The sequence below is a fragment of the Cydia pomonella genome, chromosome 4, assembly GCF_033807575.1.
Source record: "Cydia pomonella isolate Wapato2018A chromosome 4, ilCydPomo1, whole genome shotgun sequence".
NCBI lineage: Eukaryota > Metazoa > Arthropoda > Insecta > Lepidoptera > Tortricidae > Cydia > Cydia pomonella.
Genome location: NC_084706.1, coordinates 4,993,122 through 5,060,919, shown reverse-complemented (window position 1 = coordinate 5,060,919; position 67,798 = coordinate 4,993,122). Strand labels below are relative to the sequence as shown.

Here is a 67,798-nt window from a genome sequence, read left to right as displayed (position 1 = left end):
TAAGATAATTATGCGTCTTTTGTGGCTCGCTATGTCAATGCAATTGAAATTTATGTTTAGATGTCTTTTGACCACTATTATTGACGGTATTATCGCCAAGAGATTCAAGTAAGTCGGCCCTGTTGTTTAAAAATTTAATATATTGCTGCAACGTCGGCAAACCTGTTAAAAGGTTTCTGTGCTCCTCCCACTCATGCTTAGTTACTAGATCTAACTTCTTAGACATTATGTAGATAACTAAGGTGTCCCAATGGTTGGTAGGCTCCCCTAAAGTGCCAAACGCACGCAAATTTTTATTAGTTACGCCCACCATGTTACGTAACAAAGAGCTCGATTCATGTTGCATAGGTTCAAGGTTAAACAAGGCCTGGATGTGATTATTAATTAAAAGGCGCGGGTTATCATACCGCTCCGAAATTAATTGCCATGCTTTATGATAGTTATCACTGCTAAAATCAAGACTTTGAATCACAAGGGCGGCACTGCTTTTCAAAGATGCACGAAGATAGTGAAATTTGCTTATGTCGTTGTTAACGAGATTATTATGAATAAGGGAAATATACGTATCTCTAAAGCCGAGCCAATACTGATAGTTCCCATCGAAGTGAGGCAGATCAATCTTGGGCAGACGAACGAAGTCATGCCGGCCGCCGCCGCATGACGTGGAAGCCGCTGACCCGGATCCGGCCCGACCGCCGCTCGACTGCACCGTAGGACTCAAAAGAAGTCGAGCAGTCGAGACCAACACAAAGAACTGGCTTTCAAACTGCTCCCGCTCTGCATATGCCTCGTCTGGTTTCTCAGTTAACGCTTCAATCTCCATCTGTAAACCGTCAAACTCTGGATTCTATTTTATCTAAACGACACTGCAACTCTGTTATTTGTAACTCACTTAACTTTTCACACGTTTTAGCCACATTAATGTAAGTATTAAATAAAGTTAATTTAGCCTTTAAACTGCCACGTTTCTTTACTAACTCCTTTAACGTGTCGGCCATTTTGAATTAGACGTAAATTTAAAAATGCAATAATTACCTATGCGTAAGAGAAGTGTGAACACTAACGAGTTAAAATGCAACTGACGAGAACAAAGATGCGGAGTAGATAAGCAGCTGCGCGCGAAATGTGATGATTTAGCAACAAATTTATGTTACTGAGGCGAAGATAATAAGCGATGGAGACGGCTTTTTAATATGTAGAAGGATTTTTATAACAAAGTTGATATTAAGTTAAGCTATTTTATTGCGATGAATTATGCTTTTGTATGAAAATGAATTATTTATGCCTGACACGTATAGAGCTATTCTTAATTCCAAAAAAAATAGGTATAGAAGGGAAATTGAAGGAAATTGGAACGAACTCACTCTGTCTTGTCCTACGTATTCAGGTGATGCAATGTACTGGAACTGAAGTCCTTGATGTCTTGATGTGGTGGAAGTCCAACGAACGCTTATGCCGGTGAACGCTGGGACCCCTCGTTTTCAACGTCTGTTGCGTGTTCTTCCTAAGCCGAAGAAACTGAAGACAACGAAGACGGTTGCGAAGATTGGTCAAAGTCTACTTCCACGATGAATCCGTTGTTGATCAAGCCTGCCCTTGTCTTGAAGGCTGCGAAGGACCATATGTAGCCGCCGTGCAGGTCAGGATGTCGACGACTCAAATAAAACTTCGATTGATAATAAAGTGAAGTATAATCTTCCAAAAGGTACTGGTTTAGAAGGGTTCTTGCCAAAACGGTTAACTGTAGAAAGTGGGTGTTGATAGTATGGAGGATGATGAAAGAGTGATTTGCAATATTTGATCAGTACAAAAGGTTGTTTTAATTTAGATGCCTCTAATTGGCCGCGGTAGAAAATATGTGGAGCGCTCCTATTGGTGCTTTTGAAAAGCCTCCGAATACTAGCCGAGCCCGACGGCTGCGTTTAGCTACTGCATTGATTTTTATACAATAATAAGTTGCAACAGATTCTTATACAGATTTTTAACCATAAGAGCGTGTCTCCAGCAACATATCAAGAAAGAAAAATCTCTAATAATATCAAATTTTTTTGTTCAGATACTGGACTTTACTATATTCTCCAAATATTTCACTTTATGTTGCAATTTTTGACATATGAGAAACAGAGAAATTGAAGCCAGTAGGCGAGTGTGAATAATTGAGTGCCCGAGTGGGTCGGCAGTGGATGTGCCATTTATCTGAATTGCGATATAATAAAAACATAATTAACCCTTAACAAATAGTTAAATCGGAATCGGACTCTAGGTGAATTGTGAACGGTCTGTTTTTTGCGTTTACATACACATTCGCGTTAACTATTTGCCATGCCACTCTATTACTTAGTGTGTGTTTACTAATACGGGGGGTTAGTAGAACTATGTAGAACCAGGGATCGGAACCGGTTTTTTGCAAAAACATCGAAATAACCATATATTTCGGTTTATTTTATACTCTAAATGTAGCACTCAGTTGTGTTTTCAGATAACGACTTTGGAGGGGCAGGGACTCACCTTCGAATAGCTCATATCCCGCCGACTCCAATTTTGAGTTCGTATTTCACCACAAACACGAAAATTTGATTGTTCACAATGCACAGCGTTAAAAGTGATGTCACTGATGTTCTTGGAGTATTTTTTCACATGTATTTTGAGTTTTAATTAGAGGAGTGCGAGTTTTTGGGCGCGCGCGCGATGGTATTTTATTTTGCACTGGCGGTTTAAGGTGAGGGTGGGGGTATAGGAAAAAGGATGTTGCCATATATAAAATATATAAGAGGTGCGTTCTAGTTGTGTGTATGAGATATTTAAATAAACTTAAATAAATTTTAAAAATGTATGAAATTATCACAATGGCGTAGCCAGACTTCGTATTATTAGATTGCCTAATTAGAAATGAAGTAATTAACAAAGAACGAAAAAATACCGTTTTCGTTCCCATACAAAAAATACCGGTTTCCGATCCCTGTGTAGAACAACCACGGCTCGTGAATCGATTGCGGTTCTTCAATTCACCCAAAACACTTTAAAGTAGGTAAGACCATTTGGAGATTCCTAAAACGTGATTTCTACCAGTGGCTCATATTCTCAAAAGTTTGTCGAATATTTTTTCTACTAATTAAAATGATCTCCAAGTGTTGACGCCTCTCGTATTTCTTCAATCTTTATGAGGGAGCCAACATAGACATATATATTACTTCGTAAAGACTGGCCTTACGAGCACTATGAATGGGGCCAATACATGGGTGTCAAAATCGCATTTAATTCCACCGCTGCCCTCAGTCGTCTGGCGAATTGCGCACTGGAAACGCGTCACGTAACGTCGCGTCATTGCCAATTAACAAAAATATGCCTAATTGTGTTGTGAAATTGTGTAAAAACTATTACAGATAAATCAAATACTAACACTTATGAGATTTCATATCATCGTTGAATAATTTCAAATTACATTAATTACTTGATTAAAACAAATTTTAAACGATAATCTTGTTTCATATTGACCTTGTCCGGCGCGAGACGCGATGCGGCAGTACACAGACACATATTCAAGTAGACTGCAGTCTCTTCTCAAAAAATTGTGCCGAGCGAGATAGTTCGAGGGAGACCTCTGCTATTACCATACTCGTATTTATTAAAATAAATGACATTTTTAATGGTTAGGCTAGTTTATTGACTCACTTAAGAATAGTCCTTATAAATGTTGACATTTAGTGAAAAACAAGCTTCTTTGGTAACGAAGAATTTTGTATGTAATTAAAAAATAATTTATTTATCTAACACATTTTAATACGTTTTAACTCCCACTTATTCCTACTTAATATTCTAAAGTGAAGTTAATAGATAAATAAATAATTTATTTCAGACCAAGCTGATTCATAGCTTGTTAGTTACAGAGGATCTTAATAACTACCTATGTTAGTTGAACAATACAAGAAATAGAAATAAAATAATAGAAAAAAATTAAACTTTTATTACACGATATAATAACATGATATCAATTGACAGGGGCAAGCAAGGCAAACAATCTGCTCTACTTGGCCCTACCAATCACCACTTCAACCCACAGTAGCGAGTGAGAGTCAAGGCGCTCCGCCAACGCCCTCAGAAGGTCGTAATGAACTAGCACGGCAAAATCTATAATAATGACATTCATATTAATAAAAATAGTAACATCGCTTGTTTAGCTGTGGCAACAATTATAACATTTATTCAATTGTCACTTCATCGTCACCCTAAAGAAAAAGGGACTAAGGCGCCAATTACATCCACACTTCCCGATAACGGGCCCGAAATCAGTCCCGAATGCGGGCCTGATAATCGTTTTCTGTTTTACGGAATATCAGCACATCGTTAACGATATTTAAAATGTAAACAATACTTTGTCTCTAATTGCCAAAAATGTTCAATGCTTGATATTTTTACATACGAACCATTTTTTAACCTTTCAAATATTCTTTCTCGGCCCGAAATCGGGTCTGATATCAGGCTTGATAAAGTGTGGATGTAATTGGCACTTAAGGTCTCCCTCGAGTCATTATTCTAGACACGTTTTTTGGAGGCGAGAGTGCAGTCTACTTTCGCGTATATCTCTGGCCAAAGAGACTTGACAACAATATCAAAAATATAACAAATTTTAAAATGTATACAGTGCTCTAGTTATTTCGTCAACGTATCGAGCAAAAGTTGAACCTGTCACACAATATGATTGGTTAACTAGTCCAAGTTATTAAAGGTTTTCTTGAAAGCCTCGGGCTACGTGAGCTTTATTAGCCTCAGTGGAAACGAAATGGCTCATAATTATAGCAATATTTGAATTGGCTTTTCCCATAAACTACAATCGCATGTTTACAGACTATTTGAATGCGGCAAAAGGATTATTGTAGTAGTGTCTATTTCTACATTTATTTCGTATAAAGCATGTGGGGAGTAAAGTATAATAAATCGTTGGTAATTAAGTCTTGGTCTTGAAGAATAATGATTCAACGATTCTTTTCTGTGGACCTTCCTGCCAATATATATATATATACCTATGTATATTGGCATAAATACATTAAGTAAATGCTAATTAAATGTCGTTTTATCGCAGCAGGGTCGTAAAGAAGTTGCGGTGATTTTCTAGTAGGTATAGTAAACACCCCTATTAATGGGACTGGCACCAGTAATGGGATGGTATTTATCATCAGTTTTTAAACGCTCGCAACAAATTTTTGATTGATATTTGTTAGTTTGAAAATTAATGGCGTCATACATCCTATGACTAAGTAGAGCAAAAAAACCTAGTTTTAATTTGTTAACAATATTGAAACCAATTGCAGCAGCTTTCATTAAATACATAGAAAGCATAAAGGACGAATAGGACATAAAACTTTTAACACATAAAGCGGTAGAAATTTTACGGGTGTCGGTGAAATTTAAAAAAAACCTTATATTTCCTCTTAAATGTGTCATAATTGGTGCCGTTAACATAGATAGTAGTTTCAATTTGATACTAATACTTAATATTTACTATTTACTAAAAGTTTATTAAATGTTTACTTACTAAACATAATTCCAATAAGCTTTATGCAGCCAAGCCTTCGACCAGTCCGTAACTAGCCATAAAAAGTTCTTACCAACAGCCTCAGTTAAACGGTAGACATGTTTTTTTGTTAGCCTACTTTGGTGTCCCACTGCTGGGCAAAGACCTCCCCTCGTTTTCTCCACTCGACCCTGTCATTGGCATGGTATTGGTAATGGTTGTATTGATATTGGTGGGACTGGGCTGGACATGTCCGCCGCATGCACCCGGAAGGTGGGCCAAAATGGTTACTGAGTGCGACTCACGGGACACCATAGACGGTGCAGGACGGGGTGCAGGCAGACCGAAAAGGAGATGGCGGGGCGCTCGGACGCATTCTAGCCAAAATAGTGGGAGACGTATTAATTATATCTTAATTTATCTATGTATGTCTAATTCTATCTGTATTGACTATGAAATCTTATGCCTTTAAACGAGCAATTCTTGTATATATATGTTTCGGGGATATCGGAAACGGCTCTAACGATTTCGATGAAATTTGCTATATAGGGGTTTTCGGGGGCGAAAAATCGATCTGGGTGGCTCGGTCTCCCAGATATTGTTATATAATATATATGTCATTGTATTTTCAAGTTCGGTCTTGCTAGTCTGGTATCGGGTCCCATCTTTGATGATATTTTAATTTAACTCAGTTAATCTCGCCGGCTTAAATTAAGATCATTCAGTTGCCCAGAGCTCAATAATTTATTGACCCAGATTGGTTTTTGAGTCGAATGAAGTATAGGCGAGCAGCGATATTTTAGGAAGCTCAGTAATAAAATATTGGCTAATGTACATATTCCTATTGTTATTTCATCCGGTAACCAAAACTAACCTAATATACATAGGTAGTAAAATATCCACACGTTGCCAAGGCCGTTAATCGCGAACATCTTTCATTGAATGATTGTGGCATGGGTATGCCTAGCTGTAGTTTTTCGTATTCGAGAAACAAAATGTTACATGAGGGTCAACTAACTTTTTTTGTCACCTCGTGTCCCATCAAAATAAATAATCATATCTTTCAAAACTATGCATTTTTTTCATTTAACAGGTATATTATACTGCATTAACCACAAAGTTAGATTTACTTACTATAAAAATAAACAGAATTCTTTAAATTTATCGATTTTTCTTGGTGACCCAGGAGAAGAATTTAGACTACCATACAAAAAGAGCATGTCCCAATCGCGTATCGGCTTCGGTTTTTACTTAGGTAACAGTGCAAAAAATATATTCTACCATATAATCATATTCGCGCTTATTTTAAAAGGTATTTATATCTTATTTACCATTTCAATGCTAAAAGTCCGCTGGCATAAATAAATATGGCATAAGTCCGTTTCCAGGAACTCGGAAAAGTACGTTTCATAAGGATTGTATTACATTTACCTACGAGTAAATACATTGCTAAGTTGTCGTCAAAATACGTTTACAAGATTTCTTTATATATATTTTTTTGTTAATTTTCCATAAATTAACAACATGTAGTGTATGTAGTGTTCGTTACATATAGTGTTACATAGTTATACAACTTTGTTTTTTTTTAGTCTTCTTCTTCCTCGCGTTGTCCCTGCATTTTGCCACGGCTCATGGGAGCCTGGGGTCCGCTTGACAACTAATGCCATGATTTGGCGTAGGCACTAGTTTTTACGTAAGCGACTGCCATCTGACCTTCCAACCTAGAGGGTAAACTAGGCTTTGTTGGGATTAGTCCGGTTTCCTCACGATGTTTTCCTTCACCGAAAAGCGACGACGATTTGGTAAATATCAAATGATATTTCGTACATAAGTTCCGATAAACTCATTGGTACGAGCCGGGGTTTGAACCCGCGACCTCCGGATTGCACTTTGTTTTTTTTAAGTAGGAGATGTTATTTAACTGTATATTCGTACGTCTTCTTGCTACATCGTAAACGGTAGCGAGGAAATAGTACATTTCGATGCTAGTGCGGAAAGTAGTGTCATTACATTATTTTTCATTATTGAAAAACCGTTCTTAACAAGTTGTCCGAATGGAACGGAATAGCTGCCGAAACGCCTGTCAAAGCAGTGTCTAATAGTGGGGCCACTTTTACGCTGATATTTTGTTTGACGTTAGTCTTCTATGTTTTTTTCGTTCGCTGAGTACATTGACTACCTTGCTAAGCGAATAGTATTCCTAAATGTACCTAAGGTGTATAATGTAGCTTAACTGCAAGACTAGACGAGGCAAGACAAATTATGCGCAGTATTTTTACACATGTGAAACTAGCCCTAGCTCTAGCCATGTATATTATATATATCCTCACCGGAACAACCCTTTACGAGAGACATGCGAAAATTGGACCCTCTTAATAGAACGGTTTCAATTCTATAGAGCGGATAACTCTATTGCACGAACATAAAACTGTAGAAGGTAAATCAAATAATAAAGGAAAATTGTATTATAGTCCCAGTTCAGGTAGCTGAAGATTTCTCGGAAAGGGAATTCCATTTCGTTCGTTAGGAGTTTTATAGGAAAGTAGGGGAATTTGTAGAATATCGGCGCTAGGCGAAGATACAGCATGGCTCCGCAAACCTGCGCTGATCAAATAGACTTGCCGAGTTTGTTGGCTAGTATTGGACAAAATTACACAAGGTATATTTTTTATATTGCACATTGTTGTTTTCAAAAATGGTTACCCCAAGTATATTGTAATACACCTATATATGTATATTATGTATATTGTTATATATATGATACCTATAGGAGGCAAGTAAAGTAGATGAATCGCCTGATGGTAAGCGACTTCCGTCTCCCATGGACACCTGCAATAACAAAGGGGTTGTAAGTGCGTTGCCGGCTTTAAGGTGGGAGTACGCTCTTTCTATGTATATACAACTTACAGCTTTTTAGAGTTCCGTATCCCAGTCGGCAAAAAAGAACCCTTATTCCTATAACGGATTTCAAGGTATTTCAGCTTGATACCTCCGCGTTTTCCTGAGGAATTAATATCCAATTGATCTGCTACCCCTTCCAGCAGTGAAAATATCAAACTTTTAAGAGTTTTAAGTCAACGCAAATTAACACTTCCCGTTTACCTAGAATAAAATTTTGCAAGACGCAATGGCATGTAGCATAAGCTGCATTATTAAAGGAAGAAATCTGAGAGCCGTTGTAGTTACATCACAAAATACCTATTATTTTTTGCGATCATAAACTTACTTGGTAAACTAACGGTAACCTATGTCAATGTATGGGGACCACAAGTTTCTAATGGCAAAGTTAAGGTTGTCCTAAGTTATTTTCGTTGGAGGACCGGGAAATAATCACTTTTAAATTTGTACGGAGCCCTCGGTTCGCATTCGTTTTCTATGAGGTCAATTTTGACACCTACTTTCCGGAACAACGCAACCGTAACTACCGAAAGCTGGCACGAATGGAAGGAACGAAACATTGTATAAGTAACACCTGAACCGGTATACAGTCAGAACCACCATTTTATTGGTAAATGTGATAAGTACACACATAGATATTTTCATCAACTCATTCATTTGATTCATTCCATTCGTGCCAGCTCTTGCGAATCGACTTGTTGACATACGCACAGTAGCGGAAGAACGTTTTTTGACAACAAGTGTGGCACTTATGTAAATTGTGGGCTTAATATATTTTTTCACCACACCAGCTCGTAAAGGCTCTCTTTATTCTTCAAAAACTGATGAAACGAAATGTTTTCCTGTGTAAAACAGTCCTGTTCCTGTCCTGTGTTATGATTCACTCGGTAACAAAGTCTGTTTATACCTCGGGTACTTAGGAACCTTTCGCTTACCCCGACCAATCATATTAGGAAGACGAGTTAAAGAATAACTTCGCCTCCTTGTAAAACGAAAAGGTAACTATTTCGGCTGTTGATCGAAAAACGAAAATCGTAATTTTGCTATCTGCCGCTCTATCACAATTCCATATTCGTGTGATAGACAGGCAGATACCGAAATTTCGATTTTAGTTTTTCGCAGTAAGCCCTCAGAGCTTACCAAACGTTAACCACGCGTGCCACGTTACCCTTTAGCACTTTCTCTAATCAAATCGAGCGTATCTTTGCTAATTCATTGAATTATTTACTTACCTACTAAGTCTCGGCTCTGGAATGCCAACTGTCACTGTTATTTAGTTAATGAATTACACGTCGGTAGTGAATTCATGGAGGGTTATTAACTATGCAGCCGAGGTTTCGAATGCCATTCATGATTACTATTAGGTACCTTGAGAGTTTAGGTACTGAACGTTAGGAACTTCATTATTATAATTGAACTGAGAATTTCATTCATTATAAGTATCAGAGGTCGGGGTTTTAGCTGCCACTCGGAGCCTGGCTGCCACCTTAATAACTGCTTAGGGTAGTGGCACCAAAAGATGACTGGCCCCCAAAAGATAAACATTTGGCTTTAAAATCGATATAATTAAATCGTGAATTATTTAACGCACCTGAAGGTATTTTTTCCTAACGCGGCCATACTTTCCCTAGGCTGACATTTAAACTCCCAGACAATTTTGTGCTGTTCGTGTGGCTGAGAGCGGTCATCAAATGTGCGGTCTCCACCAAAATCGCCATTTGTATAACTGTCTTTTTAAATACCTTTTTCATAATGAATGGCTAATTTTTTATCCATTTAGCTAAATTTTGGTATAATATTCAACATGTGTCAAGTACCCAATCATTGAAGTTACAAAACACGTTTTCCGAAAAACTTTTTACTTGAAAAGACGTTTTAGCTGGTTTTTCATCGCCAATACTCCGAGGCTGACCTTTTACCCGAGTTTAACACTACTTTTTATTCCGAATTACGAGGAAAGTATCATAGTGTCATTCTTACACAAATTGACTAAGTCCCACAGTAAGCCAAGAAGGCTCGAGTTGTGGGTACTCAGACGATATATGTACAAATGGTTAAATACATAGAAAACATTCATAACTCAGGAGCAAATATCTGTGCTCATCAAACAAATACATGCCCGTACCGGTATTCGAACCCAGGACAATCGGCTTCATAGGCAGGGTCACTCTCTACTCACTACCCACTAGGCCAGCCCGGTCGACTATTTAGGTAAAAGTATCGTTATTTATGGAATGAGGAGTTAAAATATCACAATCAATGGAACGTAAAATGGTCTATATATTAAATTTTCGAAATTAGCAACTTTGCTCCTTAGAAAAACAATGCTCTGGGTGGAATTTTGCTCTAAGAAGAAAATGTAATCCTCAAATAAATTCAAACTATTTTCTACACTTTTTAAATTTGTTTTTGTAAATGTTATAAAAAAGTAATTAGGCTACCGATTAAAGACATAAAATTAACTATTTTTACCATTAAACAAGCAGTGTCAAAAATGCAACCCAAAACATGAACGAACGAATTACTTGGTTCAAGTTTTGGACACGGTATTGAAGAAATGAACTAACAAAATTAATTCGAAATTCATGTATTGGAATTGAACAAAAGATGAACTAGTAAATTATCATAGTTCACTTTTGGGGATAAGATTTTTAGTTGAACAGGTCATACTAAAATAAATCTCGAAATAACTGGCTTAAATAAAAGAAAGCTTCGTTCATATTTGGTCATAAAATCTAGGATTAGCCAGCTCTCAATTTAAAACATAAACTTCTACCTTTTCTATTAGATTTTATAGAGGCATTTGAAAAAACAAGCCCTTGCCCAAAAGTTGACCGCCGGTCATCTATTGGCTTAAGCACAGTATTGGAACCATAACTTGAACTGTAAATATTTTAATAAAATAAGATAAAATATACAATTATTGATAACGAAAACGTGGGAGGAATTAGTCTAGAATCTTTTCTGTGTAAAATCATGTAAGTAGATGCATAATTCAATTTTATACGCAATTATAAGCGTATACTTTGAAGCGCTAATCTTATTAAGATCTCCATACAAATGGCGATTTTGGTGTGGACCGCGCATTTGACGACCGCTCTCAGCCACACGCAGACCACAATTATCTGGGAGTTTACATGTCAGCTTCGGCAGTGTTGCCGCGTTAGGAAAAAATACCCTCAGGTGCGTAAAATAATTCACGATTTAATTATATCGATTTTAAAGCCAAATTTTCATCTTTTGGCGTCACTACCCTATGCCTCGGCAGGAACAGCAATTCGTGGATTCATCTTCTTTGTCGCCACAAATCGAAACTCAACCACGAATTGCCCTTTCCCGGCCTCTACAATAATCTACTATTGTTAGACATTGCCAATGTTTTACTTCAAAGAAATCCGTAACGTAATTATTTTCGTCATTAATTAATGATAAAAATAAAATCGCACATCACATAGTATTAAATATTTATTCATACATCATTAAATCAAGGCATCTGTGGCCAGAAAATAAAACAATAACGTTAGTGAAACATTGTTTTTAGAGTCTTAGGAATAGTTCCGCTAGCAAAGCTAAGAGGACATTTAGTAAAATAACATCTGTGACAATAAACGACACAAAAATATAGATACGAGTCGCACAATTTAATCTCACGACACATATGTCTAAACTGGGCTATTTCACGAACTTAATCTATACTGACAATTTCGCGTACACTTTTACGTCAATATTTACTCGTTGGACCAGCAATGTACAGCGAATTGTCAATGTCAGGCGACAATTGTCAGACTGGTGAAATAAGGCTTTCTTTCAACTAAATTGGTAATTCATTAAAAAATCGTGAAATAAAATAGTGAACTTTAACAATACTGGCATCAGCATTAACCAAGCTAATTAAGTGTAAGTAAAATAATGTACGGACATACTCAGATATATCTGAAAAATCCACATCCATACTTTGTTCACATTGAGTAACATCCGTCAACTCCATTCACGGTCAACGCATGCACCCTAAGAATGTTATAAACGTAGTGAAATGCTCTGTACCGCATCAATCGGTAAATCTGTATATACGGATATGTAACTAGTGTGAAGAGGGCAATAAAGCTTATTTTTCAACGTATCTGAACCAAAATATCTGTCCGATGAGGTATCCTTACGGGGAAGCACCAAAAAAATATATTAAAGGTATTAAAGCTTTAAGACAGACAAATGTGATTGATGCAATATCACCGAGAAAGTTGAGCAACTTTACAAAAACATTTCGTCCAAGTAACTAAAAATAGATGTCGTATATCGCTAACTTCACACCAGTTGACAGATACAGTGCTATTACCTGGGGAACTCTGTTAAACGGTTTTATTCATTTGATTCCACATCTTTCTTAGACTTTTTAACATAACGTTAGGATAGAGAATCGAATGACTAGAACCGTTCGTCATGAGTTTCAGATAATACTAAAGGTCTAACGTTTAACTCGGACGGTTCATAACAAGCTGCTGTAAACGATTACGTGCCACGCGCGGTTGTACATTTAATTCGTGCGTTCTGTATCATATTTATTTTATTTTAATGACAATACAGCTCTAGATATGATGGAATTTATGACAAACGTCACACAGGTGTGACAACGCTTTATGAAGTCGAAATTAGCAAAAATTACTTTGCAAAGAGTGTAATATTTTCGCCGCGTACCCGACTTACGATTGCCACTGCGATTTTAGTTTTTAACCGCGCGTGGTCGTAAGAATCTAGTCTTTTGCGCTTTTGAATTTAGAATGATGAACCGTCTAAGTTAGGTACGCCTCGGCCTTGTATGTATGTGTGTGTGTGGGGGGGGTGTGCGCCTAGCAGGGGCGGTGGTCGGGCTGGCGGCGGCGCGGCGCGGCCTTGAGGATGTTGTCGACGCGCAGGATCATCTCGGCCGCCTCGGCCGCCGACTCCAGCACCTGCCGCTTCACCACGTACGACTCCGTCACGCCCAGCTGCTTCATGTCGCCCACCACGCCGTTGTTCATGTCTGTGGGGAAACGTTCAAACTAAGTTTTTTTATGACACCGACTACGAGTGCAAGGCGGCTTAATGAATGAATTCCGTTCATTATGTTAAATTCCGCCGTACATAAAGTAAGCGAGCGAGTAATATAAATATAGTTACCCAAAAATATATTGGCAATTTTACTGCGGCATATTGTTGATAATTTTATCAAATGTTGGCATTTGTGTATACAAGCTAAAAGATAATATTTTGAAGATATGTAATACGTTTCGCCTTAATTGACTGATTGTAAGCAGTAAATTTTAATATTTCGTAAAAGACGTGTAATTAAAAAAATATTCCTAAAAATAGTTTATCAACGTATTTTCGGGCCATCCTGTAATACTGGTGGACGCGCGGTTCAGTAGTGTGCGCGCACTGACCGAGGCCGGCGGTGGCGTCGCCCCGGGCGTGCGCGGCGCGCAGGCGCGCGATGAGGTCGGCGCTGTCGTAGCCGGCGTTGTCGGCCACGGCGGCGGGCAGGCGGCGCAGCGCCACGGCGAAGGCCTCGGCCGCGGCGGCCTCCTTGCCCGCCGTGTGCGCCGCCGCCGCGGACACCGCCTCCGCCATCAGCATCTCGCTCGCGCCTGTAACACTCGACCACGTTTATTATATTTGGTCATACGTTTGGACCCCGGGTACGTCCTTAAACTACGGCCAAAAGAGAGGTATAGGCATTGTGAATGTCATCTCGCTTTGTGTGGTAGGGCACAGCTCAGCGAATGTCATTCCGACTGAGGAAGTACCTACAGAAAACCGCAGCCAAATAACACTAGACCCTACTCTTAGTGTTGCGTTCCTGCCGGTGAGCAAGGTTGGCAGAGCTCAACGAGAGGGGATTTAGGGTCGACAACAAACATGTAACTCCCCTGGAGTTGCAAGCGTACATTGGCTACGGAAATTACTTACTATCAGGCGAGCCGTATGCTTGTTTGCTACCATCGTAGTATAAAAAAAATATATGTGTGGCAAGTTACATCACACTAACATATCAACGTTTTTATCTACTCCAGTGCGGATATGATGGTTGTTCCTGTCTACAAGACAACGTGATCTACATGACAGTGTCCGTCACTTGTAATCGCACGGTGTTAAAAAGTGATACTGTCTATCGTATTACAATTCAATTACCACTGATTTTTTTATTGTAAAGGAGGCATACGACGTGTAATAGTTATAGATATCAGTAACGTTTTAAAATTGTTATTTCTGTCTTAGAAGTCGTGTGAACTTATTATGAAACGAGCAAAGCGAAAAACCACTCATATTTTAAAACCTCTCATTGCGTATCAGTTGCATAAACTATGTACTTAAGTAACAAAATCCTAATAGTACATTACGATACAAGTGTGAAAAATAGGAAATTCGAAACAAGTAGCGATAAATTAAAACACGACCGAAGGGAGTGTTTTAAATCGACACGAGTTGCGGATTACCTATTCGCACATGTATCGTACAACGTTTTACAGTACATATGGCCCTTTAAATGTTCGGCACAGTAACGTAATATGCTAATATTCGCACTAGTGCGATAAAGTAGCACCATATGTACTGTAAAAGTAACTTATAGTTCCATGACGGCCTTGGGCACCGCACAGTCACACAGGAGCCACTGACCTCCGCCGTAGATGACCTTGGGCTCGCGCACGGTAGCGGCGAGCACGCAGAGCGCGTCGTGCAGCGAGCGCTCGGCCTCGTCGATGACCTGCTGCGTGGCGCCGCGGATCACCACGGTGCACGCCGCGCCCAGCTCCACGCCCGAGAAACGGATCAGGCACTCGTCGCCTATCAAAACCTGAAATAATGAGATTTGGATTTCAAATTTCATAAGTTTTTGCCAAAATAGTACATTACGATACAAGTGCGATAAATAGGAAATTCTAAACGAGTGGCGATAAATTATAACAAGACCGAACGGAGTGTTTTAAATCGACACGAGTTGCGGATTACCTATTCGCACATGTATCGTACAACGTTTTACAGTACATATGGCCTTTTAAATGTTCGACACAGTCACGTAATATGCTAATTTTCGCACTAGTGCGGTAAAGTAGCACCATATGTACTGTAAATATAATTTTTGATGCAAGCTTTTATCGCTAGCTGTACTTTTTTTTACCACAGGAAACTAATACTCATCGAGACAATTCTAAAAACCCCAAACACTATTAGGTTGCGTTGTTTCATCACAGAGTTCCTACCTCCTGTCTCCATCATTAGATCTGCTCGATGGTACCGTACTATACCGTACCCGACTTGTATGCAAATTTTTAGCTATATCGGAAAACAGGAAGTGGGAATAATTTTGCTGCTAAGTTTTGACCCACTCTAACAATTGAACTAACATGCTAACAGGACGAGTATAGTTATTTACGATACAAGTGCAAAAAGTAGGAAATTCGTAACGAGTGGTGATAAATTGAAACACGATCGAAGGGAAATAAATTTTACAGTCCATATGTAATATATATGTATGTTTACAATCCATATGTAATAAATATAAAAGTAATGTTTAATTAGCACACGATCGTCACTGTTGACCATTTTCCAGTATTTTCCCGGTCTATTTGCATTTATAAGAGTAAGGAGCATTTATAAATTTGTATGAAATCCGTTTTTTGCTCCTAGTTTTTACAATAAACAAAAGATCGAAAAAACGTCAAACGTAGGGGCTTAGCTATGGTTAATATACATCAAATTATGTGAAAATGTTTTCCATAATGTCAATATCCAGAGAGGAAAATGGGGACTTCGTTTGTATGGAGAAGCGGCCGTCCCCTTTCCTCTTAAGAGGGAAGTATACCACGTGATCTCCATACAAAAAGAGAAAACGTTTTTCCACTTCTAACTTTTTTTTAAAAGCGAAACCTATAAACCTAGAATATATTATGGTGAAGCGATCGACATGAGAATCAAAATTATTTTTAAGATTCAGTGGAAAACGTTTTCTCCCGAAATGGAATTTCATAGAACAGTTTACAGTTATAAAAATGTTATAACCGCCCTCGTAAACGCATGAACCATAAGGACCCTTCTCTGAGGAAAGTCACATTTACTTATGTCTAACGGTTTTGCACTTGCAACAAACAAACTTGGAGAGAGGTAAATAAAGTTAATTGTTGTAGTGATATGCTCATGAGATGTTAACAATATATTCCTGATCATATTTAAAACTAAGATGTCCTATAAACTTTTTTGGAATTCGCCTAATTTCAGAATTAAAGACAGTTAATGAACAATATAATTGAAGTAACATGGTACCAAATTTCGAATCGATAGGACATATGGAAGGTAGTCAGATCCCCTCATCAACTATTAAATAGCTGATGATCTTCAAACGGCTGATCAGGTCATGGTTACATTACCATATACTTTCAATATCATTGAAGTAACACAGTACCAAATTTCGAATCGATCGGACATAAGGAAGTTAGTCAGATCCCCTAATCAACTAGAAAAGAGCTGATGATCTTCAAACGGCTGAACAGAGTTTCATGAAACATGGTTAAGAACACTCGGGATAAAATTTTCTATGACACAAAAAAAAAACTAAACGAAAATCGGTTCTTCCGTTTGGGGGCTACGATACCACAGACAGACGCGTTTTTTTTTCTTTTTTTATTACGAAAAGGTAAGTATTTGACCACAATCTCACCTGATGGAAAGTGCCGATGCAGTCTAGGATGGAACATGCTTACCTAAAAGATGTCTATTCACTCACACTATGTGTATTCGTTAAACTTATAACACCCCCTCTCTTTTTGCGTCGGAGGTTAAAAATATATTTTTCATCACACCTGCTCGAAAAAGATCTTATTTCATGCCGGTGTACTGAAGAACAAAGGCCTATATTGCTCCCGCAGGAGAAATAGGTCTTTGTCCTTCAGTACACCTGCATGTAATAAGATCTTTTTCGAGCAAGTGTGATGAAAATAAACATTGACGCTATGTACTATAGTTACTTATAGATCAAGAAATGTACAGGAAATAGTCAATGTCAACTTGGTGAAATAGATGCTTGGTTTTTTTTTTCATCTGACTTCGGCTCTATACCTCTGGGACAGTAGAGCGATAGGACTGTGGGGATAAGGTAGCCTGGGGATAATCCAGAACCCTTCCGCATCACACTTGAGATCGCTACACTGGAATACTCGCGCAGAGTTTGCGCTCCAGCGAAATCAGTTCAGCAGCTCAACCTGATCTGGATGTGGTGAAGGAATCAGGCTAATGGGAGTTCTGTTGCTGGTTCGCTAAACCTAACCTAGCCGAGAAGACTCCGGCAAGAGACCGGACGACTGTGGGAGTGACTCTATCCGGTACGCGGCGGTACCCGGTCGATAAGGGACTGAATTTGTCTATGTGATTTTGAGGTACAGGTAGGTCCCCACCGGCGGGAAAGCCGTTGTGTACGCGTGGTGTCCGCGGGACACGGAGACGCCCGGAGTAGCACCGACCTGTTCGATCACTTTGCAGTGCCCGAGCCTGACTTTGTCGGGGGAGTCGAAGGTGGAGACGATCTCGCCGCCGGTGACGAGCGCCAGCCGCTCGATGCCGTCGAAGTCCGCGTGCTCTATGGCCATCACGCCCGCGTCCGCGAACAGCTGCTCCGGGTAGTTGTAGATCAATTGTCTGTTAACACAATTACCCTGATTCAAACATAGATATACCCTAGTTGGTATAGGATAAAATAATATTAGATACACTAGAAAGAAATGGGGAAATTACACTAAAAATGTAAAAGAAGAAAAATATGAAGCAAATATACAGTAATAGTACATTAAGATACAAGTGAGAAAAATAGGAAATTCGAAACGAGTGGCGGTATATTAAAACACGAGCTGCGAACAGCAAACCGCAAGTTATTTATGTTGAGTATACCAATACGAAATCAGATTTAACTGGAAACTGTTCTAATGGATATCAACATACCCCGGGGTTTTGAGCGGGAATGGGAATCAATGTATGAAGCAAAATTTAGATGATATCTTCGACTGACGACGACGACGACACACGACGTCGTTTGTGACGACGGTAATCTCTATACAATGGCGCACGCCTTTACTTTTTTGTAGTGATGGGGCTGATTTTATCTTAACATTTTAATGTTGTACTGTGACAAGTTATGTTATCATTTATTCAACTTCAAAGAACAAAATTAAAACAAGAATGAAACCGCAATAACGACATTTTTTTCATATTTTTATCACTGCTGTAAATTTGTATCATACAAACTAAGATACCAAGTTAAACTGTAAGTATACTTGCACTCGTCGGGCGCAGATGGTAATAAGTAATTTCATATAAATCATTCCCATTTGTTATTATAGCAGATACAGAGTTTATTTACCAAGTAGGCATATTACAATGCGCTTATGAACGTCAAATAAAGCTACGCAACCCTACACCTCTGACCCGAAAACAATCTGTCCCCGTCATTAATGAGAAATTGGCAATTTTTAAATCCCATTCACACTACTCTTTTCACACTTACTTACCTGTTAATGAAGACATTGCATTTGTGTGCTAAGATCTTGTTGACTTTGTCCTTCATCTTTTCCTTTTCGGCCACCTCCAGTTCGGCAATTTTGGCCATGGAGTCCACTTTGATGGTTGAACCAAACACTTTAATCTTGTCCGTGTCCATGGGGGTATTGGCGATCAAAATGTTGGCGTTTTCAATGCGTTTTGGTTGATGCACTCCCACCTGTTTGATCATACAATTAAATTAGACAGTTGACATGAAGATCTTGAATAAAATAAACGCCTTGGTTTTTAGCTAGGACCATAAATATTTCACAAAACATGTGATCGTCGGTAACATTTTCGTTATTTCGAGCTTATGCTAAGGGTGCATAGTGAAACTTGTACAGTGTAAGCATGCATCTCGCAATGTACAGAGAGACTTTTGTTATGTCTGACCATACTGTGAAGAATTTTTATTATTGGGCCAACCCCGATTCCCCGAAAGCAAAATCACTCCGGGCAAAGTAGCGCCGCATTAGATTTTATTGTTTAACAATGTGTCACGTTAAGTGCGCGTCGGTTAACGCCTATTCTAATTAAGAAAAACAAATCACTTATCATTACAGAAAACTAGCCGAACGCGATCCAAAAATTCAAAAAATTCAAAATTCAAAAAAAAATTCTGCAAGTAGGCCTCAAGGGCTCTTTTACAAGTCAATACAACATTTATAGTAACATCATATAGTGACATGAAAAATACATAACAACATTTTATAAATACAACAGCCAATACCTGGGTAAACATTACATTATAATAATCTTAAAATAAATAATTACTACAATACAATAGAGATGTATAGTCTCTATGGTTAAAAACACATTAAATCTGGAGATGTAAAAGGTCCCCAATGTCAGAGTACTAATACTAATAAAATTTGGAGGTGTAAAGTCTCTCCAAGTGTCAAAATAAAATTTATACTTAATAAATAAACCGCGTCTGGACTGTTAAACTTTCTGGCCAAAACCGCACCTTCGGCCGAAACTTGATTTTTATGCCAGAACCTGTCGAAACCGAAACCGAGACTTTGGTCAGGCACTAGTAATAAAACTAATCAAGTTCCCTAGTAGTAGATTGGTCTAACGAGTTATTATTGTTCGAAATGTCTGTATGACGGTATGGTATCTATCTATTTAATCTTTATTTAAATAAATAAATGTAAATAAATTATTTGTGTTCAGTAAATTATTTGCATACCTTTTTGTTTAAAAGAAAGCCTTCATCCAGGAATGACTCTTCAAGGAGGCCTCCAGAAATTTTGATGATCTGTATAGCCTTCAGATTCCCTGAACCCTTCAGGCGGAGCACTGCATCCACGGCCAGTTTTGTGAAATGTCTGTAATGTGAGATGAAAAATTAAACAAAATTAAATACAGGGTGTTTTTTCAATTTTGAGGCATACTCCACGGTGTGAATGTTCAGTATAACTATATATTTTATTATTTATCTTACAGAGAATGTCTAAGAATTGGAAAACACCATTAGATATCGTTTACTCTATACACGGTTGTAACAATAACCCGCTGCATGGTGCCTGGCAATGGTGTCCGGCCCGCTATTTTTAAAGAACACAAACATGCAGTATAAACAAATTAAGGACCATGAAATTAAAACATGTTTGGAGTTCTTGAAAATTCCAATCAAAAGTAGAGTAAAAATGGGATCAAACAATTTTAACGAATTTCTGATTCAAGTTCTTTTATTGGAGGTATTTATTTGTTGCTATTGGTGTGTTCATCAGTTTAAAACAACCAATCAGGACTTTTTGCAGTATTCTAATTGATTCATAGATAACAATACAATAAATCAAGGAAATAAAGTTGATAAGCCCTGTTTAAAAGTTAAAGTCCACTTACTCTTTGTGATTAGAGAGAATTTTGGAGCTTAATGTTGTACGAGCTATATTTTCCAGGTCAGCACGGAGAGCCGCATCATTGAGGTTCTTCTGGTGGTCAAAGCTGGCACCTGCAAGAGCTTTCTTGGCAGCATCAACCGAAATGCGCCATCCGGCAATAATTGTCTGAGGGTGCAGCTTTTGTTCAACAAGCTTCTCGGCCTCACGAAGCAGTTCAGCAGCTGTAATGGTATTTTTTTTATTACTAGGATAGAATATTATTAGGATGTAATGATGATTTCACGCAAAATAGGCGCAAGTCGTCGAGTTGCGGAAAAATCGCCCAAATACAATACAATAGGATGTAATGAAAGTTACACACCCAGACAGTTTAAATTGTTTCATAACATAAATTATGAAATTGAATTTTTGGAATTACCACAAATAACAAGACAAATCATATTTTTTGTGCTTTAATTTCAAAATCAAACTCATTTAAGGGAGGTGATTCATTGTGTTGTCACAGAATCTGTATCTGAAACAAATTTCTTAGTAAGAAATTGTTTTTTAACATTTCATAAAAAGAAGCTAATTTTGACTGGTATTATCGGGTAGTGTACCCTACCATATCATATTGTAGAGAACAAAGCAGCGAATGATAACAAACATAGATTACGAAATAGCTCTGCAAAATGACCCGTATTGTCCCGAAGCGGGCGGGGCGTCAACATTGTGCCGCGGAGCTGTTTAGTTCGCAAATGGCGACCCATTGTCACAGTCGTAGTAAGAAGTATTTAAATTACATCTCTCATCAGGCAGCACGCTCGGGCGAGTGAAACGCACGCGTCGCCTCGGCCGAGGCACGTCTACGCTGGCCGTTTTGTGCGTGATGAAATTGCCTCGCGTGTATGCTCGCTCTTTGTTGACCCGGCTATTTAATCAAATTTTGGCCTCACATTCACAATAAAAGTCCTCTCGGATCCTCAGATATCAATTTTCTTTCTGATCAGAGCAAAAATGCAGAAATCCCGTTTTATTTTATATTATTTGTCCTCAGATTCATAATCAAGGGCCCTTGGAGCCTCAGATGTCGATTTTTTGTGACACAACTTAAAATAGCAGGTGTCTTATAAGATGAATGATACAATATATTTATTAGTTTGGAGGCTTCATTGTTTTTACAGTACATATGGTATTATTACTAGTATTAGTACTAGTACTATACGAATGTCGAAAATTTAATGGGCCATATGTACTGTAAAATATTGTACAATACACGTGCGAAAAGGTAATTCGCAACTTGTGTCGATTTAAAACACACCCTTGATCATGTTTTAATTTATCGCTACTTGTTGCGAAATTCCTATTTATCACACTTTTCTTGTAATGTGCTTATTAAACACATGCAACAAACGAACATGGTCAACAAAGTATTTATCCCTTTATACACTTTATAACAAAATAATAAATCATCATACAAAAATATTGCATATTGGTAAACATGTTCCATATTGCATTAAACTGTCTACTAAGAGGCAGTTCTGATTGTCACATGTTTTCAAGTGACAGTGCTATGGCAAATCAGTTACTCATTTTATAATAGACCAATCGTAGTTTGGGTGGTTTAAATTAACCAATCATAGTTTCGTTGAAGAAAACCAGACCTAAACTTTGACAAGTTGCAATTGGTCTGTTATGAGTATTACAATTTGAATTTTGGGGCCACTTTTAGGCCAGTATTCTGTGTGAAATTAGTCTTCCATGTTTTTTTTGTTCGCTGGAACAAAGTATCATTTGTGTGTCAGAAAGCCTATCTGGCCTTTGCACTATTAAAATATAAAACAACAATTTCTTGTTATTCTTCTTCTCAGACAGTAGTAGCAAAGTTTGTTAGAAATACTGCTGTAACACATTCTACTAACATGCTTACTAGATGACTCATTATAGAAAGGGATTATAATTAAAATGCCATACATGGATTTTAAAAAGTAACCCAGGGGAACATAACCATGGCAACAAGAGAAGAAAAAGAGCCCGTTGTCTCATTGTCTCACATATTTTTTTAAAACAGGAAATTGAAATTACAACACAAATCTTCATGCTCTCATGAAGTTATAAGACAACATTCATAACAACAATACATGTACATATATCACTTCCTATACTTTACCTAAGACGGTGACTGATGTTGTACCATCACCCACTTCATCATCTTGTACCTTTGCCATATCTACCAAAATCTTTGCGGCCGGGTTATCAACGCCAATTGATTTCAAAATTGTGGCACCATCATTTGTGACTTCAACCTAAAAGATCAAATCGTTTAAGAATGATGATGATGAAAAGCAATACAGGCGCTTCTGCAACAGTGTGTCAAATTAACACATAGAATATTCACGACAACACATTTTAGTTTTAATAATGAGGTTAAGTTTACAAATATAGAATTAAGAATGCAAATTAATAAGGCCGCGATTAGACTATCATTGAAATAACCATATATAAGGGATCCTATCTGACAGTAATCCTATAATTATGATCATATGTATACATCGAATTTATTCAATTACACCATCATAGGTTTGTCATTTTCAATGACACCTATATATCTATGATAATGTAATTGCGGCCTAAGACATTTTTCAATAAACAAAAGTAAAATTTAAATACCTGTCCAGAATTTCTGCCCATAGAGACCAAAATTTTGTCCATCCCTTTAGGGCCCAGAGTACTCTTTACCAAATCGCCAATTGCAATAGCTCCGATGAAACTGGACATACGAGCCACCTCAGCTTTCTCTTCTTCAGCTTCATTTTTCAATATTCTGATGGGGTTTAGGGAGACCTGAAAGCAGATTTGTAAGATAAAATTTCAAAGCATGACACACGTGCGAATAGACAGCGGTTACATTTATATGGGATTTTTACATATTTCCTGTGTTATACCCGGAAAGGATTATTTCATGTCAAGTAAGATGGTTAAAAATTTATGAAATAGTTTACCATTTTGAGATCTTTTGTGAAGTTAGGCTTAAAAAGACAATAAACCACCGGCTTAGCGCAAATCACTTTTGCTCGCTCGTAATTTTTACTTTTTTTAGTTTCAAAAGTTCAATCTATCCATTCAGTCATTCACGAAAATCACGAACCAACGATCAGAATGAAAAGATTGAAATAGAAGGATGAATGAATGAAAGAAAGAACCTGCTACACACGACAAGACAACAAGCAAGACAGAAAAATCGAGCAGCTAAAGGGATTATTACATTAAATCTGGTATATTTCTATTTAGAAGAACAGGCAAGTACAACAAACCTTTTTCTGTCTCTCTCAGCAGAAGGTGTCCTGAAAGGGTAATGACCACTCCAAAGGTCACCAATACTCGCATGTGATATGTAATAAATTGCGACAAATTTTTGTCGATACATTTTATTGAATTCGTTGCTCCTACATTAAACGCTTCACACAGGAATAATTATTAAGTATGAATGTTCCTGTCATCAGTTACTTAAAATAATAAAGTAGCTTTAGCTATCAATTATCTAAATGCCAGCTCCGAAGGAATGATCAAATCAAATCGATCAATTTGAACAGAAAAGAAATTGGCGTCAATCTCCAATGTAATCACCAATTTTAGACATATGGTCATTACCATATATAAATAAATAAAATAAATAAATATTATAGGACATTATTACACAAATTGACTAAGTCCCACAGTAAGCTCAATAAGGCTTGTGTTGAGGGTATTTAGACAACGATATATATAGTATATAAATACTTAAAATACATAGAAAACACCCATGACTCAGGAACAAATATCCATGCTCATCACACGAATAAATGCCCTTACCAGGATTTGAACCCTGGACCATCGGCTTCATAGGCAGGGTCACCCACTAGGCCAGACCGGTCGTCGCATATATACATATGTATATTTTAGCGCTCTAAATTGGCAATTACATCCACACTTTATCAAGCCCCTATTATATCCACCTTTCCCGATTTCGGGTCCGAAATGAGTCCCGATATCAGGCCTGATAATCGTTTCCCGCTTCACGGAATAACAACAACACATCGTCAACAATATTTGTTTTTTTTAAATGTAATAGGCAGCAAACGAGCAGACGAGCCGCCTGATGGGAAGCAGTCATCGCCACCCATGGACATAAGCAACATCGGAGGAGCCACGTATGAGTTGCCAGCCTTTGAGAACCCTAAATACCTGCTTCTTGAAGAACCCCATGTCATAGCGCAAAGGAAATACCTCAGAAGGTAGTTCATTCTACAACTTGCACGTTCTGGGCAAAAACGAGCGAGATGCCCGCTTGTTCTTAGTTGCTAGGTTGCTACGTGTCGAAAAAGTGAGGATAAACTTCGTTTCTTTGGCCGGAGGTGCGATATGTAAAAAATACTTTGTCTCTAATTGACAAAAATGTTCAATGTTTGATATTTTTCACATCCCAGTCCGACATCGGGACTGATTTCGGGTCCGATATCGGGAAGTGTGGATGTAATAAGCCCTTAATTTAAAAAATGCTTCCATACGCGAATACTAGCCTGACAAATTGGTATTCTGGCGTCCGCACCTCCATTTTATCGGTCATAATCTTTTTTAAATCCATCTAGAACTGGAGGTTTATAATTCTAAATGATGTTAACTGAAATAAGTAAAATTATAGCTAATACATATTTGTATTACATAGAAAAGTAATTGATATTATGTTCTTAGGTACTACAACAACTTAAGTTTAAGTTTATTTTTTAGACTAGCCAACGAATTTTGAAAGAAATCTAAGACATCGAATAGACGTTTATTATAGTAACTAATAATAATATGAATCATCGACTAGATGTTTATTGTAGTAATCTTAATCTTAGAATGAAATCGTGCGTTTACGTCCACACCACCTGATTTGATCAGAAAATTTAATCAGATTCCCGTCTGGACTGACCTTAAACTACATGCCATTTGTTGCAACGTCTGTAGAAGCCTTAAATGAAAAATGTCTGGAGTATTTTTGTGTTGACCATGTTTTACAGTGTTGCCAGGCGTATGAAAATTATCGTACATATGCGATAATTTGGGCTCCGGCACGTTGTACGTTCCAAAGAGCATTATCAAACGCAAACGTACGATAATTTCAGCCCTTGGATGAAGACACCTAAATATGATACGATTATTGTGTTTGAAGCAAAATATGATACTTCTCCATAGAAATAGGGTAAAATTAGTACATTTTGGGTGTTCGGCTCCTTGGTGTAAGTAAAAATATCCTGTAATTTCCTGTAAACTGTTTGAATTTATCACAAAAATTAGATAAAAATTGTCTTTTGTACGATTATATTATTGAAAATTTAACCTCATTTTGGGCCAGTGCCTTTTTGATAGGCGTACGATAATTTTGACACTCAAATACGATAATTCTCCTCCGCTCACCTAGCAACACTAATGTTTCGTGACGTCACTGTCATCATAACTTGACTCACTCACGTCACACGTCATTTCATTAATGACATCAATGTATTGCCTTCATTCCGTTTTATTGGTCTATCCTACGCCATACTTTTTCTTTGCATGTAATTAGAAACCAACAAGAACCTTTTGATATTATTCATTGTTTTTTACATAGTAAGTTCTGAGCATCGTAAAAATGGAAGAGCAAGGAGGCAGTTCTGTTCCCAGAGTAAGTGACAAGAAGTTGGCGCAGACACAGGCTAAAGTTGATGAAGTTGTCGGCATTATGCGTGTCAATGTCGAGAAAGTTTTGGAGAGAGATCAGAAGTTGTCTGAGCTGGATAATCGTGCTGATGCCCTGCAGCATGGAGCAGCGCAGTTCGAACAACAAGCTGGTAAGCTCAAACGGAAGTATTGGTGGCAAAACTTGAAGATGATGTTGATAATTGGTGCTATTGGTGCAGTTCTACTTATCATTATAATAGTATCGCTGACCGGTGGCTCTTCAGGAGGTAACGCTAACAACAATTCCGCGCCAGGGACAGAAGCTCCTGCTGCTGGTTCAGGACGATAATCAACAAGAATGTAAGCCATGAATGATCCAAGGATTAGCTTGAAACTAAAATAGTTCAGTTCGGAACTTGACTGAATGCTGTAAGAACCTATATTCTTTAAATCATTTACCTTTGGGCTTTATAAGAAACGGTAAAAGACTACATATTTGAATGTGCTTAATACCCTATATAATGATTGTTACTTGAAATGTTTAGACAATATATTAATGTTAAAAGTAATGCAGCAGATGCTGTGATTTTTCTAGGTGTTTCTGCATGTAGGTTTAATTTTTATGGAAGAAGCCACAGAAACAACAGTTTTGATGTTTAAAATGAATGTTTTCAATTTAATGATCCATTTTACTATGTCCTCATTGTTACCTAATTATAAACCCATTAACTTAAAAGCTGATGTTGTAAACCAAGAATAAAAACATATTTTTAATAAATAAATAAATAAGGTACTCATGTTGCAACACTACATCTAAAAGACATATTTTGGATGTAAAAAGGTTTCACAAGATTTGTAATTTTAAAAATGTTACATTGAATGTCCAACGTTTGTGTTGTTTTCAAGAAAAAGGTACCACATTTCCTCTTGCCATAAAGATGCTCTGACAAGTTATTTGTATAAAGATACAAGCAAATTTCGTCCTTATGATAAGCGTCAATGTGGTACCTTATTCTTAATAATGTCACATTTTGTACAGATTTATAATAAGTAACTAGTATTAATCAAAGTTATGTATGGCAAACAAATAATTATAATGGGCCAAATAAGGAACTGATATTTTTACTACTAAACATTTTACATGTTTTGCCAAGGAGTATAAAAGTTTAACTAATAATTGACCAACTTATTCATAAAACTTAGCAACATATAACCTTTGTTAAATTTTGTCACATTCTAGTAAACAGAAATGTTTAAAAAAAATATGGATAGGGATGAACAATTATTGGTTTGTTAGATTTTGAAAGACAGTTATTCATAACTGTCTCTCAAAATCTTATGTATCTATATGATAACAAGTCTGGATTTAGCACAATTTGTATAAAATAACTAAAGCACAAAGTGTTTCAAATACTAGGCTGATTCTACATATTCATTACTATTTATTACTGGGATTTACTGTAGTGGGTTGGGATTGGGACCATGAAGATAATAGTTTTTGTATTAAACTTTTTGATATTTACAATGCATTTTGTGATAGAGAGTTATTTTGGGATGGCGCCAACAACATTATTAATAAAATACAGTGCCTAAAACCTGTTGGGTTATTCCATAGATGGATGGTGAGAAGAGGAAATTTAATGTGACCTGGTCTTTTGCCCATAGAGAATCGGTTTTGTATTCCTTTGCTGCTTCTTACCAAATAAATTAACCTGTAATAGTTATTTACGATACAAGTGCAGAAGATAGGAAATTCGCAACAAGTGGTGATATATTAAAACACGACCGAAGGGAGTGTTTTAAATTGGCACAAGTTCCGAATTACCTATTTGCACGTATATCATACGTTTTACAGTACATATGGCTCTTTAAAGTTTCGACATATGCACGAAAAGTGCTCATTCCTGCACGCGTGCGGGAAAGTAGCTCCATATGTATATGTACTGTAAAAATATTTTTACTGAACATAGCAGAGGATCACAAGGTGTATGAAGAAGGAAGTTAATTTAGTTTAAGAGGTATCATTTCCTTTCCTCTTAACATTCAATGCTGATGTTGTATTCCTATTGTAATTCTACCTACTTATAATATTGTCTTTATAACTATTACGATATAATAAATGTATGTATTCTTCAATTTTGAATTTATGTTCTTATTTTGTTCCCAAAAGTATCAACTTGAATAAAGTAGGTATTGATAACATTTGTAAAGTCACTGATTTGATAACATTGTTCTTAGTCATAATATATTGTCGATTGATATTATCAACTTGTTCAATGTTTCAAGTAGATGTCATATGAACTTGAAACATTTAATACTAACTTATAAAGGTTTTACATAAATAATATCAGCCTTTATACATTCCACAATTTTTTTAGGGTTCCGTAGTTAACTAGGAACCCTTATATGTAGTTTCGCCATGTCCGTCCGTCCGCGGTTTTGCTCCCCACTGACATATATAGTATACCTCAATGTTTCCAAGCATGTTTGCTCGCCCTTATAGTTGGTCAAAGGCGCCTAGTCAAAATCATTTATTTCGTGGTAAAACTTACTAACATGGCATGGCTATAGTCAAGAAATTGGGACCAGGGGGCCTACCGCGAAGACGGAAATTCGCAAATTGCGTGGATCTTTCTCTTACTCTAAGACGTAATTAGAGTAACAGAGAAAAATGCCCGCAATTAACTGTGTGGACCTGCCTAATGACGAACTTCGATTTTCGCGGTTATAGCCCAGTTCCGCCGTGACTATCGCCGTGACGGGGTAGCCTAGGGGTTCATGAGGTTAAGAGGGAAGAATAGCTTTTTGAATCTAACGAAATAACGGTAAATTTTGTATGAACTTCCATTTCGGGAGAAAACGGTTTCCACTAACTAAATCTTAACAAATCACTTTGATTTTGATGTCGATCGCTTCAGCATAGTATATTTTAGGTAAGTATATAAGTTCGGTGAAGGAAAACATCGTGAGGAAACCTGCATGCATCTGCGAAGAAATTCAAAGGTGTATGTGAAGTCCCCAATCCGCATTAGGCTAGCGTGGGGACTATAGCCCGAGCCCTCTCGCGCATGAGAGGAGGCCTGTGCCCAGCAGTGGGACGTATTATTATTATATAAGTTTCGCTTTTTTGTTTTTTTTTCGTTTTGCAAAAAAAAAGGAAAACTTATAAACCTAGTTTTTCATTGTTTCAATAACATACTAAAAAAATCATGGAAAATATTTAGAAGTAGAAAAACGTTTTCTCTTTTTATATGGACGATCACGTGGTGAATAGGGTAAGTCTAAGTTACTCTATGGCATGGAGATATAAGTCCGTGCTCTATGGTTTATGTAAGGCGCTAGTGCTGCACGCCGGTGGCAGAACATTGCAGTATTAAAACCCTATTACATCCACACTCGCTAAGACGCCAATTACATCCACACTATATCAAGCGCCTATTATATCCACCCTTCCCGATTTGGATCCGGAATCAGTCCCGATATCAGGCCTGATAATCGTTTTCCGTTTCACGGAATATCAGCACATCGTTAACAATATTTGAAGTGTAAAAATACTTTGTCTTCAAAGACATTGATGCATATTATCCAATTTACAAGTTCATTAAAAATACAGTGTCAACACTTTAATATGACTTATTAAAATTGTAGTGCTGTGATACAAATTAAAGACTTGGCTTAAAGGTCACGTTCCCAGGCCATAAAAAAAAATAGATCGACGTTCGAAGTTTGACAACTTGACAGTATTGACATTGACAGTATGATTATGATTCAACTTCATCTAACTTGTTTTGAGTAGTATTGTATTTTCCAAACTTAAATTAAAATTATTTTAATTTAGCCTTTAGAAGCTTAGTTTTCTGCTATAATTTTAGTTGTTTATAAACAACAAGAGCTGCACAGTATAAAAATGGGTGATCAAAACGGAGCTGCGCATAGAGAAGGCGACAAGTTAGCAGAAACTCAAGCAAAAGTTGATGAAGTGGTCGACATTATGCGGGATAATATCGAAAGCGTTATGAACAGGGACGAAAAGTTATCCGAGCTGGACGATCGCGCTGATGCCCTGCAGAATGGAGCAGCGCAGTTCCAACAGCAGGCTGGTAAACTAAAGAAGAAATACTGGTGGAAAAACATGAAGATGATGATGATCATTGGTGGTATTGCTGCAATTATACTCATTATTATCATAATTTCGCTGACAGCCGGTGGTAATGGCAACTAGGCCCAGTAAGGGCTTTTCTGGTTTTGACAGAATGTAAACCATAATGAATATAAGGGACATCATAAGACATTCGATATTTAGTCTATTATTTGACTAAATTATATAAGCATATATTTTTACTTTGATAAGGAAATCAATAAACTTAAGATGTATGTACTTGATTGGTGCTAAATAAATAATAAAAATTGTAATGCTAATGTTGAATAATAATTGTCATTTCAAATATCCGAGGGAACAAATAATAAGAAACATCAATATATTATATATACCATGTATTAATTGCATGTTTATTGATAATAGTAGTGTTTAGGTAGTGACTTATATCTGTCTGCACTGATTTTCTTTTCCGCAATAATTGTAAGTTTCTGTTTGGCCTAATGTTTGACTGGTAGAGTTTAAATAAATAAATAAAAATATATAATTATTTCTTAGGTGTGTACTCTTGGCCTTTGTTATATACAAGGTCAGCTTGGGCAATTTGCACATGCTTTTATAAATATTGATTATATTTGTTCTAATTATATTTGGAACACTTCATTTAGAGTAGGTAACATCTAGTCTTATAAACACACACAAGCTATTTTATTGAGAATATGATTTTATTCCAAATACATACTCTTAAGATAGAAAAACTGTAGTCATATTTGGCTCTAAGTATATTAGCACTGAGAGAGGTTATTACATCAAATTTCTTATATTTATATTTACCTTAACTGTGGTGTTGGCTTATTTATTTATTTATAATACTTATTTATATACTTAACTCTTCCTGGGGTTTTGTTAACTTCAGGTAAATATGTATGGAAATTCCTATTGCCTGGCTATCACAAACTTTGAGGCGTGGTAGAACATTGAGTTTGCAAGTGACACATATGTTCTTAGGTTATTACTAGTTTTAGAAGCCAGGCAAAGGTGCACATTCGATACAATATTAATTAATTCTATGGTATGCATTTGGAACTGTCATTATTATTTTTACTGTGGTATTTGCCAAGAACTAAAATAAAAATAAAAACATATTTTAAACAGTTGAATATGTAGCATTTCTACATAAGTATATTTTTGATGTGGATTTATTCTTATGGCCACTTGCACATACCTGGGTTAGCCAATTAACTCTTTTTTTTTATAAATAGCTCTGGAATGTGCAAGTGGCTCTTAGTATGTTGTAGAATGAAAGAAAAAAAGTTGGAAATATACAGTCATTGTATGTACTTACTGTACATACTTAGTAGTTATCCTAAAGCCTTTTATATGCCATACAGTAAAATATTAACCGCTAATCACAATTACACTATTAACACTCGCAAAATATATCAAATAAAAAGTACTTACAGGATTTTAATAAATTTTAAAATTGGCTTCTAAATTATTAATAATAAATTGTTAATGATATTTAAGTTTATGGATTAAGCACAATTTGTATTGCCTTTATAGCACAAATGTAATAATTATGTACTATTTTATTGTAAGTAAGCTACTTAATCTTCTACTTCACATATAGTCTATTTTTTCAAGTTTTTATATGTCAATAATTTAAATTGGTATCGATTACATTAATATACCTTGTTAACATTTCTGATAGAGATTATAGTAAGGTCAGATAGGGAACATAGTTTATTTTGCTTGGGCAAGAGAAACCATATGTGGAAAGGCCTTCTGTATAATTGTTTTTAAGTTAATTTCATTTATTTATTAGTTTGTATGTCGTTCCCTTCATGGAACAATGGTGTTCCGGACCTTTGGGAGACGTGCGCGGAGCCGAAGCCAACACGTAAAGGCCGTTTAGACACTTTAATGAAATGTAAGGGGTCCACCGAGCGGATGCTGCCCTTGCCGGAGTCATGGGACGCACGCAGAGACAACACCCGCCAGGGTGTACCCACTATTTGAGAGTTGATGGTATCTAAAATGAATTGTGCTATTGGGTGAAAGCGATTGGCTAAATACTGGGCTTCGGGATAAAAAACTGGACGCCTGCCTAATAAAACGGTATGCAATTTTATTTCCGCCAGACGGTGACTCGCCCCCACAAGATGGGCCCCCACAAAAAGCGACATCTAGGGTGGCTCGAGGGCAACACCGGTGTGAGCGTAGCCAACGTAGCGTAGTCATCTCTTTCTATCACTCTTCCATATTAGTGCGATAGTGACAGTTGCGTTTCGAACGTTAACGATTGGCATGTTGGCTACGCGTCAGGGGTGTTTGGAGGTAAGCCGCTTTCTACCCAGTGGCCGTTAACAGCCACTGTGCCAACTCGCCTTTAATGCATGTTTCACTTCCACCCCTGAAGCACAATTAGTTTTATTTTAAGTTTTATTTTTTAATATCTTTAAGTGTCTGTTTATTTTTCCCTAAAAGTGTTTCTCTTGCCCCACCTAACCTTATTACGATGTTGGGGACAACATGGGACCAACTAATATTACATTATACCTACAGTGCCTAAACTTAGATCATATTATTTTATGCTTACAGACACATTTATATTACTATGAACACCTGCAATTATTTTATAAATGTAATAAATGTCAGTAAGTACATGTATTTTTTTTACTATCATAATGTCCTTAGATTAAAACTCTCAAGTACCTACATGCATTTAGTGCGCTTTGACAAAAATGAGGACTTTTTCACGAATATTTATTTATTCCTTTAATGTTTTTTTTTTAATAATAAAAAAATAAATATTATGGCACAATCTTATACAAATCGATCGTCCCAGTAAGCTAAATAAGGCTTGTGTTGTGGGTACTAGACGACGATATTTATAATAGATAAATCATTGACATATATACATAGAAAACAACCATAACTCATGAACAAATATCGGTGATGTGGTGAACACAAATAACTAAATGCCTTTACCAGGATTTGAACCCGGGACCTCCTGGGGACCTCCTGGTTAGTAGGCAGAGTCACTCCCGCCTGGGCTAGGAGGCCGTTATATGCCTTCCTATGTACCTATTTACACACAGACCACACCAAATGTCCTATGATAGGTACCTACTTAGATTGATTAATTAGGGTTTTCAAATGTAAAGAACGAGGCCCTCGTATACTATACCTACAACCCAGCTGGCCAGCTTCATTGCGCACCATGCGATCGCATTTTCAAAACCAAATTTGGCTTTGCAAGTCATATTAGAGCATTCCATGTTTCCGAATAAAAGCAGTTGAAGGAGTCGCCGTCGTCGGATACGGCGAGGAGGACTATAGTAAAACTACTTAGAACTTGAAAAACATTAGATCATGTGTGACATTCTTGCGATAGTCATATAGTACATATGATATGATTACAGTAGCCTTATAAATATGTAAAGTTGTAGTGGGCGGTCGCCCACGGACCAATACCAATACGAATCGGTTCAACCATACAAGGAACGCTCGAGTCAGGAAACGATTGCACAATCCGCTGGCTCATTGTTAATTATGACACGCGGTTATTTTGCCTATATACGGCGAGCTGCGAGCTACAGCTATGTCAACTGTTCATAAAGTCTAATGAAGTAATATAATGACGCTGAAATAACTTGCATGATTGATTAAATTTGCGAGTGCAGGATCAATTACATCCACACTCGCTAGCGAGTATTTTTCCGTTTGACCAAATATCAGCACATCTTCTAGTACTATATTTGAAATGTAAAAAAGCGGCCAAGTGCGTGTCGGACTCGCCCATGAAGGGTTCCGTACCATTTGTGACGTATTAAAAAAAACTATTTACTAGTTCAAAACGATTTTCGGTGGAAGTTTGCAATGTAATGTACATCATATATATTTTTTGTTTTATTATTCTCTTAGTTTACAAGTTACAGAGGGGGGGGGGGGGGGGGCACACATTTTACCACTTTGGAAGTGTCTCCCGAGCAAACTATTCTAAATAATGATATTATAAACCTCAATATCATTTTTAACGACCTATCCATAGATACCCCACACGTATGGGTTTCGGGGTTTGATGATAAAAAAAATTTGAGTTTCAGTTCTAAGTATGAATAGCCCCAAAAATTTATTGTTTTTTTTTCTATTTTTGTGTGAAAATCTTAATGCGGTTCACAGAATACATCTACTTATATTTCGTCAACCATACAGTCGACCTCTTTTTTGGATATGGGTGACAAAAGATTCGAGACAAAAATCCTTACCTACTTTCTTCTCAATTATCATCCATAGCAGTCAGTTATCTGCTTCAATAGTGTTTGAAACAACAAGTAGCGCGTTTTAATTACGAACGCAGTCATTGCTAATTCACGTTATTAGGTAGATATATCATTGTGAAGGCCCCGGTTGGCTGCCGTCAGCGAGGAGTTAATTTCTAAAAATATCCATCGCCAAGGCAACATGCACTCAACGAAAGTATGATTCATATAAACACGCAATAGGAGGCAAATGGGTTCTGGGTTCTGGAGCGCTGAGAGCTACGACACATAGCGTCAAATGAACTACCTACTCTTCCTGTACGCGTGGTGAACACTAAGTTTCTTTGTAGACTTTCTAGAGCTCGTAAATATTTAAGCATACAGATATGATCCGCTTTATCCAAGCACATTCATCTTCCTTACCTAGTTGTACCTATACCTACTAGAAGAGTGAAGTCGATGTTTCTATACCTATTACAGTGGGTAAATGATAGCAACCTGAATAGCACCAGTTATAAAACGTAAAAGAGGATACTTGATTGTTATTGTCTCGGACATAACTTAGTCACGGTATCGCAATAATGCCCTAGAAATGAGAAGACACCACGCGTATTAGATTTCATCGAAACGTTATAGGCTGTGAATAGAGTGTGTTCCTCGATTTCTCTTACAGCGCAGGGATATACTTTTTTCAAAACGAATAAGGGTCTAAAACATTTTTTGACAAAGTGAATTTTCGGAAATATTCGCTCCGAAAGAAACAAAATATGTGTCCTCCCCCCTGAGTCATGGTTTCAAATATATGAAATAAATCGTGAAAAAAGCTTAATATAATCGACGATCAGTCTGGCCTAGTGGGTATATAGTGACCCTGCCTATGAAGTCGATGGTCCCGGGTTCAAATCCTGGTAAGGGCATTTATTTGTGTGATGAGCACGGATATTTTGTTCCTGAGTCAAAGTGTATGTAAAATTTCGTAAGCAAGACAATATATAACACGGATGGATTAGATGAGAACATAGGTACCTATGTTATGACTGTCAAACATGTGTAAGCAGGCAGTGGGTTCAAATTTTCACAATTTGACAACTAATGTGGCCATACTAGAAGCGCTGGTGGCCTAGCGGTAAGAAAGAACGTGCGACTTTCAATCCAGAGGTCGCAACTCGCAGGTTCTAAGTTCAAACCCCGGTTCGTACCAATGAGTTTTTAGGAACTTATGTACGAAATATCATTGATATTTACCAGTCGCCTTTCGGTGAAGGAAAACATCGTGAGGAAACCGGACTAATCCCAATAAGGCCTAGTTTACCCTCTGGGGTTGGAAGGTCAGATGGCAGTCGCTTTCGTAAAAACTAGTGCCTACGCCAATTCTGCGGATTAGTTGTCAAGCGGACTCCAGGCTCCCATGAGCCGTGGCAAAAATGCCGGGACAACGCGAAGAAGAAGAGTCATGCACAATTTAGCCGATATTTGTTTCCATAGTGAGATTAGAGTTATGCATTTCTAAATGCAAATGCCTAAAGGCGTATTTCTAAAATGTCCTTTAGCTTTATCTGCGATTTCTCTCGTGTCTTGCTTGGTCTCGTAGATGTTTATCCGAACCTTTATTTGGCACAGAGCGTGTGGGCTGTGTGATACCTACATGTTTGCGTTGCGAGTTACGTAGGCTGAACGCGTTTCAAATTCCAAATAAGTAAAGCGTTACGTCACATTCTCGTTGCTCCTAATTAGGAATGGTCGTTAACCCGCACATACTTTATCGACGACATATGCTTTACTTCAAAATTATATTCATATGTTAGCGATCTGGGTCATAATAATTAGGGCTTTGACTGCCCGTGCCAAGCCAAGGAAGACCGTTGAAAGCTAAAAGTAGATAGCGCTCTTCTTGTAGATTCAAACCATCATTGGGACGGTAACTGCTTTCTGATTGTACAGGTAGAGAAGACAATGACCACGGAACATATTAATAAGGTTATTATTGTATTGTATACCGTGGCAGTGATCATTCCCATATCGTTAATCGAAAACCTTACCTTACCTAGTTTTCGGAAAACGGTACCTGTAACATGTTTTCTTAACATTTTCACAGTCAGGTAAGTTAATAAGATACGCTTTCCCGCTTTAGATGCGTTTTTGACGTGGGCCCTTCAGAATATTAAGCTTTTACTACCTATATGTATTAAGTATAAGTATTGTTATACTTAATGGGAGATTCCAGCCCTTTATGTTATGTGTATTATAAGTTAAACCAAATAAACTATTTTGTATTTTTTGTATTTTTGTATTTTTTGTATTAGTATCCCACTTTCTTAGTGGATGTAAAAAGTAGCCTGGTTCCTTATCTAATTCTCATTATAGCAGCATCCTGCTTCTCATGCCGGGATGTGAACGACCTGAGATTATCGCTTACATCAGCATTCAGAACCGTTTCGCGGTTAAACGTTGACACGACATTAACCCTTAAATCACCGGTAAGTGTTTGTAACTTAACTGGCCTTACTTAAATCTAGGTCAGTTAATAGAAAAATTACTAAGTAATGCAAATAATAATATAATAAAAATAATAATAATGTGTTAATTAAATTCTTAACAACTCCGCTAAGAGTTGTGAGTACGTACTTATTTAAAATTATAATAATATAATTACTTTGTGTAAATTAGAATGAGTTTTGTTAATTGCATTTACCATGAGATTAGGTATACAACTCATTATGTTGTTACTCCAGAGATGTAAAAAAAATATATATTTTACCCAATCCCATTATAGCTGCATACCTCCTATGATGGGACAATCTTATACAATGATGCTTACCATGCCGTAATTTTATGTTTTTAGAATACATAAGTAAAATATTGTTAACAAACTTATTAGCTATTTTAAAATTTCACGTTTGTGGCAGCATATGATAGTCAGCAGCATTACTGCAGCAGTATTGCAACGCGACATTACTGCTGGCCGTATTTCTGAGGCAGCAATGCAGTCGGCAGTCATGTCGCGCTGCAATAATGCTGCAGTAATGCTGGTGCAGTCTGAATAGGAACGGTACCTTAATATGTTTAGACGGCGCGCAAACCCGCATGGGAATTTAATTGCGAACTATTGAGGATAGGTACATTGAATTCTGCCGACCGATCAAATACCGCAATGTAATGAATCTCTTATGCGACTTCTAATATATTGAATTGTGGAATTAAATACGTTTATTTTAAATTTATATCGCTGTCCCTATTCTAATTCAAATATTTCAGATCGCTAGGGTCATGTACTCATGTCCCATTACAGGGGACCCATCACTGGTTCCTTTCCATTACCGGGGTTCCATCACTGGAGCTTTGTGGTCCATGACTGGAGATAAAAAGCAGAGTTTTAATTTGTTGATTGTGTGGAAACGAATTGCAGTATCTTTTGTACAATACGCCTGAAACATAAAAGACGGATAGGACATTTAACTTTTAACACGCCAAGGAGTAGAACTTTTACATCTATCAGGGAAATGTCACAAATGCTACAAATTTGCTCTTAAATGTCCCATGACTGGTGCCGTTACCCTATATATATAGGGTAACGGGTAGGGTATCGTCTTTTATATATATATATATATAGCTAGATAATAGTACATTACGATACAAGTGCGAAAAATAGGAAATTCGAAACGAGTGGCGATAAATTAAAACACGACCGAAGGGAGTGTTTTAAATCGACACGAGTTGCGAATTACCTATCCGCACATTTATCATACAATGTTTTACAGTACATATGGCCCTTTAAATGTTCGACATAGTAACGTAATATACTAATTTTGCTACTATACTAGTGCGGGAAGGTAGCACCATATCTACTGTAAAAGGTCTTTTTACAGAAATAAATAAGTACTTACGGTTACGGTGTAAGTTTTTATAAAGAATAACGTGGAACTTAGGGGTTGTTTAGGGTTAAAGTGTTTGGATTAATTCGTTCTTTAGGTCTTAGGTACTAAATGTTAAGAACAAACAGTAAATCAGGGCTCGGAATCGGTTTATTTTTAAATCCCGAAATAGCCCAATATTTTTAATTATTTTATGCTCTTTACGTAGGACTGGATCATGTATTTAGGTAACAACTTCGCATTATTAGATAGTCCCATTAAAAATTTAATAATAAACCAAAGAACGAAAAAGAACGCAATAAAACCGGTATTTTTTGTATGAAGAAAATCCGTAGTCCTTGCAGTAAAGGCACATACGATATCGGATTGAAGTAAAATGTACCTACAAAATATGTGTTTCTCTGTATTTATTTATATAACCATATAGGAAATTTTAATTGCTAAAAAACATTGACGCAAAAATCCCCTGTTTACTTTTCCTGCAACGCTGCACTGCAACAGTATTATTAAGGCTATTATACTTATACGGTCGCAATCCGTATACAGCGGTATTAGATCTGTGGTACCTGTTATAGTATTTTACAAACACTGCGTAGGTACGGTGAAAGGTGCAATTTATAACCTTAAAACGCAAAACCTTGCAAAATTGTACTGAGACGATATCTATCACCGTATCATGCTGTTGGAAAAATACTAGGTACGTAGTTAGTTATTCGGCAGGTATGCAGATTGAGTTAAAGTTTAAAACAAAGAATATCATACTCATGGTTTATAGTACCTGTACCCCTAGTGTAAATATTTTCGACAGCGAAACGTGACGTACGCGTTTGCGTTAAGTGTCATTTTGTATGAGATTTTTGACTTTCCAAAACGTCCCGCTTGGCGCGCTGTTCAAAAACCCATACAAAATGAGCCTTAACGCAAACGCGTACGTCACGTTTCGCTATCGACTAAATTTACACTTGTCTACTTTCAAAATTTAATTATTTTTTAAGGTTGAATGGGTTCAAATTTGGCGTCCATGTTCGCTAGTACGGTCACGTTTGAAAATATAGATATGGACGATAAAGTGTCTAAAAATGTATACACCTTAATATACCTATGGGCAATAAGGTCGTGTATACATATTTTTGAGTTCCTATCGCGACCGTCGAAAATCGAAATCTCTATCGCTTGAATCGAAATTCGACATGAATGAGGGGCCCGCGATTTGTATAGCTGCATTAGATAAACGATAAGAAAGTTAGACGGAATCGTGACTGCGAAGAGATTTATTGATCCCTCTACCCAGGAGGTTCTGGGTGTCTTCACAGTCTTATAGCTAGTTGCTGTAAATGTTATCATAAAAGATCGTGCGTTTTGTCTGCCGTGTGTATTACAAAAGTGCATTTCGTTTTAAGGTTGCACCAAATATTTTTTTTTGTGTTAGGGAATTTTTATATTATTTATACTCAGAATCACAAGCTTTTTCTATTTTTACTAAGAAAAATAGTGTCCCCAAAGTTATTTGTCCGTTCGGTGACGGTTTTCAATACATATTACAATACAAGTAATACAACCTTTTATGACCGTTACAAAACGGACCAAAAATTGTTGGGGACTTTTCTCGTGTTAGGATCGAAAGCGCTCGTGATTCAGAGTGGAAATAATATAAAAATTCTGAAATCTAAAATGTTGTGGGTACAACTTTAAATAGGAATACCCATAAACGATTTCTTGTTTTTTTTTTATCACGAATACCTACCTATAAGAAGGTAATAATGAAAAAAATAAACTTTATTTTTATTTTTCCTGTGATGGCTGGAATAAATATAGAAACGCAGGCGAATTCGGTAGTCCTTTTTGTAATCATAAAAAACAAGGTGTTACTTTCTGTTGGGTTGGATGTGTGTTGGAGGTCGGATCATTTTCTTCCACTGACACCCGAGTTAAGACAGTTTAGATCACACATCATCCTTTAATTAATCGTACCTACTTACTTTTTCTTAGCATTACCATATGGTAAAATAGCTGACAGCAAAATTTTGTACCGACGTGATAACGCGATGAAATGCGTTTCCCATAATAAAGTCGGTACACGAAATTTTGCAGTCAGCTCTTCTACTAATAGCTTAGCTAAACCAAACTGTCTGCAAATTGAGGCGTGTTGAACGTATCACTTCCCAGTGCAATAATGTAAACAACGGATATCATTCCCGCAAAGCTTTTACCGCATTCTACTCCACTCTCTAGCAGCCATTTGTTAATGTCAGCCCACAAACGCAGGAAACATTATAAAATGGAACGCATCCATTGGCACTATTTTTAGAAATGATTCCCGTGCACGAATGTTCACTTTTAAATTCTTCCCTGCGCATGTCAATGGTTAAATTAAGAGAAGATTGCACACGCGGCGTTGAAACAACTTGTAGATTAATTATTAAGTCATTTAAGGTTTCCTTTACATTAGATATTAGATAGCGTAAGTACCTATTGAATAACCAAATTAGCTTATTACACTACACTGGGTCAATAACTAAAAAGACAGTGAACGTATTTAAATGTTATTTCAATAATAAAGTAAAATGACTTAGACTATCTCAAGTTACCAATGATCGCAAGTCAAATGTGGAAGAAAGCAATGAATACCTACATACTTTATATACTTATAGTGACCCAAAATTTCATAGGATGGGAACTTGTCAGTGCCCTGTAATGTCTACAGGATTTTTGACTATCATTAATAGTCAAGCATTGAGCATCTTTATGCCTACTATAATACATAAAATTTGATACTAATAATATGTAGGTAAAATATAAGTATTATGTAGCTAAATAATTATTTGGCAATTTATCAACAAAACCCACATATTGAATCAAGTGCACTTAAAAACAAAAACACGTCTAGCCATTTCAAAGAATGAGTGAGTAAGCCAAGTCTAAATAGGTTGGTTGACGAATACGAGTATCTATCTACCTACCGCACCGCACGCACCACAGGAAGTGACCTTGCCAAATTATGTATATAGTATATAGGTCATTCATAGTACTAGCAGTACTTCCTAATTGACCATATGAAGACCTTAATAACTTTTCAATAAGGTTTACGAGTTGTCATGTGTGGACGATGGTACGTAGGTACGACTTCTAGTAAGAAATGGAAACACCTTGCGTATTTTATGTCGCATGAATGAGCAATATCAACCTACGTCGTTTTTGTGTACGTAATAATAAGTAGATCCTTAAACGTTGTTATATTTTGATGTTTTTGTTCTTAATTCAATTTAACCCGTGGCTCATGTATTCAAGGTTCAGTTAGTTCAATCTTGAAGGGTCTGGTCTGTCAATGGACTATTCTACATTGTTTTGAACTTGAACACAAGGAAAGGGGATCCCTCTGAAACTACAACGTTACATCTGAGCTATAACCACGAAAATCGAACTTCGTCAATGGCGGCCATTTTTAGGGTTCCGTAGTCAACTAGGAACCCTTATAGTTTCGCCATGTCCGTCTGTCTGTCTGTCTGTCCGAGGCTTTGCGCCGTGGTCGTTAGTGCTAGAAAGCTGAAATTTGGCATGGATATATAAATCAATAAAGCCGACAAAGTCGTATAATAAAATCTAAAAAAAAATTTTTTTTAGGGTACCTCCCCTACACGTAAAGTGGGGGTGAACATTTTTTTTCGCTTCAACCCTAGAGTGTGGGGTATCGTTGGAAAGGTCTTTCAAAACTAATAAGGGGTTTTAAGAAACATTTTTTGATAAAGTGAATATAATTCGGAGATAATCGCTCCGAAAGAAAAAAAAAAAGTGTCCCCCCCCCCCTCTAACTTTTGAACCATAGGTCCAAAAAATATGAGAAAAATCGTGGAAGTAGAGCTTAAGAAAGACATTAAATGAAAACTATAGCAGACATGATCAGTTTAGCTGTTTTTGAGTTATCGTAAAAAGTTTTCCCTTCATAGTAAAAATACTTACTTTAATTAGGTACTGATTATGCAAATTTGCCTATTTGTTTAACTCGGGTGAAAGGTACCGTTTCATCCCTTGGTCTACAATTTACTATACTTTAAGCTCCAGTTTAGCTTATTGTGACGAAAGAGTAACTACGGAACCCTACACTGAGCGTGGCCCGACATGCTCTTGGCCGGTTTTATTCACTCTAGTTACGTCTTAGTGAGAGTAAAAGAGAGATCCCGCAATTCGCGAATTTTGGTTTTCGCGGTAGGCCCCCTGAACTGTATGCAATGTATATGCTTTCGTAGCCGGAGTTGTATAACTGTGAAAGTTTATATGTAAATTTATAAGTGCAAACTTGTCGTTTCAAGCAAAAACTGACCAAAACTAGGAGGGCCACCGCGAACATTAAAAATTCGTCTCTATCTCCATGTCTACTGCAAAATTTGACCTATAGAGACGAGGATAGGCGAACTTTTCGAGTCTCAATGTCTAATGGTTGTAGCCAGGGATGTCACGAATGTCGCATTCTTCACATTCGCGAATGCGAATCCGAATGTCCAGGATGCGAATACGAATGTTAGGGAATATGTAGTAGTTATTATCATTCCCAATTACAATGTGTTGAAAAATGCTGTCTACTGGTCAAAATGCATTACTTACATGAACAACAACAGTTTGCGCGCACTGCCCACTAGGTTAGTCGACGAAACAGGATATGGATATGACCTGCGTACATTCGCATTCCCAAAATATTCGTTTCATTTGATGCGAATGTCGATGCGAATGTGATGATAATGCGAATATTCGTATTATACAAATGCGAATGCGAATATCCGTGACATCTCTAGTTATAGCCCATCCTATAGTTCGTTTTTTTAGCATTAGAAAAAAGGTAAACAATCTAGACGTGTCTTTTTATTAGAAATTATTGAAAAACGCTTTTCAAAAATCAGTTAATGTAAAAATTACTTATGAAAGCAAAAGAATTTTCTTTTTTTACTAATTATACAGCAACTATCTTTTCAGGTGAACCCTAATACAATAGCGCCTTAAATTAAATAATCCTTATTACTACTTATCTAAATAATCTAAATTAATATATAACAATCCCACAATACACAATAATGTCAATTTAGATTTCAATATTACATTACACAATAATTTCAAATTAATTTCAATCCATTACATTATATAACAATAACACAATACATATAAACACGTGTTTGACAATTCCCACATCGGGCAATAAAAAAGATCTGTCTTGTCGGCAACGAGATTCAGAATGTGTATAGTACGGCTGAGAGGTGCCTTACGGAGCAGATTCGTCCTGCCTGTTTGCTCTGCCAGCAGCTGCGATTGCCGCCGCCGTTCGGTGTATCTGTCAGCTTGACCGTTTGTAAAATGTCTGGATTGCAGATTCTACTACGGAGAACCCGAAGCAAGTAGCACGCAAGCGCCAGATTCCTGCGAGTTTCTAATCTGTCGTAACCAACCATGCCAATCATAAAAAGTGTGGGATACATCAGCGGATAGAAAGGATACACTCCATAACGTTTCCAATATAAGTACCTGGTAAACTTATTCTGTATCCTTTCTATCGTGATGTTGTATTTGGCCTCACGCGGAGCCCATATTGCATTCTAACTGGTTTCTTAAGAGAGCATTGTACAGCGCCGAGACGGCTTTCATGTCTGAGAAGCTTACTGCTCGGCGGAGTACAAAGCCCAGAATTCTGAACAACAAGCTACTCTGCATGCGCACTCCCAAGTCTCTCACGGAGTCCACTCTTTTCAACTTTGGGGGATAGGAATGTATATAATATACATTTAATTTCCAACACTTTCCGTATCTCCCAGTTAACTATTTGGGGCCTATTTGAGTTGTCACAACCCGGTCATTTTGACGAATTAAATATGTATATGCGTCCGAAAAAAAGCACGGAGATTTTTAAATTTTTTTGATGATCCTTTTAAGTTTTACGTTTATTGAGTATGTACCTACCTAATTAAAAAAAAGATTTTATATTTAATGAAATACCTGTGTTATTGTCAGTATTAATACTAACCATTATGTAACTGATGATGTGATTATTCCAGAGGATAAGTTAACGCCCACAGTTCCAAGCTTCCAGGGTTAGTTTTATACAATACCTACTTACGTTCAGTCACTCAATCAGCAAAGTAGACATTGTACTTAACAAAATCATGTGGTCATTTTCATATGCAATGAAGTAGGTACACAAACTCATGAAATGACGAATATCTAAATGTCGACATGCTTCAAAAATATTCCAATGAATAATCCTCCATAATAATCCTAGCTAAAGAATTCCTTAAGCAGAAGTAGCAGAACTAAATTAAATGAGTCATCGTTCAGTCAATTACGTAGCGAACAACTCCTAACACCTTGAGATGGCGCCTCGCATCATGAACTTCATGAAGGAACTACGGGGTTTGCTTGCCTTCCCAAAGAAAAATGCAGTGACGATGTTCGAAACTCATAAAAACTTACAACTTTCTTCTTCTCAGACAGAAAGTGTACCACGGCGCGAATACGGGGCTGTTATTGACAATGCTTAGAATAAATGCCATCAGGAGAACCAGTATAAATGCAATCCTTGATAAAGTGTAGTTATTCCGGATCTCAGGTCAGGTTATACTAGCGACGATCACGCAGTAGAGACAAAATCTATCGGCGATTGGACGGTGGGTCATGGAATGAGCGAGAAGCAAAGTGTGGGTCGAGCGAGTGACGTTGAGACGCGGGCGTTCCAACATGAGGCTATTTAAAACTGTGCGCAGGCCCGTGGCGCCGAGTCGACAACTAATGATCAGTGCTGCCTTGTCTGTCGCCCGTGTCTAACGCGAACTGTGATTGTAATAGTGTTTGTTTAGTTTCGACAGTTTAAATAAACCGTGAAGATGGCTGACAGCCTTAAGAGAAACATCCCTATCAAGCTCGGTGACTTTTCAGTCATCGACACAGAATTCTCTAGTATTAGGGAGAGATTTGACGCCGAAATGAGGAAGATGGAAGAAGAGATGAGCAAATTCAGATCGGAACTTATGAACAGAGAGAGCAACAACTTCTTTAAGAGCACAACAAGGTATTTATTATTGTATTATCTCAATACTAATCAAACTTTTGTAACAGTTATTCCACATTTATTTTTAATAACATGTAGGTAGGTTTATAACTAGACGTTTACAAGTTTCCAATAAGACTCTATTTAGTCTAAATAATAAGTATATACAAAATAATCAAAAGAACAACAATTTCAAGATTGGAAAGAATTATTCGCGAGAGGTTATCACAGCATTTTGGTTAATTGTAAGCCGGTCGCGCATTTACTTTCTGATAGCGACCGGCTCGCGCACGGTTTTCCTTAAAGGGAATCTCGAATTAATGAGTTGGAGGTTTCGCAACGAGCGCCCGGTCTCTACGAATTTTCAAAAGGCATTATTTGGGATCGCCCTGCGGAACGGCTTCTACCTACTGCAGACATCTCGGCCGCCTCCATTTAAAGCGTGCAACGATACGTAAGCCCGACGCGGGATGATGTCATAAATAGAAATAGCCGCAGACTGAGAACATTGTTGCTAAAACACAGAACCGCGCGAAATTGTAAACATTATGTAAATCTTTATCTACTAAGAAACGTAATTTTTTTCTTGTCATTTACCTATACATATAATAATTACCAGCTTAGACTTTTCTGCTACCTCCTAATTTCTAGGTGTTCGACACCTCAGTTGCTGGGAATTTAAGGTAGAAGTACTAGTGCTCGACGCTGCACTAGTACTCGACATGGGCACTCTATGTCAAAGTGACAAGGATAAAGTTCGAATACAGAAATATCTTCATTGTTCAAATTTAACTAATATTTCCATGAAATAAAGTGCCCATGTCGGTGACCAGTGCAGCGTCGAGCACTAGTACTTCTACCTTAATACTCACATCATTAGCGATGACGACACGTGTTGATAGCAGTAAAAATATGCAAAACGCCATACGGTTCACAAAAACTGGCAGAACAACAAGGCTTCATGAAAACCGGTTTATGGTAATGTTATCGAATTGCGATTGGTAGGTAGGTGGCGCATACTTTACAGTTTACAGTGTAGGCGTGTATTCAAATTGAGTTCACTGGCTGAAGTTTTATAGACACTTATATGTGAGTTACATGACCTACTTGGAGCAAGTCGGTGTTGTTTCAGAGAACCCAGCCTCTGACGTAATCCGATATTTACTCAATAGTCACGAAACTGCGAACAAATGCAACACGCGAGTTTGTCAAAACTTTGGGCGTCAAATTCTTACTTCGAGATTCTAATACCTTGTCAAGCGGTTGGTTTCATGAATCTCATGATCTCCATAAGTTAAGTGAAGTAGATATGTAAAAGCAATAAATGATGATTACTGAGGAGGTGAAGAATGTCGTCAGCGATGACTTCGGTTTTTGTGTACACAAAGCGTGGGCTGACGACTGATCCGATCCGCCTAAACTGTAATGCGGCGTAGGTAGGACTCGTTTTTCTAATGCAACAACCGCTGGGAATGTTGGGCCAACGCAGTGTGATAAATCAGTCCACTTTTGAAGTACCTAATAATTTATAGCAATAGGCCAAAATGTCGTAACCTAAAATGTTACCCATTAGTTATTGTTTAGGACACGGAAGGACAATGTTTTATGTATGCTTTTAACTATTATATTATTTATAATCATGAATAATATTATATTCTGGTAGGTATCTTTGAATCTAATTGCTTTTTATTTTAACACATTCGCGCTCATTGTCCCACACGTAAAAGTGCCTACTGTTAAAAAATGTCGGCGCCAAACGAGTAGGTACAGTGGACGTGAATTAATAAATATTATCTTTGTTATAATCATGCAGACCCAATATATTTGCAAAATGCCTTTGTTTAATTTTGTTAATATGTACATACATATAGTGAAAAAGATATATAACAACTTTGACCTGAGACAAATATAGAGGGACGAGTAAATAACGATTTAAAATTCTTACCATTACATAGTTAGTTGTATTACATATTGAAAGCGCGAACTCTTCGACTACTTAATCGTTCCTCTAAACTTGTTTCTTTGCTATAACATTTGCAGTATTAATTAATAAGCGATATTGCCTTTTGCATGTCTTACAACTTTGAATCTGTTTCCTCCGGAGGAGTAACCAAGTCTTCAGAGAGGTAAAGAACGAAGAAAACTTATACGTTGGGTAACCGCTACGTATTGGTAAAATTAACCATATTTATTAAAAAACTCATTTCTATTTATGCATGAACTTATGTAGTATATTTAATGTATGATCATTTTAGTTATCATTTGGATAGTAACAAAACGTTAAGTAGACAGTATTGTAGATTTACCGTCAGGTCCAAGCAGAGAGTTGTCAATTTTGTACTGACGCTACTGTGCTAATTTGGTTGGTTGTTCATACTTATGGTATTAACCTAACCCAATTAGCTTAAACCCTAAATGGCTCAACAATTAAAGACCATGACTGTGCCTAATGAGTCGAAAACTTATAAACTTTTGCTTTCATCGATGGATGTTATTAAAAAGAAATATGCCACTTTTATTTTCTGCGATGTATCAGTCGTATCGTGGTACCTACGTAATGAGTAGGTAGGTACCTACTGTCGGAGCCAGAAAATCGAAATAGAGCCAAATTACATGTAAACCTATATGGGAACTAAATAAAAGGAGGCAGTTTACTTTTTGAAAATGGTCGATTACAATTTTTACACCTGTTTAGTACCTATCTTGACACGGCCCTACATTAATGGCGTTACCATTGCATGATGTAAACTCAAGACCCAAAGGATCTGAAAGGTTAACGTTAGTGCGTGGCGTCGCTGTTACTTATTGGAGTTATTGGTAGCTTGCCTAAATATGCATTTTGCTTTGTCTGGTAGTTTGAATTCTCACCGAATTCTTGGCACGGATGGATGCACTACAATTACTTCTTCAGTGTCAACAGCTCAGTGAACTAAATACGTTTTGGTAACATTTATGTTTATCACCCGTCTCAGGTGAATAAGTTTGGATGGATTTATCATTATTGTATCTGGCAGGTGACCTGAGTGCCAGTCATGTGATATGGTACTTTAGGTAGGTAGACAAAACTACTTGGGTAAATAGTCTATCATAGTTCATAAACATATTGTGGTATTAAAACAAAATAAACGATTAAAACGTAATTAAAATTTCATTTGAGGAATGCTTTTCAAAGCATTCCGATTTTCCTTGGAGTGGTTTTGCCATTTGCTGCCAAACTTTTGACTGTCAAACACTAGTAGCGTTTGACAGTCTTTGTATATTATTTAAAAAAATGGGTTTCATCATGCAGGTTTTATTAATCACTTGCGCTAATTCTAGGCGCATACCAAAAAAAAAATGGTGGTAGGTTTTTAATCAACCACCGTATTTCAAATGAAAATAATATACGACAACCAAGGTTTGTCCACGATGGATGACCTATAAATACTTAATTTCAAATACTGATACCTGCGTCATCATTATGCAAGGACTGTATATTTTATTTAAGTAAGGGAACTAAGGTAGGTATGAATATTAGGATAACTGTATACCTACCCAATGCCCTTGTGGTGCGGCCGTGACCGGTCTGGAGGCGTGTGTTTACAATGGCTAAGGACGCACCAAGACGACGTTCAAATAACAATTAAGTCGTTTAAGTATTCTACAATCAACACGTATCATGACACACACGGGCTGCGAGATGCAAATAAGATAAATCTTGAGATGTCGCACTTATAAAAGGGTTATAATGAAAATAAATCTGCAATCTGTATACCTATATTGAGCTGATTGCTGAGGCGATTTTGGGATTGTTTCAACTTTTTGCACAAAATACAGAAGACCGATAACTCTCGTCATTGTCCGTCAGTAAACCTCGGATACGCATTAAAAGGCGACGTAAAGCCAAAAAATTAGAAAGAAACAAAAGATTAGGATTCTCTGATTTCATATATATGTATGTATATGTATTTGTATCAATATTATTTATATAAATATTATAGGACTTTATTACACAAATTGACTAAGTCCCACAGTAAGCCCAATAAGGCTTGTGTTGAGGGTACTTAGACAACGATATATATAATATATAAATATTTATAAATACTTAAATACATAGAAAACACCCATGACTCAGGAACAAATATCCATGCTCATCACACGAATACATGCCCTTACCAGGATTTGAACCCGGGACCATCAGCTTCGTAGGCAGGGTCACTACTTACTAGGCCAGACCGGTCGTCAAAATCGCCTAAGAGTTATATATATAATATGTATGTTTATGTTTGTGTATTTCTTATGATTGTATTGTGATCGTACATGTACCTAAGTAATTGTATCATCTATACCTCATGTTTTTGCACCGCCTACAACTTATCTACTTTGCCTAAAGGTTGACTGGTAGAGAAGTAAGTTCGCATATTGTACAGAAACTTGCGACGGAAGATTTCGCGATCGCGTGGATTTTGACGTTTTTATCAATATCTCTCAAAATGTAATACTTTTTTAAATTTTGCTGGTCAAATCTCTCTGCTAGTTATATCATTAGCTATTATTTACTAAAATTATACTGCTATGGTATGCGGGGTTATATACAATAGAAGATAAATGAAAATTAGACATGATTTCGTGATTTTTATACCCTTAGAACTTTAACCTTTTAAGGTTTTTCTTAGAGTCTGCCCTCACAAATATAGTCAAGTTTTCGAGTGATTTTTTCCATGGCAATTATCCTTGATTAAAACGTGGAAATATTAAATATAAAAACTACAGTCAAATATTTTAGACTTCTAACAATTCTGTAATTAGGTGTACGTAAGTAAATGATTTTAGGATTTTTTTATTACTTCCATGGCGAATGCATTTATGGCCTTAGTATTTTTTATAGAGCCATTAGATATACATTAACGTTATAAATTCCAATAGCCTGAAAGCCGAATAATGAAAAATATTGATGTTAAGTGTGATTCTTTGCAAGTATCGATCGTGAGAACTGATGCAGTAAATTAGCACAATGGATATGTTATTGATCACAAATGACATTGAATGTAATGGAGCTTGTAACGGAAATTATTGGTCACAAATTAGATTGAATGCTGCGCTAATACCGATGAGCTCATGTTGACAGTGACCTTGGATCTGCAGCCATGCGCATGACATCATCATTTGTGTGCTATTTTACATCAAAAATTGTCAATCACTTCAGTAAATTTAAATAAATAAGAAGTAACTTACTCGTAAGCTTCTAAAATTATGCAATCCTTCAGATAACTCTTCATGTTTAATGAAATTAATGTCTTAAATGAATGTTAAGTTCGTCTACACTTGGATTGATTCTTAAAAGTAACGTAAACTGTACCCCTAGTGTAAATTTATTCGATAGGGAAACGTGACGTACGCGTTTGCGTTAAGTCTAATTTTTTGTATGGGATTTTGAGTTTCCAAAACGTCCCGCTTGGCGCGCTGTTTCTAAATCCCATACAAAATGAGACTTAACGCAAACGCGTACGTCAGGTTTCGCTATCGAATAAATTTACAATAGGGGCTCTGGTAATGTTATACATTTATACGGCTAGATAACTTTCGTTATAGTATGAATTTTCTCAAATTATTTTTAGGTCTCGGGCCCTAATCTGTGAAACAAAAGCCATTGTTTCTTTTATGCGAGTGGTGAGCTCCCGTATGAGATACGTGGCAAGGCAACATGCAATGTCCTTTAAAAAGCAACTGTATCCCGATAGTATTAAGGTATCTATGTAATAATATGAGCGCTCGCCTACATTGAGGTGGTCGATCGTTCTACATTACCAAAACATGTTATCTTATGTGGTGTTACATAGATTCGAATCTTAATACTATCGCGTTGGTGTGGTAACATGGCATTTGTTTAATAGATTAGGGTATTAGGCGTAAAATTAATTAAAGAAAATCTATACTATACATACAGGAATAATTAATTTTGTGAACTAGTTACTCGTAATTAGATTTCCTGGGCAATTTCCGCAAGTAGACTACCATTGTGCCTGTTTTATGTGCGCTATCATGTGAAATCTGAAAAACAATATAGGTGCCTACACTAAAACTGAAATATAATTTAGACGCCTGGGAAACCAGTTCACGTATGAAGCATTTCAATTAAAATTTAATTGACCGTTAACACGTCGACGGTCGCGATAAAATGTCTGCATGTGCTAGCGGCTAGCGAGCTAGGTCTAACGTTTTTTATAATTCTACTTCTATGTAGACTAAAGTGTCCAATAAAAATTGCAAATAATATAAACAACTATGACAGAATTTGTTAGCTATAACCTAAAAGTTTTACGATGGTTTGAAATTTTTCATTGAAATATTAATAATTAACATGCATTTTAACTAGTAATTGATATAAATAGAAGGTTTAAGTACTTATATAAGTAAACTGTTGATAAAATCATGATTGACCACAAAAAGGACGAGATTACGAAGAAATTAAGGTACATTAGTTTGTTTACATTATTTGCAATTTCTATTGGACTTCCTTTTACAATGAATGCATGTTTTATGAAACTACGAGTAAGGCGCTAATTCCCCTTAGATTACCAGGTCAAAATTATTTTCGTTGTCTTGTTTCTTACCACTCTGTCCCGCGTGTATTGGTGGCTTCAATCAAATAAATATTGCATGTCTATAGCTAGCTGCTGTAGAATATATTTTACTTAAAAAAAAAAAACAAATTATTCCCATACAAAAAGCTACGCTCCCGTCACATTTTTTGGGGACAAAAAATAGACAACGAAAAGAATTTTGACGCTACCTAGTAAAAGCTATATTATTGAAGAATTTATCTAAATCGCATGTAAACATGAAGACAAATGGTTAACCCATTTAAATTTAACAGGTACATACCTACACTAACTACAGCTTATAGTTCCCAAACTGAGTTACTACAGGATCCCGTAATAAGGCCAACCTTCACCGCCACCTACTGGAACAAACTTTTTTTTTTTTCATTAGCCTATTTGTGTGTCCCACTGCTGGGCAAAGGCCTCCCCTCTAGCTTTCCAATCCTCCCTGTGCTGAGCAAGGTCCCGCCAGTCCCACTGAAACGCATCCAAGTCGTCCCGCCATCTCTTTCTCGGTCTACCTCTGCCACGACTACACCGGGGATGCCAGCTAGTGGCTATTCTAGCCCATCTGTCATCATTCATCCGGCAGACATGTCCAGCCCAGTCCCACTTAAGCCTGGCGGTCTTCATCCCAACATCGACGACACAGGTTTTGGAGCGAAGCTCTGTGTTCCTCACCCTGTCAGATCTTCGGATACCCAGGATACTCCGCTCCATTGCCCTTTGACAAACCTTGAGCCGTGATTTTTGCGCCTCAGTTAATGACCAGGTTTGGGCACCATAGGTGAGGATGGGTAAGATGCACATGTCGACGAGCTTGCGCTTTAGTGCAATTGGGAGTTTACCTTTCATGAGTTCCTTCATAGACCAAAAGCTCCGCCAGGCGTTTTCGATCCTTCTATCAATCTCCTTGTCCTGGCGATCTGTGAAGGAGACTATCTGGCCTAGATAAGTATACTCGTCGACATATTGCAAAATGTTCCCATCCACCGTCACCCCGTGCTTCTTGCTGTTGGTCATTAACTGGGTTTTAGATTGGTTCATCGTCAGACCAACCTCAAGGCTTGCGTCGCTAAGTTCTTGTAGCAAACATTGCAGTTCAATTGCCGATGTTGAGAAGAGTACGATGTCGTCCGCGAATCGAAGGTTTGTCAACCTCCTATCGCCGACCTCGATACCCTTTGTCTCCCAAGAGGCCGCCAGTTTTTTGAAAACTTCCTCCAAGCAGCTGGTGAACAATTTAGGAGAGAGCGGGTCACCCTGCTTTACTCCCTTAAGGATTTTAAATTTAGGGCCTGGTGCGTGCAGCTTGATGCTGGCCGTACTATTCTTGTATATCCGTCCAACGAGTTCAACATACGTATGGTTTATTTGTTGACTACTCAGTGCCGATAAGATGGCTCCATGTGTGACACTATCGAAAGCTTTATTACTGGATGAAACTATCATTTTTAAATAATACTATATAATTTCTATAATTTTATGATATAAAATATGTTCCTGAACTAAAAATCGTTGCTCCTATTTTATTGATTTAAAATTCTGGCAACTAAATTTTTTTTATGGTACCTTCCCTAAGGGGAAGCGGGGCAGTTTGGTACACTTTTTTTAAATAGATTTAAAGTCCCGAAATTTACTCAAAATACGATGTATTTATACTTAGTTGATGACAAATTTACTGAGGTATATTCAAAGTATATCTTTTTTTGTTAAATGTATGCCTAGTAACAAAGAATGGAGCATTTCACGCCAAGCGGGCGAGGAAAAAAGTGAGTTCTTGGAATTTGTTTATATTCCGGTCAGTTAAAGTACCAGTAAAGGAAGCATTAATTATGTAAGTGCACTTTTTTTTTCCTGTCACTATTTATTGCCTAGTTATGGTCCTTTTAATAATTGACCATGTTTGAGTGAAGGCTTTTTTGAACGTTGTAAAATAAAATATAAATAACATTGTTTCAAATAGTAAAACGAATGTACTTTTTTTAAGGTTTGATCAACATTTCTTTTGGTGGATATTGACCTAAACTCAAAACATTTTTTCCTTCTTTTGGCCTCAGATATGCTTGATCAAAATCTTTCGGGTTTCTCGTGATACACCGTGTATAAGTTTAGGAGTTACATTAAACAGAGTACTGAGGGGTCGCACGGTGCGCTCTATCCAGCGCTGTCTTGATAGAGGACTAGGAGTTACTCGAGCGCGTTAGATTAACACACACTTGCATCATATAATCGGATCATCCTAGAATCTTATTAGGATTTTACTTAACCCCTTGAACGCCAAGAATTTATGTTACAAGAAATTAAGTATTGTGTACTTGTGTAGGTACACTCCCAGAATAAGAATGATTCTAATATTATATTTGGTAGCTTTAGCCATTTGATAATTGGCGGTCAAAGGGTTAATGATAGGTACAGTCAAGATTTAATATGTGACAATTGTGACCCCTTTCGTACCTTGTCACAGTGACAATAGTATGAGGTCTCTAGCGACTTTCATGTTGTTTGTCACTGTGACAAAGGGACGAAATGGGTCACAAATTAAATCTTTTGACTGTACCTATCATTAAACCTTTGACCGATATTCATTAGGAAATATAAAACAACAACAAGTTATCAACGAAAAAATACCGATGTCAAGGTTATCACATTAGTTACGATTACAACCGTTGTGGTAATGGTAATGGTTGCGGCTGGTACGCAAATATTTCATCGATTACTCATACGTTTACTTAGGCATATTGGAATTCAATTCGCCATACATCACATTTCGTACACGGTTTTTATTTGTGGTAATGGTTATTCGTGTTAACAAATATATGATGTAGCAAGTATTTTCACGCACGTTACCATTGTTAAATATTTATAGTCATTATAGTATTCAGTATCATTGATCGTGTAATTAACGCACAGTTCTTTCCTTTCTTCCAATATGTAGTAGCACAATTTATTACTTCGCCATGGTATTCAGTATTATATATATATTTTAAAGAACTACAAATGAAGAAGTCCAAAGACATAAAAACGCGGTGGGTGATCCACCAACTGAAAATAAGCTTGCAAACGCCAATTTACTCTTGTGATTCTGAATACCATTGTTTAAATTAATAGTATAACCAACCGTCACTAAAAGGAGACAAATAAAAAAAGATCAATCTACCGCGCCTATTAAATTTGCGAAAGACGGGAGTAGTTGGAACAAGCTAACTCGTCTGCATTCACCTTGATATGACAAAGTGTGACAGTGCCATAAACTTTATATTTTTATAGGAATTTACGTTTCTGGTGATTATTTTACACTATGTCATTGCAAAGTTTGTGCAGAGTTAGTTCGACTCTACAAGCGCGTACCTGTAATCTGTCATTAACAGGATATTTTAACTGTGTACAGCTCAACCACATCTTCCCAGCACAGTGACAGCCGACAGCTGGCCGAGCCCAGCCACTGGGACAGCTTGAACTCGCCCCTCATCCAGGATGAGGGCGACGGCAAGTCCCTGAAGCTCCGCTTCGACGTCAGCCAGTACACTCCAGAGGAAATCGTCGTTAAGACGGTCGACAACAAATTGCTTGTAAGTTTACCTTTATTGATCTCGCTAAAATATAAATCTTAAGCACTAAATACATATTATGTATGGACTGTAATTTTCCACCATTTAATTGACAGCTTTGTAAGACAAAAGCTAACAAAAGTCATTTGAAGTAAATGTATGCCTACAATGATGAATGACTAATTTTGCTTAACTGCAATGGAATAAAAAAGAAATTAAACTCAATTAAAAGAATTTTAGTGGGGTATAAAAGACATGAGACATGGGTGGGTTTCATTAAAAAAATGTGATATAAGGACTTTAATTTTTCTACAAGCATTTAATTTTTCTACAAGCATTCAATTTTTCTACAAGCATGCAACAATAAATTCCATTGTGAAAATTTTACGACTAGACACGGTGTTAATTATTTTCTACGGTACCCTTTTGTTACATCTAGTGTTTAGCATATTCATTTATTCTTCTTCACACTCTAATGGAGATAAATTGTCTTGAAAAAACAACACGTTTATTTATGAATCTTCACTTTAAAATTTGGCTGAAACCTGACGACGGGCAAATTGCCAGCGGCGGCTATCGCTTTTATGCACGCAACGGAACATTTAGTTTCGTTTTTTATTGGGGTTGACGAACGGCTGTCGGCGACAGATCGAAATGTTGTAATTTCTGTTTTAAGGTTCTGACGTCATGCCAATTTAATTTCAGGTCCACGCGAAACACGAGGAGAAGTCAGACACAAAGTCCGTATACAGAGAGTACAACAGGGAGTTCCTGCTGCCGAAGGGGACCAACCCCGAGGCGATCAAGTCCTCGCTGTCCCGAGACGGCGTGCTGACCGTGGAAGCCCCCCTGCCGCAGCTGGCCATCACTGACAGGAGCATCCCCATTCAGAAGCACTGAGTTCCATCTAGCTAGCGGTTCAGCTTGAAAGCAGCTATTCCATACATACTGTTAATTATTTATTATAATTTACGTAATACAAATTATTTAAGGATACGAAATTTTTAGTTACTTATGAATCTTTAGAGAATCTCTGTTAACACTGTAATAAGTCACTTTATATCGTGCTCAGCCGGCATTGTCCGGGGCACAATTCTCACTGATATTGCTTTCACTGTGGTTGTTAAGAGTCTCGCATTCATGCAATGCATTTTGAATTGTTCTATAGAACTCTGAAGTGTGATTGTGTAATTTAAATGAAACAGTTGTTGTGAACCCCATAATTAATGTAAGGAGCTTAAAAGTGTTCATTGTACACTGCTGTTTTACAGACAGAATCCAATCTTCTTGGTCAAACATATATCTAACTGATAACATTAATAAAATAAAAATAACGTAAGACAACGACGGAATTATAAAGTGTCTTTATACAACAGCAACTTTGCAAGTCCATTTTCTTAACATTAGCCGATAAGAAGAGCCATAACAAGCATGTTTTTAATACACCAATTCAAAAGCTTTTATGAAGTACACGTTTATAATTAGAACAAACAGTTGTTTATGAACGTTTTAGATGTCAATAAAACATGTAAAATAAAGTGGTTCACTTATTGTCCGCATACCCAATAAAATAAGATTATTTTTTTAACCCGTTGCTTAAATAAAAAATAATGTTGAAATGAAAAGATACAAAACAAGGTTGTTTAAAACAACGCAACCTAATTGTGTTTGGGGCTGTTAGATTTGTCTCTGTAAGTATTAGTTGCCTATGGAAAGAAAAGTACAGTGAGCGAAGAGCTTGTACAGTCAGCGTCAAATACTTTGTAGCAACCAAAGTAGCCAAATAGTTCGGTACACCATATATTTAGTATGGTGTACCGAACTATTTGGCCACTTTGACTGCTACAAAGTATTTGACGCTGACTGTACCAAAAATGTAGTTTTTGCCAAAACCTTATTTGTTTGCAACCCCCGACGCAAAAAGAGGGGTGTTACATGTTTGACGCCAATGTCTGTCTGTCTGTCTGCGGCTTCGTAGCTCTGCAACGGATGGACTGATTTCGATGCGGTTTTGAGTAAGAGTGAGTTTCCTTGCGGTGGTTCTTAGCTATGTTTGATAGAAATCGATCCAGTAATTTGGAGATAGGTTCTTTTAAAAAATCAGGCAAGGCATTTTTCATGCCAAAAAATTGTTTTTTGGCGTTCGTAGGTTTAAAACTTTTAAATGTATTACGGCCTCTACACACATCGCCGATAATTGCATGCGGTTTGCGTTAATTTGATCGATCGATTGTATTCGTTGCACCTAGTTAGCCGGCAACTATATCTAAAATATGATGTAGCATAATTTGGCCGCGTAGCCAATGTGCTAATCGCTCACGCTCCTTAGCGACCGAAACGCAACTGTCACTGTCGCACTAATGTGGAAGAGTGATAGAGATACACAAAGCGCTTCGTTGTCGTAGCGATAACAATTGTCACCTTGGCTAAGCCGGCTGGATTAGATCCACGGACTTACGACTTGTTTAAGACCGGTAACAACATCATTGTTTTCAGAACAGTTAGGGCTTGCTGCTGTGACGTAAATGGACGGAAACGGATGTTGCCAATATTGCCTAAACAATTCGTCAGGCATTTCGACATAGGTGCCTCCAAACAATGAGGTTTGCATATGCGTAACAATATAGTCACAGACATAGTACCTCTATGTATTTAAAGTAGAACTCGATTAATACGATTTTATACGTAATACGCCATTTGACACTGCTTTGAACATCATTTACTGCTTTCCTGCTTTTTGACGTACCGAGTGCAAAAACCCTCTTAAGATTCATGAATGTGGGCTAAGTGGTGTGAAGGGGTGCGCACTTTAAAAATGGTTAAGTTTTACTTATTCTACTTTCTTAGCACTGCACTTAATGAATAAAGGCCGCATCTAATACGCGAAGATGTACGTCAATTAATTATATCAACCTTAATTAACGTTGAAAGTTATTTGGTTCATTGCCAAGCGCGCCTACCAGTTATAAATAATGGAACATAGATACAATACTGTAGGTATAGCGACCCAACGAAGTGTACAGGGGTCTAGCCAAGATGACAATCATGCATACAAGGTGTAACAAAAATGGTGGGGAACATTGCAGTTTTTCGTTATACAACGCTTCACGTCGACTTCGCACATTGTCGTAATTATTTACGAGGTTAAATAATAGTTTGCGGACCTCACTCGGTATAGTCATTATTAATATTATTTAAATATAAACTGAAATAAACCCCTTATAAACCGCGAACAATTTAAATGAATGGCATAAATTGACAACAGACTTTTAACTTTTTTTTTAATCATAGACAATTGGTGATACACCAAGGAAATATCTGTCAATAATATTTGGTTAGCCAGACTCTAGTTACCACCAAGTTGTTACCAATGCATTGGGAAAAAATCAAGTGCTTTAATAAAAGTCGATTAGTGTTTCAATAATCTATGGGCAAATATTCCCACCTCTTAATCCCAGTAGTTACCACTGGTAACAAGTGTAACAACTAGGTGGTAACTAGTGGGTATAACCCCAAATTCCACACATTATTTAAGTTTTGGTTGGTGTTTTCTATCTACGATTGTCATCTTGGCTATAACCCGTTAGATAGGTAGGTTAGATATTGTCTATGACGTTAAGGTGACGTTCGGATTCAGATTGCACCATCATTAGTAATTACTGCTCGTGCTGCAGTAGTGCTGCGCGACTTTACAACCGACTGCGTTGCTGACGCTAATGTGAAAGCCGGGAAGCAACATCGATTTGACATTGCGCGCTGCAATACTGCAGCGAAGAACGTAACCTTTACATTCTTAGGTACTGATAATATTGATGTGCCGTCGAAAAGTTTTTCATTTCGGAAAATGATAGTTTCCTTTATGTCCTATAAAATTATCCTGAAATTAAGGAAAATCATCTAGACGGCGCACACTGACATGCGAGTTCATTGCGTACTATTGAGGTTACATCCAATTCAGCCCACCGATCAAATACCGCGATGTAATGAAACTCGAATCAGAGTTCTCGCACCGTCTAAATAAGCCCTAAATGCAACATGGCCATTGGGTTATTTTTGAGCCTATGGAAAAAACTCGCTTCTAATACTCATCAAAATGAGAAGGTCCTGGAAGCTCAAGGACTTCAGACCAAAACCTAGTTCTGTGCTATAAATGGGCTAAAGTAGTAAATTAACCGGTCAACAGTTGCATCGTAAATGTAGGCGTGAATGACTGTTCCTTGGAGGAGACATGACGAATGTGTGAATTGTCTGCGCTAAAAAGGACCGTGTGTGCATTTGAAATCTAGTTCAAATAAGTGCTTTACTACGCGATGATAAGGTTTTTTTTTCGAATGATTTTCAACGGTGGAGCGGCGGTTGATATGCGACAGGCTAAACGTCCAGTTAGTTGTTATGAAATTAGCTTGGCACAAATTATTAGGTTCAGACGTTAGGTCATTCCTATGTCATAAGTAGTCATAACGTTTTGGAATGTTTATATCAGCCATAATGAGTAAGTAGATTTTGATCTACATGATTTGATTTTAGGCCTAAATTAGTTATATAAACTGAAAATAGATGTCATATACTTATTAAAGAACAAGTGACGCAGCCCTCCAGTTCAGTGGTGAAGGCCGAATTCGAACCGGTGTCTTAAGCTATCTGGTCTAATGCCTTGAAGCCCTACGCCACCTCGCCATCGCCACGGCGGAACCGGTCTAAGACTAAGCGTAATCCGACCAACTCTAAGGGCGAGCAGTACGTGCTTGCATACGAATCCCTTATGCCCCTTAGCGCCACTTGCATCAGCATTCCACTAACCCGGGGTTAACCGGTTCAACCTGGAGTTACCGTGGTTATTTATTTATTTATTTAATCTTTATTGCACAAAAGACAAACAATCTTATATTACAAAAGGCGGACTTAATGCCACGAGGCATTCTCTACCAGTCAACCTTAAGGCTAAGCAGAGAGATTGTGAGCGGTGCTACAATTACAACAGCAAAATAAATCAAACAAAAATACGTACAATAACATGTACATACAAATATAATACACACATATACTACGAGTATACCTCTATATATATATATATAAATACGAAACATATGAAGCTAATAAATAAATACATTAAGAATCTTTCATTCTGCTAGCAAAGAAAGCACGTAATGATTTTTTGAAAGCGAACTTATTTGGCGCATTTTTAATGTTAAAAGGAAGACAATATGGCGTGCTGAAGTGGTTAGTTGGTTACCAGTCCCAGTACAAATGGACTCTGGGTTAACGGTTTAACCAGTTAACCCCGGGTTAGTGGGATGGTGCAAGTGGCGCTTATGGGATTACGATATAGCGAGAGAGATTGATGCTGCCACCTACAATATATTTGATTTGTTCCCAAAGTTGCGAAATTAGTTATGTTTTAAACCGAATCCTAAAAAAGAAAGAGGTTCTTAATTCGCTGGAATTGTACGTGTGTTCGACGAGTAAGGTGCTCGGACATTATACACTTTTCGACAATGTATTTCAATTAGCTATTCGGTCATAGTTTATCACTAATAAAACCGTGACAGAACCAAAACATGAATTAAAATATGTTTACTCTGCTTAGCTAAGTATTTGAGTAAGAATGTATGTACCTATGGTTGGAGATATAAAATTCCAATAATTATAAAATTTTATTTGTTATATAAATATTTCACTACCGTAAAACCGCCCAACTATAGTCGAAAGCTCCCAACTATGGTCCACAAATAAACTCAATTTTTTTCGTTCAGGTGTGTATTTTACTATATTTTTGTAGTTCTAAGGCAAAGTATGTTTAAAAATGGAAGGAAAAACTAGGAGTAAACCAAAAAGAACATTGGTATAGATACTTAATTTCCTTTTGAACTTGTGGACCATAGTTGCAGTATTGGACTATAGTTGTGTGGTTTTACGGTATTTAAAAGAAGTACATGTACTTAGGATATATTATAAAATAATTTCAGAGCGAAATTATTGAATGAGTGTATACTACCTATGACTTAAAATTTAATCGACTCATTTAACAAAATCCGAGGCCTGTATACAGCGCATGCATTTTTAATACAACCGCAAATCGAAACAAGGCGTAGGTTTCAGTACCAAGAATTTAAAAGGAAATATTAATTCAGCTTTAACTAACAGAGTGCACTGCACAATTTTTTTCATCGCTTCTGATTGTGACAGTAGCGCAATGTCGTGTCAGTGCGACGTTTTGAACAAAAAGTTAAAAACAAACTAGTGATACATGGCGTGCTGAATTGTTTATTTATAAGGAAATAAAGGTCATATTTTTGTTGTAAAACATGAAAGTTAGTTCATTTGGGCCTATTACACTTAGAATATGTGATAGTATCACTAACTAATCAATTAAAAAAAAAACCCTACGATAATCATAACACTTTAAAACCAATTTATGTCAAAAAAGCCTTACATCATTTTGGAAAAGAGCCGATGATCCTCTTCACACTGCCTGATTGATTTATAGCTAAGAGCCGCAAGAAAACATGCTTTTACGTAAAAACCGCATCGTAATCGGTCCATCCGTTTGAGAGCTACGATGCAACAGACAGACATTGAAAAAAGTTGCACGAGAGGGCTCTCTTTGTCCTATATATTATACTTCGTCTGCATGGAATGATGATGATGATTAATACAAACTATCCTATGTCCTTCCCCGGGCTTCAAACTATCTCCATACCAAATACCTGAACAATAAAATTGTTTAGATCATTTTAAACACCTCGCCCGCTTAGCTTCTTCTGCGGACTGTGCACAGCTGCTAAATGTCTTGTTGGGATTAATTAAATAACCAATAATGAACTTGTGCGTATTTTATTTGTTAATCAAATTAGGAAGCAAGTACCTGATGGCCAAGCCGAGGGAACAAATAACAACGGCCCGTTTACTGTAACACAAAACCACGTCTTGTAACGATCTCTCTTTGATGAGGTCTGCGGGTTTCGGGTTCTTCTTGGTTACCTGAAAGGTTAATGAATGATAATTATTGATTGGTAATAACCAAGGACGACTAACACTATAAGTCAGACAATGTCTATACAAAATTGCGTTCCTCCGATATTGAGCGCCATACTCCTCCAATATTGAACGGAAGTTGAATTATTATGACAAGACAAGAGGTCTATAGGGAGCGTGCATGAACCGTAGGAGGCAGCACAGGAGCCGTCAGATTTTTGGCGCGCGAGGCGTAAATGTGATGTTTATTGTTCCGATGTAGCCCACAAGATGGCAGAACCGACTATGCACAAGAAAACACGTGACGTGTTAATGTACATGTTTATTGTTCCGATTCAGGCCACAAGATGGCAGACCCTCCAACGCGCACGGTCCCTATAGGTATCTATCGAACAAATTGGATTGAACGGAGACTTGAGGTCCTATTGCGAATAACGAAACATTCGTATGAATTCGAGCATGATTGATTGCACAGAAGACAGTGGACACAATAGGTTTGAAACAGGTTTTCACCACCAGATTGTACTGTTATTTATTACGAGTAATACAAGTCTCATGTTGATCTATTAAGATTCTAGAGTCGCTTTTTTTATACTTGTGCTATCGTCGACGATTTACCTTTACCGACCACGATAGTATAAAAACGACTGCATACAATGTCATCCAAAAGACAAATACGTCACCTGCTTTCTCGTGACGATAAAATCACGTCGTTACCATGAATGACCACGATAGTCTCAAAGCGCCCATTAAAATTAAAACAATACCTCACCTTTACAAGAATACTCTTCATAATCTTCATCTCGCCCCTAATATTGTTAATGTTTGCAAGCAACTTCGTTGCTGTGTTCTTGAATTTGGTAAGTATGGGCGAGTCAGGTGGCTCGAACTTTATTTGATCTTGGACTTTCTTATACTCCCGTAAAGCGTATTGCACTGTGGTTTCTAAGATGTATATCTGTTGCAGGTGAGTGCCAAGCGTTGTTAAACAGTCTAATACACTGAAAAAAAAAAAACAGACAAAAACATTCAATACAAGTCATAGTGTGACGCCGTTTTATTAGTCGCTCGCGCGACATTTTTCGAAGAGCATCGGACCCGGGTACGTCCTTAAACTACGTCCAAAAGAGAGGTATGGGCATTGTGAATGTTATCTCGCTTTGTGTGGTAGGGCGCAGCACAGCGGATATCATTCCTGATCTAGAGCAGAGCCCAACTGTGGAAGTACCTCCACCTTACAGAAAACCGCAGCCAAATAACACTAGACCCTACTCATAGTGTTGTGTTCCTGCCGGTGAGTAATGTTGCTAGAGCTCAACGAGGGGGGGAATGCTAGGGTCGGCAACGCGCATGTGACTCCTCTAGAGTTGCAGGCCTACATAGGTTACGGGGACTGCTTACCACCAGGCGGGCCGTATGCTTGTTTGCCACCGACGTAGTATAAAAAAAAGAGCACTGTTTGAAAATGGAGAGAATAGACGAGGATAGTGACTAAAAAAACGCGTGAGTTAAAACGTAAAATTAGCTTAATGTTAGTCTAGTTCGTGTCATCCACGATGGCGCCGAGATTTGTCAAGTCTAACCTTTGATAATATGACAATACAAGTCAAGACACGCGTCATCGTGAATGACGCTATCTATATAAGTCATCTCAGGACAGTTGAGGTGAGGCGGGGAGTAGAGGGGGGTTATTAGTGAAAGACAAGTGCTCTCTGGATCGATCCGTTTACTACTGTGCTACTGACACATCATACATCACTTACAGCTACACCTATATCTATGTATACACTACATGCTTATGCTACACTACCACACAGTTTAAATTCGAGTTATTGATTGTAATAAAGGTAACGTAATAGATAAATAAGTAAACATGGTACTCACTCTATACATTACCAAAACGCTTATTATTTTCGACATCTAGCGTCAAGTAGCGGAGTTATCGGTACTGCTACTTGACAATAGATGTCACGACGAACGAAAAGTCTAATGCTGAACGATCTTCAGAATAACTAGATAAATAAGTAAATATTATGTAATATTAATTGTGTAATAATTCACTAAACCTTCGTTTTTAATTATGTGGAATTCTGTGCTGTCATAATTTGACGTTTCAGGGACAGTATTTTTTTTTTACAGTGCATATTATTATTAATTGTTTTTATATGACGTTAATATTTCTTGCATAAACTGAACTCTTATTTGACTGAAATTCTTCAAAGTGGGCAGTTCCCGTGAACATAATTTCGCTCCCACAGTAAGCTCAATGATAAAATAGTAAGTGTCTTGGTAAGAAAACTGATATAGTCACACTCTTTGATACACTTATAACTATACTATATTCGATACTTTTATATGCTTAGTTATTTTTGTATAGTAACGTCTAAGAAAAAAACGGGCCACCTAGTTGGACAGCCAAAACATATGGCGCTGTACTGTTCCGTTGTGGTCATTGAATTGTCAAACGTCAATGTTTGACAACCAGAGTTACCGCATAATGTACTGAGCCATACAGCGCCATCTCGTGTAGCTGTCTAATTCAAAGCACGTCACGCATCAATAAATCTTTGCTGCTTTAACGATAACTATTGTAGAGAATGTAATGGAGAATAAATTTTTCATTGCCAGGTACGTTGTAAGTTGTAACTTCAACCATTAAATAGAAATACACTTGAGTGGTCTCTATTTTATTTTATACTACGTCGGTGGCAAACAAGATACGGCCCGCCTGATGGTAAGCAGTCTCCGTAGCCTATGTACGCCTGCAACTCCAGAGGAGTTACATGCGCGTTGCCGACCCTAAACCCGCCCCCGCCCCGAATTAGTCGATAAAACAATATGTTTTTAACATCAAAAATGATTGCGAAATGAGTATTTGTCAAATTATTATATAGGAAATTGTGTTTGCAACATGAAATACATTTAAACAGTTATTGTTGAACGATCACTCGTCGACCGAAGTAGTGAACACAAAAGTAACCCCACTCTCTGTGGCAGGAAACTGACAGATATGAGATAGGTAGTACAGTGCGAAATTACTCACCTATAATTACTATGTTTCTGCGCATACAATCCTGCCACAGAATTAAGATTCCAGCCCTTAGAATGAAAATTCCGAAGGCCAACCTCCAACCTGTGTCTCTCGAAGGGCATGTTTATTCCTAGTTTTACCATATCATTTGCTTGAAGTAGTAGGAAAGTCCTTAGATCTATTCCGCTTTGGTGTATAAGGGGGGCGAGCCTTTCGCAGCTCATGCCGAAGAGCAGGTGACGAATCTCGCTGGCGTAATTTGGCCTGAAACAAAGGAATAAATGTAACTGTGGACGACTAAAACAAACAATATCCAGCACCATTTATTAAACAGACGTTGAGTTACCTATATTAATAAGCTGTCATGCAAACTGTCATGCAGTTGGGCGAACTTGTAAGGAAAACATTGTATGTTAAAGTTTTGTAAATAAAATTAAAAAAGAGGACTAAGCACCGAACAAAATTGATGGAACAGACCTGTGCGGCTACCACCAGTTCGGCACTGACATAAACGCTATCAAGAACGTAACTTACTTTCTATGCATCTCGCTCGTACTCGCATATTAATGCGAGCGAGATGTATAAAAAGTAAATTACGTTCTCGATAGAGTATATGTCAGTTTTGACACTGTCAGTGACTCATGGTACGGGTACTTAGACCATTTTTAAAAATAAATCTACATCCGTTCGAGATGGCGCTGCGGAACCCGAAAGCAGAGGTCTAAGCGCCGAACTAAAACTGATGGAACTGAGACCTGTTGCGTTATTGACGTTGCGAATATTAGAGGTAGGTACTTATGCGATTTTGTATACACATATTCACAGTAACAGTCGTCTGTTTTGTTCGTCCATGATGAAAGTTGCAAAATGAATGGATGGGTAAACTATTTCTTGTTGTTATTTTGCCCCGTCAACCAATGGACGGAGAGAGGGATCACTACTACAGAACAAATAAATAAAAAACTAACAATTATCTAAATTAAAAGTCGCTTTTTATTGTAGTTATTCTAAAAACCTTAGTTTGTTCTCAATCGCATCAGTCTTTTTCATTTGACGTTTACAGTTTTTTTTTCGGTACACCCCTTATAACACGTTAAACCTTATTTTGTACACATGTGATAAATATAACGAAATAAGAAAACTACGATAAAATCTTGTCATTTCGAAGTCATTTACATATATCCATCTCTAAACATTGAGACCTGACATTTTTTACTTACTTTACTTTATGCAAATTGACAATTTAATTCTATATATTTTATTATCCTTAGATTAAGTGAATTGTACATATAAATGACAATGGATGTCTATTACTGAATAAATTATATGATATGTTATAAAGCTCTTGTTATATGAGAAGAACTGCAGATAGGTAGTATAAGAAAAAAATCCATGAACTAAAGACACCTGTCCTGTCAACTGGAGATTTTCCGCAAAGTTCCCGCTGTAGCATTCACTCTACATATTGTTATCTAACATATAACTCTGGCAAACTAACATTGTCAGTAAAAAAACGATAAATTTATTATTTGTAGGTATGGAGGTTAGAGGTAAGGAGAAAATTCTCTTATGGGTGAACATTAGCTAAAGTGTCCAGCTGTCGGCTATAAATAACAGTTCCAAATATCTCCAGAGTGGCGCTAGAGTAGCTATGAACTCACATACGGAGCGAAGTTCACTGTCAATGATTTGAAAATATTTATCAAATATTCTAGGTATTGTGGCGCAACCTATTTAAGGTTTTGTAACGGACACTTTTTCATACACAGAGAGTGTTGTCGTTACCTCTACCCTCCATATTTGCCAAGTAAACTTTTTTTTGACGACGACTACTTAATTGTTTTGTTCGACTATACAAATGAAACTAGGACATAGAAAAGATCTGACAAACTAAGATCTCGCAAAAAAAAACCTTCCAATAA

The 67,798-nt window shown here is 37.2% G+C and overlaps 4 protein-coding genes across 5 annotated transcripts in view; 2 read left to right on the top strand and 2 right to left on the bottom strand.

The window, feature by feature from the left end:
* Nucleotides 1-11,857: 11,857 nt before the first annotated feature.
* LOC133516895 (T-complex protein 1 subunit beta) lies at nt 11,858-23,958 on the bottom strand. The gene is made up of 10 exons (XM_061849931.1): nt 23,802-23,958; nt 23,470-23,643; nt 22,970-23,105; nt 20,822-21,041; nt 20,163-20,301; nt 18,940-19,148; nt 17,899-18,073; nt 15,062-15,239; nt 13,828-14,031; nt 11,858-13,427 (listed from the first exon to the last, which is right to left on the bottom strand). Exons 1-10 carry the CDS (start codon nt 23,802-23,804, stop codon nt 13,255-13,257), a joined length of 1,611 nt encoding a protein of 536 aa, XP_061705915.1. The 5' UTR covers nt 23,805-23,958; the 3' UTR covers nt 11,858-13,254.
* Nucleotides 23,959-26,268: 2,310 nt separating this feature from the next.
* On the top strand, nt 26,269-28,624 carry LOC133516894 (synaptobrevin-1-like). The gene has a single exon (XM_061849930.1). The coding sequence runs from the start codon at nt 26,453-26,455 to the stop codon at nt 26,828-26,830; it is 378 nt and encodes a 125-aa protein (XP_061705914.1). The 5' UTR covers nt 26,269-26,452; the 3' UTR covers nt 26,831-28,624.
* A 16,822-nt stretch (nt 28,625-45,446) lies between these two features.
* Nucleotides 45,447-57,408, top strand: LOC133516893 (heat shock protein beta-1). Of its 2 annotated transcripts, XM_061849927.1 has the most exons (4): nt 45,447-45,761; nt 47,813-47,864; nt 55,711-55,891; nt 56,576-57,408. In XM_061849927.1, the coding sequence occupies exons 1-4, from the start codon at nt 45,575-45,577 to the stop codon at nt 56,768-56,770; spliced, it is 615 nt and encodes a 204-aa protein (XP_061705911.1). In that variant the 5' UTR covers nt 45,447-45,574; the 3' UTR covers nt 56,771-57,408. The 2 variants fall into 2 exon arrangements, with proteins under 2 accessions (XP_061705911.1, XP_061705913.1); XM_061849929.1 differs by lacking the exon at nt 47,813-47,864 and having other exon boundaries at nt 45,448-45,759.
* Nucleotides 57,409-62,688: 5,280 nt separating this feature from the next.
* The window catches only part of LOC133516892 (ankyrin repeat, SAM and basic leucine zipper domain-containing protein 1), an 11,799-nt gene continuing 6,689 nt past the window's right edge, over nt 62,689-67,798 (bottom strand). Inside the window, exons 7-9 of the mRNA XM_061849926.1 lie at nt 65,889-66,140; nt 63,618-63,846; nt 62,689-62,851 (exon numbers count right to left, since the gene is read on the bottom strand). Of these exons, the coding sequence (XP_061705910.1) occupies nt 62,705-62,851; nt 63,618-63,846; nt 65,889-66,140 (628 nt within the window). The 3' untranslated portion in view covers nt 62,689-62,704. The remainder of the gene's footprint in view (nt 62,852-63,617; nt 63,847-65,888; nt 66,141-67,798) is intronic.

Bases quoted from the DNA above. Each gene is read 5' to 3' on its own strand.
- LOC133516895 (XM_061849931.1), bottom strand. The intron at 23,106-23,469 runs GTATTTAAATTT...TTGATCTTTTAG, and splicing joins TGGGCAGAAATTCTGGACAG to GTTGAAGTCACAAATGATGG. The intron at 20,302-20,821 runs GTAAGTGGACTT...CTCACATTACAG, and splicing joins ATTCTCTCTAATCACAAAGA to ACATTTCACAAAACTGGCCG.
- LOC133516894 (XM_061849930.1), top strand. From the start codon at position 26,453: ATGGAAGAGCAAGGAGGCAGTTCTGTTCCCAGAGTAAGTGACAAGAAG.
- LOC133516893 (XM_061849927.1), top strand. From the start codon at position 45,575: ATGGCTGACAGCCTTAAGAGAAACATCCCTATCAAGCTCGGTGACTTT. The intron at 45,762-47,812 runs ATTTATTATTGT...CCTTTTGCATGT, and splicing joins CTTTAAGAGCACAACAAGGT to CTTACAACTTTGAATCTGTT. The intron at 55,892-56,575 runs GTAAGTTTACCT...ATTTAATTTCAG, and splicing joins CGGTCGACAACAAATTGCTT to GTCCACGCGAAACACGAGGA.